Below are 72089 nucleotides of genomic sequence, written 5' to 3'. Positions count from 1 at the left end.
CTAGTTATTCTTCTAAACAAAACCCGAAAAATAGAAGATTTACTAGGCAAAAAAAAAAGAAATCAACAAGCTAGAGGAAAAAATCAGACTCCAATGCCATGGCCGAACACGAACTAAGGTCAAATAGACGGTTCAGAATCCTCACGAGTCTTGGTGTCTTTAAGCTTGTGATTAGCAGCATCCATTGCATCTTAGGAGAAGAGATTCTCTTTATGAAGGTCATTGATGTGAGATTTTATGAGACCAAGGTCAGATGAAACCTTTTTCAACTCAGTTTTCAACACATCAAGACTTTTCAGAGTATCAGCGAGCAGCAATTTTGCTTCCTCAAAATACTTAAGAAAGTCATGGACCACTTCAGCAGAAATCATATCATCTTTCTCAACATTCTCATGAGTATATGCATAGTAACAGGAGGCATTGGGATGATTTTCATCTACAAGGGTTCTTTTCTTCCTCCTTTCGGATTCAAAACCAATACCTTTATCAAGAAAGCCTTTAGCAAAACCACACGATTGTGAAGAGGACAATATTCTTGATAAACCAAAATAACCTAGAGTACGCAAACATGACTCAAAGGTTTAGTATTTAAATATTTCTTAGGGAAGAAGATTTTTAGGGTTTTCAATTGTTGACTCGTGATGGAAACGCACGTACACATACGAATACAACAAGACCCATAAAGAAAACTAACAAAAACCTTTTGCTACAAAAATGACTCAATAAATTTCATAACAGGAGGAAATCTAGAGCACAAGTGTAGCAGACCATAAATACAAAAAGTCTTGCATCAAAACAGAGAAACAATACTAGACAACACAAATACTTTTAGGCAATATTGTCTGTAGACACTAGTTTAGCTATAAACGATAAGAGGATAGCTCAACTAGACAGAACATCAAATCGCCACAGTATACCTGACTTTTACACATCTTGCTCAACAGAATTTTTATGAGCAAGTTCTCAAATTTTGTGATTAATTGGCACAAGTATGAGCACTGAGCTCATTAAGAGAATTGTTTTTCTGATCAAGTCTCTTTTTCCTTCTAAATTTAGAGAGGGATCCCTTTTGATGTGAGAAATTATCATAAAACTTACTATCATCAAAATATGACACATAGTTTGAGTTCTTACCTGAAGAGTTTTGGCATGAGGAGGATGACAACCTGTCGACAATTTCTTTATACCCTTCAATTATCTCTATCAGATTATTTCCCATATCATCAATTTTTCTTCTTTTTCCTGAAATTTCATTCACATCAAGGTTAATGTTATTTCTCGAGGAACCGACTTGATCTTTCCTTAGACAATTCTTGTTAAGACTTCTTTTCTGCTTTAGAACATTTGAGGAACTCAACGAACTGACTTTCCTGGTAACATACACAGGGTAAATACGAAAACCAACTGGTTTAGACATACGTATGTCAGTTACACCTTTGAGAATTAAGTCCAGGGTGTGTTGAAGTTTATTCAACCTAGAGTTTCTCTTTTGTTTAACAGAGCCTTTTGCTTTGCAAAAGAGACATACTTTCTGATCATAAGAGTGACTAGACACAGTAGTCTTAACAACCTCGTTAGGAGATTTCTTCCTTTCATGTGATGTGGAACATCCTTGATCAATGGGGACTTCAGATTCTGAGTGGAAAGGATTTCATTTTACTTCTGAAGCTGTAACATATTTAGTTGTAGCAGAAGTACTTGGTATGTTAGACTGCTTAGAGCATCCTTGCATAGAGAGTTTACTCAAGCGATGTTCTATTCCAAAGCATTCAGGCTAGCCTCAAGCGACATACATGAAGAATGATCTTCAGTATTTTCTTTGAATTTACAGTCTCTTACAATACCAAGAAGGACTTCAACATGATGCTTTAACCGACTAAATCTATCAGCTTGGATTCTAGTAAGATTTATAATCAACTTACTCTCTTCAGTTGTTTCTCGTTCATTTAGAGAGATAGACTCTTTTGAAGGGTAATCGGAAGAACACATGTTGGAGCTTGTCTGTCTTCTTTGAACACAAGGTTCATCTATCTTTGAGATTGAAGAATCTTTCTCATTGATAGAAGGACACGAGACAGAGCTTTTATTTCTGGTGACGCGTTTATCGGAGATAGTATCGTCCATCCTCAGATCGCTACAAACACAGACTTGTAAGGTCTTAAACGTGTTTGCCAGCTCTGATACCAAATGAAAAAGCGGGGGTCTAACAACCACGCCCATTATTTCGCTTAGAAATATGTATGGACAAACTCCAATATACTTTCTAGAGAATCAAATAGACAGTCAGACTCAATCTAGATAAAAAGTATATCAAGGAGTTTATATCTCAATCTCTCGATTTGATATATACTCAAGCAAATAGAAATCTGCGAGTCTTTATCAAATACTAGATAGATAACTTGGATGGTACCAAATACCAATATCCAAGTGTCAATCAATTTAAATCAACAACCTAAAGGTCGGATATTCTAATTGATTGAACAACGCACAACCTGTATTATTTCAATTATATAAACAAATATAATGCGGAATAGAAATAACACAGACACCATAATTTTGTTAACGAGGAAACCGCAAATGCATAAAAACCCGGGGACCTAGTCCAGATTGAACACATACTGTATTAAGCCGCTACAGACACTAGCCTACTCCAAACTAACTTCGGTCTGGACTGTAGTTGAACCCCAATCAATCTCACACTGATCCAAGGTACAGTTATGCTCCTACGCCTCTGATCTCAGCAGGATACAACACACTTGATTCCCTTAGCTGATCTCACCCACAACTAAGAGTTGCTACGACCCAAAGTCGAAGACTTTAATAAACAAATCTGTATCACACAAAAAAGTCTATGATAATAGATAAATCCGTCTCCCACGAATATACCTACGAGTTTTGTTCCGTCTTTTGATAAATCAAGGTGAAAAGAACCAATCAATAATACCAGACTTATATTCTCAAAGAACAGCTCAGTATTATCAAGCACCTCATAATAATCTTAATCGACATAGCGAAAAAGATATTGCAGAATCACAAACGATGAGACAAAGTTTTTTTGTGATTACTTTTCTATCTTGCCTATCAAAGATATCAATCTCAAGCCAATTATTACAATTGTACTCGTACGATAGAAACAACAAGATCATATCACATAACTACGATAAAAGTAGTATCGGTCTGGCTTCACAATCCCAATGAAGTCTTTAAGTCGTTAACCTGGTTTAGAAGAAGAAACCAAAGGTTAAAGGATAATCGACTCTAGCTTAGCACAACTAGTATCACACAGAATGTGTGGGGATTCGGTTTCCCAGTTGCTAGATTTCTCCCTTATATACACTTTCAAATCAGGGTTTGCAACCAATGTTAGCTTAGTAACAAAGCATTCAATATTTACCGTTAGATGAAAAACTGATTAGATTCAAGCTAATATTTCCCAACCGTTAGATCGAAAACTTAGCTTGTCACACACAAATGAAATGTCCAATTTTGGGTTTACGAACCGTTCCCAAACATTAACATTTGTTGGTTCAACAATAGTTAACCAAATGGTCAGCCATATGATTACTTTCATATCAACCATATTCTTCTTCACCATAACTAGTTCAAATGACTCAAATGAACTAGTTAGAGAGTTTTTCAATTGCTTAGATCTTATGTAACTACAAAAGACACAATCGAAGCAAAAACGGTTTGATTCACTCGAATCGGTTCATGAACTTTATAGTCACGGTTTGCAAAAGCATTCCTTAGTTTAAATAAACATGAGTTCAAGAACAACCGGTTTTAGATATAACCTACTCAAGTTCGCGGACTGGGTTCGCGGACTTAAGCTCATGGAAGGAGTTCACAAACTCCAGCAGAAATTCTCGATTCGCGGACTGAGTTCGCGGACTTGGCTCACGCCACTTCCAACTTCACTTGATCAACAAAGTTAGCAAACTTTGGTTCAAGGAATATGACTTATGCATATATGTGTTTCCACAACAATGCTTATATCCACCAATGGTTATGTAATCTAAACTCTCATTTCAATCATTGAAACATTCTTAGAGAACGTTATATAGCCGTTATTCACATACCATTTTTCATCAGAGCAATTTTCAAAGTGATTTGAACATAACATGGCTTTCGTCACTTGGTAAAGATGAATTCGGCTAAAGCGAAAGCTTACCAACACACATTTCGAGAAATAGATAGGCGAGATAAACTCGACTCGAAATAGCAAATGTGTATAATAAAAGTCTATATATCAAAACGACTTTTGTCTCAAGAGTAGGAGATAGAGTAAATAGACTTTTGAGTGACAGATAAGTTCAAGTCTCCACTTACCTTTTAGTCGATGAAGATCCACCAGTTCCTTGAGTAGTCCTCCGTCTTGTATGATGATTGCCATGGAGTCTTGAGCTTAACTACACTTTCTATCCTAATCCAAGACCTTAGCTCTAATAGGCTAGTAATCAAGACCTATAGTTTTGATCACTAATATTGACAAACATGTTTGAGATAGCAACGCATGCGAGTTCGACCAAGCAATGCTCTAAAACCCCCGTTTCGTGAAGCTGGCCGTGCCATACGGGGTATGTCTCTTTTGCACCTACGTCTCGTTCGGGAGCGTGTTCAGGCTTTCTTAGCTTCAGTCGGCATGGAGGAATAATGAAGGCGCGAGGAAGCGTGCCATCCGCCGAGCGCGAGAGCTGAAAGGTTTGCAGCTCGGCTAAAGCGGAGAAGAATCAAGCATGAGCGAAATTCCAGTGAAATCAAGCAAGATTACCCTGTCCATAACGGAATCATCATCCTCGATTCTGACATGGACGAACCGGAGCATCCTCAGAAGGGTGTTGGGGCAGTTCCTGAGGGAGAGGTCGAAGTAGCTTCCGTGGAGGGTATTGAAGCAACCGTCAGAGGGAACACTGAAGTGGCTGCTGAGGAGATCATGGTAGCGGAATCTGGAGAAGATGTTGAAACAACTTCCAAGGATGATGTCTGCGCGCCTCTTGGAGGGAATATTGAAGCAGCTGTTGAGGAAGGCGTTGAAACGACATCAGAAAGGGAAGTCGAGGCGGACTCCAGAGAGGATGTAGTGGTTTGTGATGAAGGTATTGAAGCAATTTCCAGTAATGGCTCCGGTGAAGACACTGCTGATCTCACTAATGATTAGAATTTCCTTCTGTTATCCTCTATCTCCTTTTTTTTTGTAGATGAACTCTCCTTCATAGTTTGTAGGCATTTCTTTTTATACTCAGCGGTGACTCAGTTTAGGTTTATTTAAACAATGGTTCTTTTATTCACGTTATCTTGAGACCCCAACTGTGACGCTCTCCAGTAGGGTCATAATAGAATATCTCCATTCCATTGTCCAGCCAAAGAGAATGCGACATTCATAAGTGATGATGCGTTATGTGACTTTGCACTGTCTTCATGATGATTGCATGTAACCCTAAGAACGACGAAGGGTATGCAATAATGAAAATCATAGATTGACCACGAACCTGTATGCACTGTGCTGCAATCCTCCTAATCACGTGATGATGGAGAAGCGCCTTTTTGTTGGAGTGAACTACTCTTCGTAGTACACTTGCCCTAATGATTATATAAATCCTTTGCCTCTTTGCTTTCTGCGTGTATTCCTTTAGTATTTCTCGAAAGATATGAGATGTTTCTTTCTGGTTGGAACTGATGGGTACTGGTGAGGGTTTTAGGCTTGTTCAAGACTTTGTGTCATGATTCAGGAGTAAAGAGATTAAAAGGAAATAATACTTTGATTAACTAAAAAATTGAAACCCTAATTATGAAAGCAAGCAGTGCAATCATTTTAGAGGAATTACAAATATTGCATGAAAGATGAAATTGCTGGAGGAAATTCTAAAGAGAACGCTGGAGGAAAAGGTAGCACAACGTTTTAGGTATTGAAAGGTTTGAGCCATCGTGAGTGGATTGTCACGCCCTCTAGTTTTTCGGCATTGATGAGCTTGCAGTGCTCGCCTAAGATAACGTCTGCCACCAGGTATGGCTTATTTTCCCTTTCTGGAGGCGAAGCGGTCACCTTCACTGTCACATCTCCAACTTGAAACGCGGTCGCCTTCATTACCAAATCTCCAATTTGAAACGAGTTTGGGCATTGTACAACCACTTGATCCTTGGACTCGCCGCCTTTGACTGAGACAACTTCTAAGCTTTTAACAAAGCGTTTCAAAGGACCAGAATCCCATTCACATCTCCTAGTGACGGATGGGTTGTTGACTGGAGCGAGTCCCCAAGACTCAGCGGAAGGAGGAGTGAATGGTTACAAAAAAGGTTGTTCAATAAGACTTACTTGGGTTCGGAATCTTCTAATGTATGCTGATGGGCTCTCTCCGGGTAATTGTGTCACACTGGCAAGTTGTCGATACAACAACAGATAATCTTTGGGGTTTGACGGCTTGTTGGTAATCCTTTCAGGTATAGACACTGGCAAAGGACACACCCCCTAGCTTTGCTTTGTTGTTATGCACCCACGAGCGCCCCAGAATCATATCATAGTTCGGGTAATCTTTCACAATATGAAACTTACCGCGTGTTAGAGCGTCACCTATCTTGATTTTGAGGTCAATGTACCCATAAGCGTCTCTAGACTCTCCTTCAGAATTTTTAATTATGGTTGGGCAATGAACAACTTCCTGCTTCGAAATATTTGCAGCTTTCAGGGCCTTGACAGTGACAATATTGAAATCAGATGCTACATCAATCAGCGCGTTGTCAAACTCGACATCCTTGAAACGAGTGATGGTTAGGAGTCCCCAGTTACATCTGCGTTTCCCAGGAAGGATTGGGGTTCGGGAGTGTCTTCCTTAACTGGAAACAGACGCTTTCCTGATACGACACGGTTGAGAGACCCAAACATGTCTTGACGCTGCGCCTTAGAGAAATACATAATTTCACATAAATGTTCCATCATAGACTGCACAGTCTTGTGGACAGAGTCCCCAGAAATCATGCAGCTCCTGACAGGAAGAGGGTCTATGTGGACTCCTTCATTTCCTAATTGAAGTTCTCCAACATCCACATTCTCTTTGAAAATGCGCTTCAACTTGTTGCAGTCACTGGTTGGGTGATTGACAAATCTGTGATAACGTCAATATTTGGGATTCGCCATCTCTTTTTCAGTCGGCGGACGTCTAAGAGGAGGTAGCTTGATCCCGTCATCTTGAATCCATGCTTCCATGAGTTCAATGACCTCATTTATTGGAAATGGGAAGTCTGGAGCAGCATCTCCAGCTTCAGGAGTCTTAGCCGCGACTTTCCGGGATGGAGTCGTCTGCGTCGGTGCTGCGCGTTTGGGTTGTTGCTCCGTTGTTGGAGCTTTTATTTTCCCTCCTTCACCTATCACGCTTACCGAGGGACCAGTGTTGTATTGCTTGTTGATAAGGTGCATGTTTCCTCGGGTTTCGCGTGCGTCTTCTCCCCTGACCGGTCTAGTTCTCTCCAACAATGTTGGTGCCGTCGTAGCCGACCGCTTAGCAGCCTCATGGAGTTCAGATAATGTATGGAAACGTAAGTTTTCTAGTAAAGCACGATAGATGGGAACCATACCGTTAATGCATGACTCCACAAACTGTTGTTCATTCACGTTTGGATCGTGACAATCCAGTGCTTGAATCCTGAATCTTTTGACGTAATCATTTGGATGCTCGTTGTTTCGTTGAAACATTCTTCCCAAGTCTGAGAAGGTGATCTGCTCAGACACGAAGAAATACTTTTTGTAGAAAGCAGTGACCATCTCACACCAGTTTGATATGTTGTTTGGTGCGATGTTGTTGTACTAGGTGTACGCTCTTCCAGTAATTGACTTTGAGAACTATTTCAGGCGAAGGACGTGATTATATTCGTGCTCTCCCAAAGATTCCAGAAAACGAGAAATGTGTTCGCGAGCGTTACCAGTACCATCATAAAGGGAAACCTGAGGGGAAGAGTATCCTCTCGGGAGATGAACTCTTTGCACGTCAGGAGGATACGGAGGTTGATGATGGTGCAGGTCCACTGAGTTTTCCTTGCCTCGATTTTGGAGAAGTCGTTCTAGATCTTCGCGTGTGACTAAATTGGATGACTGATTCCTTTCTCTGAAGCGCTCAGGAGCAACAAGAACTTCCTCATCTATGAATGCACTCCCTATTGAAGTGATTGCGCCAATAGCGTTGAAGGTACTCCTTATTGGTTCCACGGGCTGACGCGGCTCTTGCGGTAATCGTTCAGTTAGCGTCTTGAGGAAAGTGAGTACCTCTTTCTGAGTTGAAGCCATGTTTGTCTGGGACTTAGCGAGAACTTCTTGTCTTTCCATCAAATCGACAATGGTGATAGGGGTTTGCCTCCTCTGGTTCCTCCAGTATCTCGTCCTGATGGGGGAGTGGTAGTAGCTCTAGTAACAGCCGAGGGTGTTACGCTCGAAGAAACATTGGGGGTGGCGGCAGAGGCTCTGGCTCTGGTGATTGAAGGTGTCACACCTAAGGGAATGCTTCCTGTGCCGCTGGTGTGGTGGTTGAGGATGTAGTGCCACGAGATGTGTTGATCGTGTTGGTAGGCGGTACATTGGTGTCGCCGACAGGAATGTGGACACCAGGGGTGTTGTCAGCACCAGTAACATCGGAATTTGTCGCTGATCCAGACCTAAGATCCACCATCTTGAATTTTTTGAGAAAATTGAAATGAAATTGAAAATTGATCTTGCAACCGAGAGATTAATCTCCCACTATGGTCGCCAGTTGTTTGAGGGCAAAATCTGATTCTACTGTTTTTGGTAAATTTGGTTGTGCGAAACGAATTCAAACCCTAAACAAATGCACTGCACGGGAGTACTTTTAGATTCGAGAGATCAATCTGTAAGACTCTGGCCTAAACCAAGAAATGGTCGTTTCAGACTCAATTCGGTCACAAGGTGAAGGAGAAGGGTTGATCTTAGGGAAGGAAGCGAAGAAGGTGTTTGAGATCAGAATGTTGAATTATGAAGGTATGGATGTTTTATGACTTATGTATCAGAAATGATTTCTGGATATATGTGTTGATAACACTTATCTTTTTTTCGAAATAGGTTGAAAACCTATTTATACAAGTCATTTGAGCGCCACCCTGATCTCATATGAAGTGGAGGAGGTTAGGTAGTAGAGTAATGGAGTTGTGTAAGAGGTGATGATCATTGCGTGGTCACACCTTCACCCACTAATCAATCATTGTTAACCGTTCGTTATTTCCTAACACGTTCTCGTAATGGGCGCGTTGCACGCCGCACACTGTAAACCGCCAGATCAATACCCCGGTAAGTATCCCCCAGTTTGTGGCATGTTTGATGTCTCGAGTAGGTAGATCAAGTCGTGGGACTTGCCGCAAAGAATAACACACGGCGTTGTTAGGTTAAATAACTAAGTTATTTATGAAGCCGATATTTATAAAATATCACATGTATTCGATGTATGTGAAGCATCGCTTTGAAGCAAGCAGCTCAAAATAATCGATGTGCATGAAGCATCGTTGTTTTAGAGCTTGATTGAATAAGTCACGGATTGGGCGTCTTAAAAAAGGTAGCATGACTGGTCATCTTCAGGTGATCGTTTGAAGGCCGCATGGGCGAGCCATCACTTGGTCGATCGCTCCCCATGAAAGAGAGATGATCGATGATCGTCATGCTAGTTTGTTGGTTTGCTAGAAATAAATTTACATAGTCCAACTAGGCTTGCAAAGTTGGATGGACGAGATGATTTACGGAAGTTGCATATTGTCGTTGATGTAATTCAGTGGTTTGAAAACCGTGTGGCCCACCATCTTTGGGCGTGTGTTTCGAGGCATTGATCCCTGGTTTGCATAGGTCGGCCGGTCACGTGTAAAGATAGGTTGATGGTGGTCACGTTAACACCTTTGGGACCACTTGGATCTAGATCTACACCGTCCGTTTAGGTTGGCGAATATGGATGGTTGTGATCCATTTACGACAGAAGTATGTTGCCGTAAACCCGATTAGGGTTTTGAAACAGCCGCGGCTTCTCTAGTTTGATCGAGCGATTCAATGCATCATTGACTTCCCATGGGTAAGTCGATCGAGCAGGAATAGTGTTGGGCCGGTGGTAAACTCGTGCGCACCTCCCTGAGTGTCCAAAATGTGATCTAAGCCATCCAAACAGGCTGGCTAAGTTGGATGGTCGTGATCGATTTAAGACACTAATACACTTCCGCGACCCAAATTAGGGTTTTAAAATCATCGCGTCTGCCATAGTTTGGGCAAACGATTCATTGCTCTACGGACTTTCCGTGGGCAGACCGATTGAGTGGGGAAAAGGCTGGGTCGCGGGTGTGCATGCTGGCACTTTCTTAACCACTCGTAGGAAAATCCAAGCCGTCCAACCAGACTGGCAAAGTTGGCCTATTGTAACACTTTTGAGACTGTTTTAGTCAGCCTAGCTCATTCGAGCTTCTTTCAATAACGCGACTACCCTGTTTAGGGTTGGCGTTTGACAATACTGGGATGCGTTTAGGAAAAGTCCGGTTGGTTGGGACGTTGGTGGGCCCACCGGCGGTCGATGTGGTAATTACCTAGTTCTGTCAGGAGTGGTCTAGGTTTGTTGAATTGCGCGGCCAAATTGTGTGACCGTGATCAATTTGAGACTGATATGGATAGTCTAGATTTCCCTTAAGGAATTTAAACATGTTCGATCGAGCTATTTTTAATTAAAAGTGCGTCGATACGAAAATCTCTTTGTCAGAGAGTGATGTAGCCTGTGTGAGTATTTTCATGCAGATCTCAATACTGACACTTCGGAGATTCATGCTACTCTGCTGAGAGTGAACACTTAATCGTCATGTCATGTCAATAATGAGAGTTCGGCTGGGAACATAGCACGGAAAAATACCAGCGAATCATGCATTAACGGGCAATGCTAGTAGAAGAAAGAATTCACAGAATATTTTGGGATTGCCGCTACGCGCACCATTCTGAGTGAATTCCATATATATATATATATATTGAATTGATCAATGAGCGAGGAGGGCGTTTGCACTCGTCATTTTTCAAATGGCTTTATCCCTTACAGGGTGATAGCGCGTTAAATATAGGATTTTACAGTTTTGACCCTGAACTAAGAACCACCATGAACAACTTCCTTTTCGATGTTGTCACTAACCTCTTTTTGTTGATGTTGCTCTTCAGTTTGTCTCCCACTTCTTAGTGTTACTGCATTGACGTGCTCTCTTGGGTTCACAAATGGTTGTGATGGGAATGTTGTCGACGTTTTTGACTTCATTAGATTCAAATTTGTAGCCAACTACCCAATCTGAGTATGCAAATATTTAATGGCAGCATCATTCTTTTGTTGATTTTTCATTACTGTTTCCTTGAGACCCCCATTAGAAGAAGCAAAACTATGCATAGTTTGCAAGATGTTATTGAGCTTATCGTCTACAGATGAATCTGTATTCTGTGCTTGATGTTGTTGTGGTTGCTGAAACTGTTGTTGAAAACCACCCTGTCTTGCATATGGATTAGGAGTTGCAGCTTGCTTATTATCATAACTAAAATTAGGATGATCCTTCCAACCAGGATTATAGGTATTATAATAAGGATCATACCTTGGCCTCTGATTAGGAAATATACCATTTACCTCGGCTTCATCTTCGTATGAAGGAATGATTACTGCTGCCATTCTTTGGACTACCTTCTCTATGTTGTTCATCCGTTGCTCTGATTGTGAAGTTTCTTCCATATTGCTAACTCTTATGACATTTGATTTATTTCTGGTGTAAAATTGTTGAGCATTCGAAGCCATACTCTCGATCAAACTAGTTGCATGCGAGATTGTTTTTTCAGTAAGTGAACCACCAGCAGCTGCATCAATCAAATTTCGTTGCTCTGGAAGTAATCCTTCTTAGAAATATTGAATGATGAGTGTTGGAGATATGTTGTGATGGGGGCAGCTTTCCACTAACTTTTTGTACCTATCCTAGTATTCATAAAGAGACTCCCCAGTAATTTGGAGAATACCATTAATCTCTTTACGAACAGATGCTGCCTTAGAAGCAGGAAAATACTTCTCTAAAAATATCTTTTTCATTTCTACCCATGTTGTAATACTCCCTGGAGGAAGGTAATACAACCATTCTTCCGCTGAATCTATTAAAGAGAATTGGAAGGCTTGCATCATTGTCGTAACACTGTCTTCGGTACTTTTCCTAAGACTTGTCATCTTTTGTTGAAATTGTCGAAGATGACGATTCGGATCTTCGCCTGGAAGTCCCTTGAACTTTGGTAGATGATGAAGTAGATTCAACTTCAGCTCCACTGGATTAGTGATTGTAATACACAGTGGTTGAGAATCTAAGCATGGAGATGTAAACTCTCGCAGCTTCCTCTCCTGAGGAGGAGGAGATGGGTTTATACCGTCCATCATCTCTTCTGAAGCTTCTTGTTGCGTTTGCTGACGTGCTTGTAGTATTGTTCCTCTACGAGTTTGAATACCGCACCTCTGGTATTCCCAGTCTTTCGGTGCCAGAGATTAAGTACCTGAAACCACAAATCTAAAAGACAAAATTAAAAACTAAAAAGAAAATTATAAAAACAAAAACTAAAAGAAATAACAACTAAAGTTACCGACTGCTCCCCGACAACGGCGCAAAATTTGATGGGTGTCGTAGGCTCAAAAAATTAATAATCTTATTTCCACACAATTAACTGGTAATATAATGGAAGTAAGGATCATTCCCACGAAGAACAGTGAGTTTTAGTTGTCAAAGTGCCACAAAAGGGGGTTTTGTTTTAGATTTCAATAAAGTAAATAAAAGTAATTGGGAATATTAAGTTGTAAGCAATAGAGAGAGATATGATCGAGGAATTCTTCTTCTTTAATAAATCGTCAATGAGTTAATATATTCATCTATTTGTCATTAATCATAGATTATCACCAACCGTAGAAAAGTAGCTAGAGCAGTGTTATTCTCTAAAGTCCTTTGGTCACTGGGTACCGAAGCGCTCGAATACCAGATTCTATTCATCCAAACCACCAAGTAGTAGCGCACTCAAGGTGTAGCTTGGTCGAATGCTTTATGTTTTGTGACTTAGGTTGATCCTAGTACTTAAACTCTTAGCGCAAGGTTCACTTTCTAGTGTTGTTTATACACGTGATTGCTCCACAGAATCCCTCTGCAAGGTTTCACGTTTTCTACTTGTGTAGGGGTTATTCAACAATTACACGGATATCCTAACCCTTTACTAGCTTTAGATTAATCAATAAACTGATTTAGTTGGCCACCTAGAACAATCAATCAATCAATCATAATATTTACTCATAGTAAAAACAAACGATAATCATATGAAGAAATAAAAGTAGATTCATATATTAAATCAAATCAAGTTTACAAGTTAGAATTCATCCTCAATCAGGTGTTTAGCTACTCATGGATGTAGAAACATCCATGATATACATATAAGAAAAGTTTAGAGATGTTGTTACGATTAAAAAACCGCTCTGAAACCCTAACTTTCGCTCCGTGTGATGTTTTTCCTCTCCAAGCCTTACAATTTCGTGATCCATTGATGTGATATCATTTTACATAACCTAACACCTTTTTATAGTTTTACAAGCTTGTTCTTCACGTATTTAGTTCGGTTCAAGAACCCAACCCGAAAACACGAAATAGTGACTCCAAACGTGCCCTTAGGCCTTCCAAGGTATTAATACACGTTTTCCTACTTGATAAGTACGCGTACCAGTCTGCGAACTTCAAATTCCAGCTGAAATTTTCGGAATTAAAGTATGCGTACCCGTTCGCATACTTTACTTTCTTCGGTATTCAATAAAAGTTTGTTTTGGCCACAACTTCTTCATCCGAACTCGGAATGACCTCATTCTTTTTGCATTATTCTTATATTTCAATTATCTTCAATATCATGATGAGAAATCATTAATTTGAATGAGTTAAGATAAGTCTTTGGTCCTTCTCTTGATTTTGAGCGTTTTGCTCCTTTTCGTCGCACTTCTTCCACTTCTTTTGGACCTGGGCACTTGGATACTTGGAATACTTATCTTCCTAGATCTTTTCATCACTTTGTAGCTCCTTTTTGGATGATTCACCTATTGGAAGCAAATAAGAGAAAACAAGAGTAATAACACGAATATATGCAAGAATAATAGCTAAAACAAGTATGGAATGGGTATTAAAATCATATGAATTATGCACTTATCAAGGGGAAGAGGATACCCTAGATCCTTATATAGATTAGAGTTCCAATGGCTCTATTTTTTGAAAAACTAGCCATTGATGCGAGGTGTAATATGAGTGTACGCAACATAAGACTGTTCAACACATAAAATATCATATAGTCGGAAGCAGACAAAGTTACTCAATATTCCGATTATAACAATAGGAAGTTTATGGAGTCCACCATTAAATTCCGATTAATAGTGGCCCCAAAATAAAATTTTCCTAAAATCTTACATTTATCGAATTTTGAAATTACCATAATTGGAGGATAATCTAACTTGTCTGTCTTCCGATTACAAGTTGCCCCAGATTCAATATTTGCCAAAATTCATAGGTTTTGAGGCACATAGACTACCATAATCCTTAGGTTTTCGAATTTTGAAACTCTTATAATCGGAAGTAGACAAAGTTACTCAATGCTCCGATTATAACAATTGAAAGTTTATTGAGTCCACCATTAACTTCTGATTAATAGTGGCCCCAAAATAAGATTTTCCTAAAATCTTACATTTATTGAATTTTGGAATTACCATAATCGGAGGATAATCTAACTTGTATATCTTCCATTTTCTACCGATTATGATAGATGCCCCAATTTCGAAATTGCTAAAAAATGGAACTTCAAGTTTTCTCTAATTTTACAATCGGTAGTCTTTTTTTTTTTTTTGATACTTAAGATGGGAATTTTTATTGACTGTTGGAAATGGTTACATTATTCATGTCAGCTTGTAATGCTGACACAATAAAATTTGGTGGATGCCGGATCCAACTCCTACTTAAATGAAAAGAACGTGCATGTTTTGCCATCTTATCTGCTAATTTATTATACTGTCTATTAATGGACTTACGATCCCACAATGGATACTTGCTTAAAAGACTAGTGATATCGAAAATCCTATTCTGTAATTCCCATCTGACTTATTGATAGTTTCCTTTAGCTGTTGCAACCACGTTCTGAGCGTCCAATTCAAAACACACTTGTTGTATGTTGAGCTCTTCTGCCCATAACATTGCATGCATCAGTCCTTCTATCTCTGTGTGCTCTGCATCTAGGTGTCCACATTCATGGATGCAACGTCCCTGTTTGAAGGCACCTGTAGAATTACGAAGGATTAGTCCTATGCCTGTATGATTAATAGATGAAACAGGTTTAAATGAAGCATCATATCAAATGGAATAAGCATGAGCAAGAGGAGGTATCCAGTTAGTTTGTGTATCACTAGCAGGCCTGTTGACACACGTATTTTTTTGTGTTTTCTTCATAGATGACCCTGTCATGTTGTTTAGATGTTGAATGTTACGAATAACTTCTACAAGATTAGTTTTTTTCTCATCAAAAACACTTCTGCATCTTTCCTTCCATATTTCCCAGCTCGCATTTGCCATTTTCACAATCCAGTCTTCATCTAGATTTGTAAACTCATTTGTAAACCATCTTGTGATCCATCTATTTATACTCATATCGGCAGTTTCCATACTCCTCCTTGCACCAGGAATTGAGGTCCAAAAAACCCTAGCAAATGGACAATCCCGTATTATATGTTTAGTTGTCTCTTCTACCCGATGACACATACTGCAATAATCTCCACCAAACTGTGTTACTCTTCCCATGCGTTCACTTGAGGGTACTGCATAATTCATACATCATCATAAGAAGGTTTTTATTCTTGGAAGAGTATCCAAGTTCCATAGCTTTCTCCATAGTGCTGACATGTCTGCATCATAGATCTCAGCTACATTGGTCTTGATATCCACAAGCTTGTTGTAGGCAGATTTAACTGTGAACTCACCATTTTTTGTTAAAGTACATACTAATCTCTCTGGTGAGTTGGCAGTTATTCTCATGCTTAAGATCTTGTTCGCATCATCAGGAGAGAAAAGTTGTTGAATTACTGTGACCTTCCAAGTTTTGGTATCTTGGTCTAGAAGATCACTGACACTACTGTAGTTTACTGCCACTTCAAAGTCAGTAATAGAGATTGGCGGTTCTTGTTTCCCATAATCCAATTATCCTTCCAAGTAATTATCTGGTTTCCATCACCTACAATTCAGAAGCTATATTTTTGAACAAATTTTACTTCTCCCTGTATACTTTGCCAAGCATATGTCGAATTCTTCTTTTTTGTTGAGTGCAGTACTGAGGTATCTGGAAAATTCCTTTCTTTTAAAGCTTTAGCCCACAACTGATGACCATTATGCAGAGTCTCCAGACAGACTTAGCCAGCAAGGCCTTGTTAAAACATTCTAAATCTCTGAAGCCCATACCACCAACATCTTTATGGCTGTTAACCTTGTCCCAAGATATGAAGTATACCCCTTTACCATCTTGGTTTTTCCACCAGAATCTTCTCTGCACCTTGTTCATTTCCTTAATTGTTGCTTTTGGTATCTTAAAGACTCCCATTTGGTGAGATGGCATGGCATTTAAGACATGCTTTACCATAACTGATATGCCAGATTGTGTCAAAAACTTGTCATTCCCTAAGTAGTCTAGACTCCATTCCTTCTACTAGAGAAGAAAAAGAAGTAGTTATTCTCCTGTTAAGAAACAGTGGGATACCCAGATATCTCTCATCAAGATACATTTTTTTCATTTTCAATCTTCTTAGTAAAATTCTGCAATGTCTTGAGTGGAGATGCTTTGAGAAAAATGCTGCATATTTTTCGAGATTAATTTGTTGGCCTGATATGGAGCTGAAGTCAGATATTATTTGCAGCAGATTGTTAACATTGTGTAGATCAGCTTTCACAAACAGTAAGCAGTATCTGCGAATAAAATATGTGAGAGTGGAGGTGCATTTTTTGCTATTTTGATGCCCTGGATCTTCTTTTCATTTTCTGCTCTTGCCAAAGCTCTTGTGAATACTTCCATTGTGAGAAGAAACATATAGGGTGATAATGGATCACCTTGTCGTATTCCTATTGTTGGTTTGAATGTTGTACAAGGTGATCCATTTAGCATTATTTGAATCTCTGTGGTGCTTATTCATTCATAAATCAAGTCACAAAAGTTCTATGCAAATCCAAAACTCTCCATGATTTTGCGCAAGAAAGACCACTCCACACGATCGAAGGATTTAGACATATCTAGCTTCAATGCCATGTGACCCATCTTTGTTTTTCTTCTTCTCATGCAGTGTATTAATTCATGAGCAATTGTAATGTTGTCTCCTATCTGCCTCCCAGGAACATAAGCCGCCTGCATAGGTGAGATTAGTTTTTCCATAAGTGGTTTTAATCTCAGAGCTATAATTTTTGTAATAAGCTTATATGTAGTGTTACATAAAGCTATTGGCCTGTAATCTCCAGGTGATTGCGGCAATTGGACTTTTGGTATCAAACACAGCTTAGTTATGTTCATCTTTCGAAGTAGTCTCTTGCTTTCAAAGAATTTTTGGACCATTTGTATGACATCAGCTTTTGTAGTATCCCAAATTAATTTGAGAGGAACAAAGTAATGATCGGTGCTATAAACGATATTTAACTACCAATTGTGTAAGGGTATTTAGTTCCGAACCACTAGGACATCCCACAACACCAGCTCTTGGTTGGGAATAAAAAAGTCGCCCTAATTCTTTCGGGTCGCCCCTAAAAATGATAGGTACATTAACCCACCTAAGGGTGCACAGGAACCGAGCCGGACCGATGGACCGTCCCGGAACCGGTGGAACCGTACCTGTTTTTGTACCGAACCGAGGAAGGGGGTACAGGTACCGGTCCAAAAAATAGGAACCGAGGCTACGGAGGTACAGGTACACAGTCCCATCCAAGTCCCGTACCGTCCCGGACCGAATGTACCGAGTAGTAATAGCCATTAGATTTAGGAAACAGTTTAGCAGTCATATACCTTTCTTTTTTCAGTGTTTCTGACTCTGGGTGTTGTGAATATGAAGGCTTTGATTCAAGATTCAATTAATTGGTTTCTAGCAGAGAAACGTTGGATATTAGGACATTTTAAACTCAAAGATCACTTTGCTGGTGAGTTGATCCATCATGTTGTTATGCGCCAAAAATATCACCAAATGGTACTAATCACTTACTATTACTGGTTACAGGTGATTCCATTTCGTCATAACCACTCTTTCTCTCAAAATCAAGTAACTACATTTGTTTTATATGTCAGTTTTAATGTAGACCTTAGTATAATGGTCGTTTTGCTTGCGCTTGTCATTGATATCAAATCATATTTTCTTGCTGTAGCTGAAGAAGACTGAAAGTATGGTGCGGCGGTACAGTTCATCACGAGACGACATCAGGAAAAGCATCAAACATGCTTTAATGTTGCTCTGAAGTTTCCCGTTCCACCAACCGCCTATTATTTTTCAGTTGTAAGGTGACCTTCGTAATGTTAAAACTTTTTTTACTATTTTTCATTTACAATCCAAACAACTTAATTGGCTAAGCTGTATGTTTGTCCATGTACTTGTTGCAGGGTAGTTCACCCTATTCATGAACAACCTTCATGTGCTACCGTACGGGTGGTATTGCTTTTGTCCTGAGTACATCATCCTTCATGAGCTCCACTGGTCATATAGGCCAGGACAAGAAAGGAAGTCTGGCAGTATAACTCACTGCTTGAAAAAACTTGTCTGGAACCGAGACTGGTACCGGAACCGTATATGGTACCGTACCGGTCCCGAATAGTACCGGAACCGGGGTACAGGTACCGGTCCAAAAAATAGGAACCGAGGCTAGGGAGGTACAGGTACTCGGTCTCGACAAGAACCGAGCCGAACCGTACCGTGTGCACCCTTAAACCCACCCACCATATACAAGGCCTCCTAAAAGCTACTCGCGTGCAGTGCACGTGCTACCTACGGAAAGACAATTGTACCCAGTCTGTATTACAATATCTCCCGATATTGTCCCACCTGAAGGCATTAACCCTTGCCTTAAACACTATCACTTTTTTCCCCCCTTTCCAGTTTCTTCAATAGTAACTTCAACACTCTGCTCCCCTCCTAACCTCGTCCACCTCCTCGCTAACCCTAAAACCAAGGTAAGATCTCTCTAACTCCATCTCTCGTTATATCTCTGTTATTGAATTCATTATCTCTCTTCTTCCATCTCCCCCTATATGTTGATTGTCTAGGGTTTGGAGTTTCGTGCTTCAGATTATTAAGTACGAACAGAGATATCTGTTGTTCTTTTTCTCTTATTTAGACTAACACTATGTACTGATAAAATGCACCGTTTTTTTAATTTTTCTATTTAATTTTCATTTTCTGCTTCTTTCTAGTCTCTAAAATCCATATCCATCCTTAAGGTAGAAATCTGTATCTCTATCTACGCATAAATACTTTTGAAGATTATTTAAGTAGAAACCCATTAGTTTAACTAGGATTCTTTTTGTTTAATTTGCTAAAGTTTCAGATATTATTGTAGATATTTATTTATTTTCTTTTATGTTAGTGTTAGAAACATCTATGTACATGTTTATTAGCTAACCTGCTCATCAGCACATTAGTTCGGAGTTATTGCGCTAAGTTGAATTATAATGAGATTTCAAGTTGTCGTCAGAGTTGTTACTTATAGTTGTTACCTGATAACTGAACTTGAACCAGTGTTCAAGACCAATGGATCTCTGAGTAAAGTAATAGATAGGGCATGTAAGAGATTGAAACTAAATAAATACTATCTGCTTACTGATAATAAGCTCCTTTTAAAAGTTGCAACCCCCTAATTTTGATAACTTTTCGTGTTTAGGTTGTTGCCCTATGGTTTGATGATGGGTGGTTACTTTACTTCGAATGATTTGATTGTTTTCCGGTACTTCTTAAAGTAGTAATGTTTTCCTGTTGTTTGCAGTCAGATTATTCAATGGGGAAGAAAATAAAAAGGAAGACAAAAAATATACAAAATGAGAGGGCGGTTTCCTCTGATTCCTCTAGAACATCTTTGGCAAAATTAAATCCACCTCCTGTGAATGTGAATAATGACTCTTTGCTGGTAGTGGAGAAAAAGCTGTGTAGCCATATTTTCGAGGGTGTCCATTTTGATAAAATTTCTTCGAAAATTAGTTCATCAGAATCTGTTAAGTGTAGGGATTGTAGAGAACATGCTAGTGAGAGGAGGGGAGGCAAAGGAAGGAGCAAGCACGGGAAGAAGAACGGAGCAGGCTCTATGCAAAAGAAAACAGAATTAAAACCTGTTTGGGTGTGCTTAGAATGTGGGCATTTTTCTTGTGGGGGTGTTGGATATCCAAATATTCCACAAACACATGCCTTCCAGCATTACAAGACCAGCCGTCACTCTTGCATCATTCAATTTAGCAACCCCAAACTACGATATTGCTTTCAGTGCGCTGCGTTAATCCCTTTTGAAAAATCAGATGATAATGGTGAGCCGAAAGACCATCTAGGTGACATTGTAAAGGCAATTAAAGGAAAGTCATCGAGAGGATCTTCAATGGACCCCGAAGATGTTGGAGGCATAATGAAAATTGAAAATGCTGAATCTTTGGTTCTGGACGGAAGTGGTCGGTACATAGTGCGAGGCTTGCTCAATCTTGGAAACACCTGCTTCTTTAATTCCGTTATGCAAAACCTTCTATCCATGGACCCATTGCGCGATCACTTGATGAAACTGAATCGGTTTGCTGGACCTCTTACTATATCACTGAAGAAACTTTTCATTGAAACAAGCCTCATGTCAGACTCAAGAAATGGGATAAGTCCTAAAAACCTATTTGGATGCATTTGTGCTAAGGCCCCCCAGTTTAGCGGATATCAGCAACAGGACAGCCATGAGTTACTTCGATGCTTACTTGACGGGCTGTGTACCGAAGAGTTGGCTGTGAGAAAATTACATAACACTGAGAAAGATGTGACCAGTTCAAATTCGTCTCCCGTCTTGGTGGAGATGATCTTTGGAGGCCAACTATCTAGTACTGTATCTTGTGTAGAATGTGGTCACTCATCTAATGTGTATGAGCCTTTTTTAGACCTATCACTGGAAGTACCAACGAAGAAACATTCGTTAAGGAAACCATCAGTACTCAGTCGACCTAAGAAAAAGAAATTGCCTCCAAGAAGGGAAGTAAGAAAAGGTGGAAAGATCCAGGTAAAGGAAAAAAATGATGGTGTTCTTGTATTGGCTAACACCTCTTCAGCCATATCGGGAAACAAGGAGTCTTCATCAGGACCAGTCTTTTTGCCTCTCATGGAAGAAGCACTTGATAGTATTTCATGGTTGGATTATCTTGGACCAGATGCAGCATTAGATAAGGGTGTTTTGCTCTCTCAAAATAATGATGATCCAGTTATGCAAGCTTCTGAGGAGAAACTATCTGATCAAACTGATATGATACAGAATAACTCGGACTCACAAAGCCAGGTTGTCTCCGCAAATAAGGAATCCACACCTGATTTGGATTCTTCCCAGGAAAACTCTTGTAAGGATGAACTCCCTTCACAGGCTCCAGATTCTAAAGCTATTTTGCTTCCATATAAAGAGGACATTTCAAATACTGAGGATATATTGACCAAGGAAGCTGAGACATCCTTGTCTGTTGCGGGCTGTCGACAAGATACAGGGTTTGATGGCTTAGGAGATTTGTTTAATGAACCGGAGTTGGATTCTGTTCCCAACTCAGGATCTTGGTTTGGTGAAAAAAGCTTCCCAGAAAATGATATGTTAGAATCCAAGTTTTTTGCGGGAAACAGTACAGGATCTGATGCTGATGAAATTGACGATAAGGGTGCACCAGTTTCCATAGATACTTGTTTAGCACATTTTACAAAAGCTGAACTTCTTCTTTCCAGTGAACATGGTTGGCTTTGTGCGAATTGTTCTAAGATTATGCAAGATCAAGTACCAGAAGAAAGTAAGGAATGCCAGCCAACTATTGGTCTGAATTGTCAGATCAATGAAGGTCAAAGTTCTTTATTGGATATAGATGAAAATTTAGACAGGGGGAAGCAGGATAGTGATATTCATTCCACATCAACTAATCAGACCCCAGTCTCCCAGTTGGTGAGATCTGATGGTTCAACAAACTATTCTAAACGTAAGAGTATTACTGAGGATCAAGAAAGTAATGCTGATCTTATAGTTGGCACGTCTAATTGTCAAGTCGATTATTCATGTAATGCAAATGGGTCAGGTACCACTGTAAGTTGTATTAATCGAGCAGAAAATATGGATTCGGATTGTTCAGCCGCAGCGCAGGAATCTGGTGAAGGCGAGGAAGTGGACTCTAAAAGTCTGAAAGTAAAGAGGGATGCGACTAAAAGGATTCTAATTAATAGTGCTCCTTCAATTCTCACCATTCATTTGAAGAGGTTCAGCCAAGATACTCGTGGTCGCTTAAGTAAATTGAGTGGCCATGTTAATTTTGAAGAAACAATCGATCTTCTACCATATATGGACCCCAGGTAAACCTCCAACCTTTTCATGTTTGTATTCGTTTTTTTTTTCAGTTTCTGTTTTATAAACCATGCATTTTGATCTTATTCAACTGTTCATACATTTTCTTGCTTTTCAAATCTTGTTCCACCATTTTATACATTTCTGTGTCCTCAACAATGAGAAGCATTTCTAGAGTATACTTAATGGACTCTCGAGCCAAAAGATAGAAATAAAGTAATGGCAATGAGAATCGAAGAGGAATAGATAAAGCAAGCTCTAGGTGAAATCCACAGCAACTCTGTCGATGATTCTACTAATCCAAACAAATGGAACCCTTGGAAAATAAACACATGTCTTATTTAGATTGACTAAAGCACCTTCCCTTAGAATCTAGTATTAAAAAATAAATAGGGTAAAACATGTTAAAAGCTCCTGTCAATACTTCATATTGTTACGCCTTAATATTTGTTTTTCTTTTTCCTTCCAGATTGGACTTTGTTATTTGACTTTGTTTTGATTGAAAAATTGTTAGCTTTTGTTTTTGCTTTCTTCCTGAATAGAAACAATCTAATTGCGCATTTATGTGTTTTTCCTGCTAATTCACGATTGGGATTATCTGTTTCTATCTTTGTTGTTTGAAACTTATTATGTGTTGTTATTATTGTGTGAGTTAAACACAATTAAAAGAACTAACTGAAACATCCCCCATCAGCCCAGTCTGAGTTGTTCACTGCTCACCTGCAATAATGGAAACTATGAGATACAATCTTTTAAACTCATATCTCTATCACATAGGTCATAAGGATATGTCTCTTGAGAAAACAAGGGTGATTGTTACAAATACGTGATCAAGCCACACCCCCATGAAGTCCTATCCATAATGTTCCTCTGCTTTTTTTTAGATTGTAGGGGCAGAGCTTAACTTATTGCAATTTAATGTACAACTGTCCAAAAAACATCACTGCCGAACCTAAAAGAAAAACCTAGACTGTACATCAGGGCTGGCACTTGAGCTCTCCTCCATATTCCCAATGGGGAATAATGTGCCATGACTGTATTAGGAAATAGCATTTAGTTTTAATGAGCAACCACCGATCAGCTGTGAATTGTCAAGTGCTCTAATTCCCACCATAAATTGTCCATTTCAGGCCATAGTTGAGTCTTAGCATGAACATTTCATCCAATAGGGGTTCGTCCCACCATTATGAAAGGCACTTGCATTATTTTGAAATTGCTAGGCACTCGAATGTTAGAAAGGAACTGGCGGTTATGATTGATATCTGTTGAAGTATTTCCAGTTTAGAAGTGTTAATTTTTTAATTTTCATTCCATGACTCGGCAATCGAACCATGTGCCTTCTTTAGTTCTTTCTATCTTGGAAGTCGTATATTTCTGTAGCCACAAAAGTGATTAGTTCATACGACGCGGACGAATGTTGTCCTGCTACTTATTTGAGAATGCAATAGTGTTGTGAAGAGGGTTGCATTGTTTAATTTGAATCTTGTCCAATTACTATCTAAAGATATCATGTCTGAGCAAAACCGTGAATTTTCCTTGCACTATTGTTGAACTTCCTATTCTATTTTGTTATTTCAGTAAATTAATTTTGTCTAAAAATTCTTGCAGTGGTTTTTATTGAGTGTGATCTTTTTAATGAGTTCATGTTTGGATTTTGATTTTACAAACTGTCTTTGCAGGTCTGTTGGGGAAGGCGAGTACAAATATTCTCTGCTTGGAATTGTGGAGCACTCGGGAACTATGAGGGGAGGCCATTATGTTGCATATGTGAAAGGTGACAAAAGCAGTGGGAAGAAAGAGGAAGATAATGAGGATTCTACATGGTATTATGCTAGTGATTCCCACATACGTGAGGTTTCTCTAGCAGAAGTCCTCCGATCTGAAGCGTATATATTATTTTATGGAAAAAGGTAAGATGTTCTATTTGTTATTATTGTTGGTGTTTTGATATTAGTGTCATGGAAGAGAATCAATCATCCAACAGAGGGGGAGGTAGGGAGAGGAAAGAAGACATGCGGAGCAAAGGAAAATCCGATTAAAAGATGTAAAGAAAAGGTGAAAATTAAAGTTTTTGTTTTTGTTTCCTACGGACCCTTAAAAAGGGTTCATTTTGCTAAATCATAGAAAGCTGGTGAAGGTGGAAGAATGATATTATGATGTTCATGGGTTTGTGACGGGATACAAATTTTTGATGTATCAAATACTAGTGGTGAAAAATTCATTAATATTTTCAGGAAATTGTTCTTATTCAGTGTCACAATTTCACTCATCATTTCAAAGGATGGATTTGATCCCTAGAAATTGGAACACTGTACAAAATCAGACCTACATGATCTTCTTCCACTTTTTACAGAGGCGGCCCCTTAGTGTTCCTGGATTACTCGAAATACCCGGAGTTCAAGTCTGTCAATGGCTTCAGACTCAGGGTGCATCGACTTTCATGAGCATTGGATAAAGCCGGAAAATGTTGTTTATCTGGATTTTTACACCAAGATCCATGCACAACTGTGTCAACGTTTCAGTCAGCCTAGCACCATACCACTTCCTTTGACGAGACCGGAGTGTCCACACTTCAGTCCTAGCACCATAGAAATTTTTGATGTATCAAATACTAGTGGTGAAAAATTCATTAATATTTTCAGGAAATTGTTCTGATTCAGTGTCACAATTTCACTCATCATTTCAAAGGATGGATTTGATCCCTAGAAATTGGAACACTGTACAAAATCAGACCTACATGATCTTCTTCCACTTTTTACAGAGGCGGCCCCTTAGTGTTCCTGGATTACTCGAAATACCCGGAGTTCAAGTCTGTCAATGGCTTCAGACTCAGGGTGCATCGACTTTCATGAGCATTGGATAAAGCCCGAAAATGTTGTGTATCTGGATTTTTACACCAAGATCCATGCACAACTGTGTCAATGTTTCAGTCAGCCTAGCACCATACCACTTCCTTTGACCAGACCGGAGTGTCCACACTTCAGTCCTAGCACCATAGAAATTTTTGATGTATCAAATACTAGTGGTGAAAAATTCATTAATATTTTCAGGAAATTGTTCTTATTCAGTGTCACAATTTCACTCATCATTTCAAAGGATGGATTTGATCCCTAGAAATTGGAACACTGTACAAAATCAGACCTACATGATCTTCTTCCACTTTTTACAGAGGCGGCCCCTTGGTGTTCCTGGATTACTCGAAATACCCGGAGTTCAAGTCTGTCAATGGCTTCAGACTCAGGGTGCATCAACTTTCATGAGCATTGGATAAAGCCCGAAAATGTTGTGTATCTGGATTTTTACACCAAGATCCATGCACAACTGTGTCAACGTTTCAGTCAGCCTAGCACCATACCACTTCCTTTGACCAGACCGGAGTGTCCACACTTCAGTCCTAGCACCATACCAGTATACCACTTCCTCTGACCAGACCAGAGCGTAGGGCGCCTCTTGCCTCAGGTGCCTAAAGAAATGGCATAGCAGTTTGGTAATGAAGAATGGATAGGGGTGGCTAGTTTTTGTGTCAAGAACAATAATTATATCCAAATGGGATTTTTTCAACCACTGTCTAGGTCTTAAGCTTCTCTCGGGTGTATTCTGTACGTTAATGATGAGATGATGAGCAAAACAGTATGCTCATCTCTAGTTTACTTTGATCGGTCTACCCTCTGTCCTTAACTGAAGAGCAATCTATGAGGCTTGTAAGACCATCTCCAATGACCTCTAAGGGAGCTTTAATATTTATTGAAGTTGTTGTGAAAAGGTTGCTTAGTTCCAATTCTTCTACTTTTTATTAAAAGTATTCCTCCCATCTTTTGTGCACTTGTTTAAAACGTCAAAGATAATGTTTGATACAGGTTGGGAATAAGGTTTCTTAAGAGAAACAACACCATTTTAGGGCATAGGGAGAACTTTCAGGGCATATCTATTGATTTTTTTTTTTAGAGGGTGGGTTTATAAGAGGTGTTTAACGGCTAGCTGAACTATTAAAATATGCTTGATTAATTAATTAATTAAGATTTTTTTTTTTAATTTTCTCTTTTCTTTTTCATTGCAAGGGAAATGTACAATAAAACGTATATCCCACAAATCCAAGTCTTATTTTCTTGTATTTGATTGATAAATTGGGTTTAAATCGAAAAAGATTAGAGTTTTACGGTAGTGACAGAGTAAAGTTCAACGACAATTGAAACAAAGTATCAGCCGAAATGCTAATTGTCCTTCATTTTGAAGTTGCCGATGAACAATTCGACTGATAATTAAACACCAAGTTCGGTTGTCCTATTTTTTGCCCAAATTCGTCGAACATAGTGAAGTTCGGCTAATAACTTGTCTAGACATGCTTTCGAAAATTCGGCTTACAAACTATCAGCTGAAGCTCCGAGTATTCTTCGTCCGAACCTCTGAGTATTCTTCATATACGAAGAACACCCAAGGTTTGGCTGACAAGTCATTAGCCGAAGGTCGATTTGTTTTAAAAAAAGAAAACATAGGTCTTGATAACTTTTTTTTATTGAAGCATAGATATATTAGATAAAATTAAAACGGGGTTACACGTGGGAATGTCGTTCCCCTGGTGTCATTTATTACAAATTGTTTCAAAAAAACTGGGAACAGTATGTTCCCATATAATAACCTGAAATACTCCCTTTTGGCACAATATGTTCCTATATATTAGCCTGAAATACTCCCTTTTAGCTGTTATCTTCCGCATGGTTGGCAAGGGCGTCTGTCGCATGGTTGGCTTCCTTGTAATTATGTTGAATTTTTTACTAGGGAATTGCATCCAGATTCTTGTAATTTCAGAAATCATTTCTCTCATGTACCATGAGGGTCTGTTCGTTCCTTGATGAAATCAACTAGTGTCTATGAATATGATTCAATGTAGATTTTAGTCCATTGGTAAAGACAGATCGTAGAGCCATGAGTAGTGCCCAGGTCTTAGCTAACAACGTTGTTGTGATCCATAAAGGTTGAGTCATTATAACAATGATTGTGGTTGTTGAGTCCCTGCTGGTCCCGTATGTCCACGAGAAACGCCATCTTGTTGATTTTATCTAATGTGGGTCTGGTGGTTTCCAGCCAACTTGAATTATTTTAGGCGTCAACGTATGTGAAGTATCGATTGTCGTTGGATTCATGCCGGGTAGCGGTGGCGGTACTTTTGTTAAAGTTGTCATATGCATAATAAAAAAGTTAGATATTTTGGAATTTTGATTAAATATATACTCTCCCTGTTTCTAAAAAAGAGATACTTTTATTTTTCCGATTTCGCCTATTTTTAGGGCAAATAGAAAAAATGAAAGTATCTCTTTTTTAGAAACGGAGATAGTGCATTTTCTATGTACTACAAAAAGAAAAAAAACTCTCATTAAATATTATACTACATTTTTTGTGTACTACAAATTTGTGTCTATGAGTTGCATAAACTCTGCCAAATACTCCTGAAAACCCGGAATCACTCAAATAATCATTTGACTATAAGTCAAAAGGAATTAGCCTAATTAAATGAGTGTTGTTTTTTTAATGGGAAAAGATCATAAATATATCTGGCTTAATTGGGGTATACTCAGATTAATTGGGGTATACCTAATGAGACAAAACCCAAGATGAAGTAAAAGAAGCTATCCCTAAACCTTGTATTTTCTAAATGACTAATATACCCTTGTTTAATTAACACTAAAAATTCTGATTAGGTTAATTAATTGAGTTTAGATTAAAATTTTGAAATTATGAATTCAGTAGATTAAACCTTTAATCCGTCTTATGAGTTTGATTTCGATCAAAAAAATTGGTTTTGAAAATGTGAATGGTCGGCAAGGTCGACATTTGAATAAGGTGTCGGCTATGTTTCCCCGGCATGGTCGACGTTTGAATAACATGCTGACCAAATACAACCGGCATGGTCCTTGGATGAAGAAAATGCCGGCCCTTTTTAGGTCGGAATGGTCTTTGAATGAAGAATACGCCGACTATCTTGGGCCAGCAATCTTACGGTCGGCATGTATATATTTCCTACAATGCCGGCTATCGTATAGCCGGCATGCACATAATTTATAACACTGCCGGCTGACCTGTAGTCGGCATGCTAAGGATTTATAACCTTACCGACGTGTACTTATACCAAATAGAAAACATAATATGGGAAGATGTAATTCACTTTATTCATGTAATTTTGGTTACTATATTGATTGAAACGCAAAATACAACTCCTTGTCGACGGAAAAACAAATGCACTTAGCATGTGCATCAAGCCTTTGAACCCCTAGGCGACCCTAGTGGACGAGTTATAGTCTCGTGAGGGTTTACATAGAGATCTACCCACAAAACCTACACTAAAACCATCAATCTTCGTTGGAGGAATCACATTCATCTCCGGGCTGCATGAAGTCCGGGGCTTACTCCGGGATTTTGGAGACCATGAATTCATAGCTTGCATCGAATGCAAATGCTTCCCCCTTTTCCTCCAAGTAGCGCGCTTTCACGGCTTCATGCTACAAAAACAAAACACAAAATTAATTTGTTAGCGGTGTTTAGTAGGAAGATCAAACAACATGGATCACGTGAAATAAACCACAAAGACACTTACAAATTGTTCAATGGACAAGTTGAAGTTGGTAGCGTTGAAAATCCGGGGTTGGAGAGCTAAAAAAGCGAGTATCGCATTTTGAATGACTAAGTACCTATCATGCACTTGTTGCACACTTCTTCCATTCGGATTCCCAAACTCTTGCCTAAATTTGTTGTGTACCTTAGCCCAAAAGGTTACGGCATCCACCCTTACGGAGGAATCATGTCTAACTCGAGTTTCCGCGTACCACGTTTTGGTGATTGCCAAATCTTCGTTTGAATCAAATGAAGTCATTGTTGTATGTAGAGAGCTATTGGGTGAGTTAGATGGAGTGTATGATGATATGAGCTTTGGAGAGTATATGCAAATAGTTGTGTGTTGTTTTGTAGAGATACGTAGTGTATTTATAGGATGGTGGCCAAATTTGGCCGTTATAGTGCCCAAGTACAAGTCAATCAATGAAATTGTACTTGCAAAAAATTTGAATTTTGAATTCGCGTGCGAGGTTTGTTTTCCCCAGTTTGCCGACTAAGTCCGGCCGGCATGATCGGAATTTTGTTACCATGCCGGCCTTATGATGGTTTTAGGCATCAGGAGAACATTTTCTTCTGTCTATCCACCGGAACTGTATTTGGTCATTATCATGCCGGCTACGACACGACCGGCAGGGTATATATTTTCTTACCATGCCGACCTTATGACTTTTAGGCATCAGGAGTTCATGCAATTTTCTGTTTAACCGTCGGAATGGTATTTGGTCACTAGAGTGCCGGCTGTTAAGTGGTCGGCATGGAATATAATTTTAACCATGTTGACTTTATGATGATTTTAGGCATTGGGAGAAGGTATTTGCTGGAACACATAGCCGGCAGGGTCGATAATATAATACCCTATCGGCTTCTTAACAGCCGGCTAGGTTTTGATCTGATTACCCTGCCGACCCTGGTATGCAAATAATTTCTGATGTCAGGGCCGGCAGTCTGACAGTTCAAAACCTTGCAGCCCTGATGTGGTCAGCACTGTAACTTAAAAAAAGCATGTCGTCATAAGTATTAAAACTTTACATAGCTAAACAAACCATTCATTCAACAACTAGAAATCCAACACTTGTTGTCTAAAATACGAAAACATGTCCCATAAACCTTAAAAAAAAAATTTGTTCAACCGTTAACCTTAACATTTGTCCAACACAACATAAAGAAATAAACGAGACTGCATTCATTCACCCACCACGACCACGACTACGACCCCGTTTAGGAACACCACCACTACTACTACCTTCACCACCACGACCACTACAAGCCCTCTTTTTGTCAGCATTCATCTTGGCTTGTGCTTCCCTCATGGATTTTTCTTCCCTCTTTACTTCAGCATCAACTTGCTTGAACAATTCATGGGCATCCTCATTGTCAATATTGCAAGCATAGTCAATGTGCTTGCTTTGCTCTTCAATCGACAAAGGCTCTCCTTTGTCTTTCGCGCAACACAACACCTTCACAAAGGTCTTCAACTGCTCCTTCTATTTTAATTAAACAACAAACAATTAATAGAATGATTCAATAATTTAATCTTAAAACAGTAAGAGCAACTCTAAAATACTTACAAAGAACTTAAGACTTGTTGCTGGGTCTTTCGATGCCATCTTCCTCTTACGAGCCAATTCTTCAGCAGTCATTTCCCTAATCACAGTAGGACGATCCCAACCCAAGTACCACGTCATGTATTTCTCATTAGCTTCATGACCTTATGTCACCTCGTCCAAAAGACTCACATCGATGATACGACCACGTCTATCGTCCCAATGTTCTTGATTTGGCGGAGGATCGTAAGGGACGTTAATAGTTTTTTGGGATGTGGAGCAGTTAGACTTTAACACAGTAAAGAACGACTTATCTTCATCGAAATGAGGTTCTTCTTGGACGTAACCTAATTGTCGCATTACCCGATGTGGATCATACATTGAATATCCACCATCCGCAGTCATTAAGGGTCCATAGTATAATGCAACTTCATCTCTCCTTTGGATTAAATCTTGATTTCTAGCATCTCGATACGGATCAAATAACACAGCATCCGCAGTCAATTTGTCGATGGCAATTCGTAGTTTGATAAGATTTTGTGGCATTTCCTTATCTTGAGTACCCTTAAAACTGTACCTTTGCGCTCTTGGCTTATCAACCACCACATTCGCATCCACTTTGATGTAGGAGTTTTCGTTAACTTGCGCAGTGAGTGTCCTAGAACCCTTTGTCAACTCATTGTTCAAGAAGGCGACCACCGCAGTACCCCAAGAATACTCACGCATCATATCTAAGTGATCCAATAGTTGCATATAACTAGCGTCGACCAAGCTTCCGGAACTGTCGGGGAAGATACATTTTCCCAAGACATATAGCAAATAAGCTGACGCGGTAGCATTGATTCGCACCGGTTTCACCCTTCCTTCCTTATCAAAGACTTTCTTGGTCCCAGATAATGTGTCCCTCAACTGCTTCAGACTAAACTTCTTGCTTAAACGACCTTATTTCTTCTCAAGCATAGACTCTGTCTCAATCTAATTCCAACCGGACAATTTCTGGCTCAATTTGTAAATATCCTTTGAAAGAAAAATCATCATCGAAGCCCTCGCTGACTGCTTTTCCCTCAATCTCGAGGCCTAGAATTTGATGAGCATCATCGGGAGTTATCGCCATCTCACCGAATGGGAATAACATTGTATCAGTCTCTCCGTATAACCTCTCAAAGAATGCAGATACGGTAACTCTATCATGCTCAATATTCGAAATCTCCACCGCAGGCCACAACCCGGAGTTCTTGACAATCACTTTCACCTCCTCACATTCATCCTCAAGATTCCAAGTCTTAGTCACCGAACATGAAGCTTGGCGCCTCATGAGACGGACGGCATACTTGTGATCCTAAATACCAAAAAAACAAAATGAAAAGAAATACAACACTTGACGCAAATTTAAGATATATACACACTTAAATAAAAAACAAAGACGGATTGAGATTACTTACGATAGTATTATGGATCGCACATGTCCATGAGTCTTTGTATCCAAAAAGAACATTTCCACCATCTCTTGGGGCCTCCCTTGGAAGCTCACCTTCTTTCAGTGTAAGCATCAAGTGAGGGGGAGGCATGTGTGAATTAGCTGGTTTAGTGATCACCCTCTTCTTCTTTCCGGTTTCAGTTGAAGTTGAAGCTTCGGTTTGTTGAACAATAACTAGAGTTTGTTCTCCATCTCCTCCTTCTTCTTCTTCTTCCACTGCCTCTTCAACAATTTCATCTTCGATATCCTTATCTTTATCTCCATTACCATCATCATCATCATCATCACCTCCTCCTCCAACATTAGGCATTTCTTTATCACCATCATCATCATCATCATTCTTACCTCCTCCAGCAGCCGGAGTGCTTTCATCAACATCATCATCATCACCTCTTCTACCAGATGAAATTGATTGGTTTTCATCTGGAGTCTCGTCTGAATCACTGGGTTCCGATGGTGGTTCAGAATCATTCGGTACACGGATCTTGAGCATTCCCGGCACAACGTATGCCCCTCTATGTGTTGAAGTCAAGAGTTTTTCACCAACACGAGGAGGTCTTGAAGGAGGACTAAGAGCTTTCAGAGCTTTATTTTTTGCCTCTTTCAACCTGAACAAGAACGATTAAGAAAAAAATACATAATTCGGCAGGGTCGACAAATATAACCTTGCCGGCTACACAAAAGTCGGGAGGGTCGACTAAATAATGCATGCCGTCTAAACAGAGGCCGACAGGATAACATTCACATAACCTGCCGGCTAATAACAAACCTATGCAAACACAAAGGATACAAGGATTTTCCACAAAACCAGTCGGCAAGGTCCATTACCCATACATTGTCGTCTAACACACAGCCGACATGGTTTTATCCAAATACCATTCCGGCTTTTAAAATTCAAGGCATCAGGAGACAAAAAAAAAACGAAATATAGCTGGCAAGGTAAAAATATATAACCAACCCGACTTAAAAAAATACTGCCGCCGGCAGGGTCTTAGTTTGAATAACTTGCCGACCCTGCAAGTACCAGTTACAAGTATTCAACAACCGGCAAGATCTTCAACCTAAGAGCCTGCCGGCCAAACCCTAAATATGAAAAGTCGGCAGGGTCGATAACATAATACCTTTCCAGCGTCGCAACTGCCAATTCACAATTTCGATTTTTCTGACCTAATTTGACATGCAAACATGAAATTGAAGTACTAGAGTGAGTTTAAGTATGCCCTTACTTTCTTAATCGCAAAATTTCTCGTGTTTCAGCGGCTACGAATTCTTCTTCTTCAACCGTTTTTTTCTTCACTTTCTTTTGAACCAAACTTGCAATTCCAGGGTTATACTCATTGGGTTTTCGATTAGCGTCTTTCATACGAGTAGCTTTATGTCTTGGCGGATCCATCGTTGAAGATTAATCGGAGTTTTTGAATCGACGATTTCGATGAATTAATCGACGAGTTTCGAGTTTTGATGGAGAAGAAGAAGAAAGCCGGTATGGTTGTGGAGGAGAAGAAGAGAAGAAGGAAGATGAAATAAAATAATAAAACTGATTTAGGGTAATAGGATTATAAAGAGTAAGGGTATTTTTGTAACTTACCCATTAGGACTCACCCTAAAATCTTTAAAAAGAGTCCACTTAAAATTGGGTATACCCCAATTAATCTAGGTATACCCCAATCAATCGAGGTAAATATAGTACAAAAGATTTACAAGATCATTTCTATCAAAAACATTATAATCTATGCTAGATTTATGAACTTTTTCGTGCACGTTATCTATGTGTTGTAACTTTTTAATCCTTGCCTCCTTGGTGATGTAGTACACTGCTGAGTTATTCTTCCTCTTAATATATTTCACTTTAGCTTGAGGTAGACCGCCCAAGATTATCCTTATTTCTTGCAAGGTGTTTTCCGCTGTCCACGAAGAATTTGTGCTTACCTTGTTTATATTGTCTGCCAACGCTTTGCGTTCAGTTACTATGAAAACGTTTGATAAAATAATTTCTTTTAACCACGTAACTGCCTTTAATAAAGATTTTGCTTCTGCGTTGAAAGCTGACGTAACCCACTCCGAACCTGCAGATAGGTGCATGAAAGTCTCTTCATCTGCTGAATATAGAATGAAAGCATACTCCATCGACAAATCCTCTTTCTTAAAGCAAGCATCAATGAAAACTATCCAATATGAGTTTAGGTTGGACCAAGAGTAATTGGTTAAGATTTTATTTTGAGTTTTCATATCACTTTGAAGGGTATTTGACGGGGAGGATTGTATTTTTTTTTTCCTAGGTCAAAATGGTTTATTAAAGCAAAAAAACGTAATTACAAGAATTACAACATGGGAGGTTCAAGGCCCCCCACCCCCGTAAACCAAAGGGGAAAAAAAATAGCAACAAAATAACGCTAAAAGCTCACAAAATAAGCTCCTAAACACAAATAAATAACATAAAGAGGAAATCTATGAACATTAAAATCGTTTGCGCCCCTTATTTCCAACTCTAAAATTCCTTCTCTTGGGAAGAAGATCAACAATTATTTCTGACAAATCAGGGTGTCCATAATGCTCCTTATATTCATCTTCATAAATATCATCATATTCATATTCATCTTCGTCCGAAGCATAATTACCACCAGGAACAAGCTTAATAGGAGATTGAGCTTTTTTCTTAGTTGATATTCGATCCATTAGTTCATTTTTTTTCCTTGAAATAATCTTTTCTAAAGGTTGGATTTCTAATGAAATTAGTACACACTTCATCATTTTGAATTGTGATTGCCTCCTCTAGTTCTTCCTTAGACAAAATATTATTCTTATCAAAAACAGTATCCTCCAGCCTAGTTGTGTTTCCTTGTTATGATCATCGTCATGGCTCGGAGTTTCCTCATTGGATTTGGAATCCATAGCATCGGATTGCAAAGACTTCGTAGTCATGATTTTTGCAGCTTGCTTGGCCACTTTCCTAGCCTGTTTCCTTGCTACAATATCTGCATCAACTTCACCCCATTCTTTCGAACCAATACTACCATCTGAGTCACTTGAATTTTCCAAAACTTGTTCCTCCTCCTCCTCCATAACCTCACCAATATTAGCAAGTCCTAACTCAGAAGAAAGAATGTCATACTTGTTATTAACCACTACTTCTGTTCTGAATAGATAATCCACAAAAGGAGTTTCAAAAGGAGTAAATTTAAAAGAAATATCTTTATCATGGGAGTTCTTACCCTTTACTGGTGTCCATTCATCATTAGAAGTGCCAACATCTGTTTCCTAAACACTAACGGCCTTGCCAGCCAAAGAAAAGTTAGGCTTTATCGCGGACATTGGCTTAGACTTATTGGATACGAACTGAATATTAGTACCTTGCTTGGACCTGGATTGAATATTAGTATCTTTCTTGGACACCGACCTAGTCAAAGACTGAGTTTCCGTATTTTTCTTGGGCACTGACTTTTGTTTGGTCACGGCTTCCAAAATCTACACGGACTGATTCTGCACGGACTTTTGCTTGGTCACATCTTCCAAAATCTGCACGGACTGATCAACATTGTCTGTAAGAGCATATTTTTTACGAACAACAAGAGCTTCCTTGGCTGCAATCGTATTTTGCAAGCTCTTCTTCTAACTGTTTAACATCAATTCAGCTAGCAAGCTCTTCCTCCAACTCTGGAACTGGAGCAACAATTTTGTTATCATTCCTATTCAAACTATGAGAACTACTATTCAAATCCGAATCATATTTGGTTTTATCAACACCGACTACAGTATTAACATCCTTTCCCAAACTTTTTCCTCTTGACGTAAGTGCTGCATGATCCGATTTACTCTTTATCAACTTCAGTTGAGCTTCACGGACCTCTATTTCAGAACTAGCAATCTCCTTCTCCATCTGGATAGTAATGTCATCATCTTTACTTTGAGTTGTAGAAGAAACCCCTTTCAAGTTATTTACCTTTTCATCATCAGTTTTACCGTTTTTTTCCTACCATACTTGCTTTGTAGATAGATTGTCCATTGGAACAATCTGTTTCTTCTTAACATCATCACGAACAATATTTCTTTTCTCCTTACCATTAAGAATTTTTTGGACTGCCTTGCATTCAATAAGAACATGACGAATGATACTGCAATGAGAACAAAACTTTGGAGATTTTTGGTTTTCCAAATATCGATTGAAACTTCTACCATCTATAGATACGTTAATGAATTCAGGCTCACCCTTCGCAATATCGATATCTATTAGCATAGCAGCAAAATAGCCGTATTCATGAGCTAAAGTTCTTTTATCAACAACAATTGGAGTTCATAGCAAAATCCTTTCCGTCCACAATTCCACATACAAACCTGGAAAGTTAACTCATACAGTAGCATGGGATGTACGTAGTTTATCAGGATCAAACCACGTAAACCAATCTATTATACGCAATTCTTGTTTATCCACAATCCATGACTTTCCAGGCCAAACCCTATCTTTTTCTTCTTCAGAATATAGTTTGATAATGAAAAAGCCCTTGTTTAAAGGCGTAAATCTAACCTTTCCAGGTCCGAGTTTCCATTGATCTTCAAGCCTCTTTTTAACTTCAGCAAAACTTAGTTTTATACTCTTGAACTCTAGTCTTCCAATGAGGCTAAAATTGCATGCTTCACAACCCTCTTGAAAGAAATCCGCAGGGATTTCCATGGATGGTTTTCCATCTTTGACGCTAGGGTTAGGAAGGCTATCGATATCAATAGCTGTTTTAATCAACGATTTTTTCCCCTTCACTAAATTAGCAATAGAGATATGTTTGTTTGGATCGAGCTCTTGAAAAATTGATGTTTCCCCCATTCCTCAAGTCAGAAACTAGAGAAATGAGGGCTTGTTACAGAGCTTAAAATCAATGGAACAATATCTTATAAAATCCAGAGCTAAGGTCGGCCGTAAAAAAACGCAATCAAATTGTTCAATTTAGTTTGATAATGAAGATTGTAAGAAATTATTGATTTTCCCTATTAAATTGATTGGGTCTGGGTTTATTTTCAAAGACTACCGAGCATCTATATTTCCAGATGAACCAGAGTATAGTGGAAATTTTTACCTGAAGATGGCTTAAGTTAGTTTCCGTAATCCACCATTTAATCCAAGAAATAATTGTGCTAGAATTGTAACTTGAGATTATATTATTGAGGGAGAGACCAAACCAAAATGCTCTTGCAAATGGGCACTCGCAAAAGAGATGAAGTTCTTTTTCTTGCGCTTGATTGTTACATTACTGGCAAATTGAGTCGCTATCTAGATTATGAGCACCTAGTTTAGCAGATGTTGGACATACTTTTTGTGATAGTTTTCAGATGAAAAGTCTTATTCTTGGAATTGCTTGAATTCTCCAAATCTTATTCCATGGGAAATCTAGGCTGTCATTATTGTCTTGATCCTGATTGGCTAGAAAGTTATAAATATTCTTGGCCGTGAATTTTCCTGAGTGATGATGCCTCCATCTAATGATGTCTTGCTCTTGCTTCCTTGGATTTATAGCTTGAATTGTTTCCCTATCCGCTGGATAAAAGAATTGGTTTAGCTTTTCTTGATCCCACTTATTCTGATCAGTTATTAGCTCTTGAACTCTTGTTGGTGTCTGATCTTGAGAGTTGGGGACTTTATGGACTATATCCGCGTTAAGAATCCATATGTCTTCCAATTTTTTTTTACTGAAGCTCCGTTTTTGACTTGCCAAACAAAATTTCTTTTTATTAGCTGTAAACCTTTTTGTATGCTGGTCAAAATCCAAGACAGATTCGAGGTTCTGGAATCTTCTAGAGGGTGCGAGTTTGAGAAATATTTTGCTTTTAGGAATTTGACCCATAATTGGTCTTGTTCGGTTACTTAATCTACTGGTAAGTTTAGTGAGAAGAGTTATGTTGAAATGATGGGGACTTGCATATACTTTTTCAAGCTTCTATAAATCCTCCTTTTCTATTTTGCCCATCTTTTCTCCACTAGAAATTTCTCTGAATCCGGTCGAGTTGATCAAGTGTTTCTTTTGGCAGAGCAAGAATTTGCATTTGATAGGTTGGATAAGATTGAAGGATAGATTTTATCAAGACAGTCCTACCCTCTTGAGATAACAGTTTTGAGTGTAAAATTGAGGTTTTTGGAGGAATGCGGTCCTCCTCATATTTTAGGGGTTTTTTTGTTTCCTTTTGAATCCTATCCTTCCTCGGCTGCTATTTCTCTCCCTCAAAATAAAACCAAAAAATATAAAATCATTCTCTCAAACTACGAGTATTTTCTAGGGTTTTACTACTACTCGTACTACACCAAGTCGAGGTACTAGTGCTAGGTTAATCATAGATGCACATGATGAACCACCATGACAGATATAGGTTTCCTTCAATTTCACAACAGTCCTTATGGCCACCTGGTGTTGATGCGTCTTCTTCTTTCAGCCGTTGTTTTGCTGGTACTAAGCGTACTTCTTCCGAAGGTTAGTTCATATTTTTTCTTTGTTTCATAATTTGGGCTTTTAGCCGTCTGTTACAAGTTACAACTTTCACATTGTGTTTTATTGATCTTGAAATGTAGTTGTGTCGTTGTAAGTAGTTTCAGGCTATTTCTAGCGGCCCCTCCCTCTGCTGTTAGTACCTTCTAGTTGACCATATACAGTGACTGCAACCGATTATTCAATCAGTATTCTAACTTGAATTTTGCGAAGTATCAAGTGATATATCAGTGAAAGCTTGAAATTCTGATTGCTCCTTCACACTTCATTTGAAATGAACATGAAGGAATGACTTTGAAAGATGTACACTAGACTCACAGCTGAATGGTAAATATTTGGATTGTAAGCTGAAGTGGTTGGAGAAGAAAATGTGTTTGCATGTGAATGTTTGATGCAAGAATGATAGTAAGAGTCAGGTTCCCTCCCTGTTGCATTTCCTCCTCCCAAGCACTGGCCACACCGGAGGTTCATATGCTGCTGAGCAGTGAGGGTCTCAGTTTTTTAGATTTTGTTGATGGTTTGTTATGGTCCATGTATGTGCTTAGGTTATTTCATGTGAGCTTCTTGGAAACCTGAGGGATATAGCAACTGTTCTCTAATTTTTTTTATTGTTACCTCAAAAGAATAATTAAGATGCATAAATGGACAAATATAAAACGCGTGATGCAAAAACTTTCTCCATCTAAATTGATACACTAAATTGGTTTATGTTTACTATAGTAACTCCATATACTACATTACTAAATTGGTTTATGTTTACTAAATTGGATTAAACTAGCAAACTTCTAATTTATCTAAACAGGCTAAACTTACATTCAGCTACTTATATCAATTTGTAAGTCTATAACTACCGATACCTTGTGTTTGCCCTGGCCTATATTATTATTTTTATGGATGTACTTAGATAGCATCTTTGATGTTAGGCCTTGCTTCTTATTTTATTTTTCTCTATTATTTACATATAGCACTCTACCATCAGACTTATCTGGGAACAAGTAACACTTTTGGGCAAAGTGAGGCTTTTTATTCTGCAAACAATCTAAGCAAGCGCCCTAGGTTCGAGAGCACAAGCCATTTGCCTATCTATCCCCAAAGGCCAGGAGAGACGGACTGTTCTCACTATATGCTCACAAGAACCTGTAGGTTTGCTGATACCTGCAAGTTCGATCATCCTATTTGGGTTCCCGAGGGTGGTATCCCGAATTGGAAAGAGGTGATTGCTTGATATCATTATTCTGAGGGATATACTATTTTTTTTGACTAAATATTTATAAAATCATTACACTCTGTTAAATTAATTTGTTTCTATGGCTTTCATAAATTACTCTAATAATATAATGTGACGTCACACACAAACTTCTTCACTCTCGGTTTTGAAAATTTGTTACTGAATCTAGTAGATTAGCTTGTAAAAGTAATATTTAAAAGGTAATAACCATGTCCATGCTTTGAGCTCGGCCTCTAGTTTACTTTTTATTTAGCACGTGAAATTTGGTTAGTGATATACATATATTGTAAGTTCTGTTTGATATCCGGTTTGTCAGTTGCGATTTTGGCAGTAAAGTCACTATATACATGAGTTTTATGTAAATGCATTGACAAGTAAAGGTCCAGTTTGTAATAAGTACAGAGAGGCTAATGCAAGGAAACTGTAAAACAAATTTAATCATACCACAGGCTCGTGGAAAAGTTGGTTCATTAGAAATACATTTAGTAAAGTTGGTTCATTAGAAAAGTCATCTTGTACAGTTAGAAATACATCATTGTACGTATATATATATATATATATCACAGTTAATCAGTTTTCTCACTTTATCTTCTTCACGAATTCCATGGTCTCAAAATGTTGAATAGCATGCTTATAAATTCACTTGAATGGCTTAACCTGCATCTTCTATTACGATAAGAAATACTGATCTTATAGCATTTGTAACGCCCATAAAGTTTCAGCACGTAATTACATTCTGTAGCAATACATTGGATGGATCTTGTTCGTAATTTGGTTGCAGAGCTGATATCAGTAGCTATAATACTATGATATTCAGTCTAGCTTTGTCATTCCTCATAATTCATAATCCTAATAAATTAGTTTGCAAGGGGCATGAAATTATCCATGAGCTTTCACCCTTTTCGATAAGCCCAGGACTCGAGAAGTAGGTCTCTTACATCTTCCGTGGTTGGAACAACCCAGTCAGGCAGCCACAACAGGCATAGTGTGATTCATGATATTTAAAATCTATGTAGTGAGAAAGCTGCTTGGGAAGGTGCTTTCTACGTGGTTTATTGGCACCATTTAGATTTTGAGGTTCTTCTTTTTCTAGAGTGGAATTCATTTCATTCCTTGTACTGGCATACCGTATTTAGGTGTTGTTGCACCTTTTCTCATTCATTTATGTACTAAATTTTGAACTGGATAGATGACATGATCTTGATAGTCAAATTAGAAAATAAAAGAAAATATTTAGTAGCACTAGATGTGAATTCTTCTCACCTAGCTAAAGGAGGGCATATTTTGGTCAAGTCACTAGGTTAAAAGGCATTAATTTTGTCATTGGATGTTTGAAAGGCGAAGGTCACTTTATCTGCATGAACAGTTATAAGACACCGTACAATTCCACAGATATTTAGCGCAATGCGGCAAATGGCGCCAGCCCAATACCGAATGATACCTTAAGCAGACTGATATGATTAGCAGAAATTTTCAAGGGTCTAGGGATAATAAATCATTTGGCTCCTAGAGTACTCAGTAAAAACCTCAAGTTTAAATATTAGTTGAGAGTTAAAAGAAGGGCCCATTAGGATACCAATGCATATTTATAGGAAAGACTGCCACCTTGACTGGATCCATCAGAAGTTGGATTAAGATTATCAAGTTGCATTTAGCTGAAGAACAGAAAGTTGGCCTATACTTTCGCAATATCAAGGTCATCAAGTTATTAGTGACAAGCTTGCGTACATAATATTTTGGGATTATCATCTTTATCAATGCAGTACAGAATTGCAAACACTAGAGTTTCGATTTGCTAGAGTCCCCAAAACGGGTATGAAAGAACCGTTACGCTAGATGCGAGTTCAACTAAATTACAGTCTCTACACTAGCTCTGGGTAAGATAATTACGTCACTTATTTTTGCTGGTTGGTGCAGGTTCCACTTGTCCCTTTGGGTGATACTCTTCCGGAAAGACCCGGAGAGCCTGCTTGTCCTGTAAGCATTAGTCTCTCTCTCTCTCTCTCTCTCTCGTTTATTTGGTCTCTGAATTTTCGATTTTAGATATGGTATTTGGTTTCTGACTTAAATCTCCTGACAATCTGTTCCAGTACTTCCTGAAGACCAAAAAGTGCAGATTTGGTTTTAAATGCAAGTTCAACCACCCAAAAGATATAGCAAAGTCTGTGGTAGGTGGCTGTGTGACATTAGCTGTCAAACACATTTCAGTTTGTAATATCTTGATAATATATTGTACTTTTGTAGGATGCTTCTAAGATTGTTGATCTTTCTCTATTACCTGAAAGGCCATATGCTCCACCATGTGCAGTAAGAAAATTTCTCTACTCTACATTTTGTTGATTGTGGTTGATATCTTGTTCCTTGCACTAACTTATGGAAAATGTCTGTAGTTTTACGTGAAGACTGGAATATGTAAATTTGGGGAATCTTGTAAGTTTCATCATCCTAAAGATATTCAAATACCAGTAACTGGTCAAGAAAATGGTTGCGCAGAGCACGATGCCTCCGTGGGTTCTTTTGATAGAATAATGTCGGTGAAACCACCATTTGTTCCATTTACCCCAGCATCATTGCATAATACCAAAGGACTTCCCGTTAGACCGGTAAAAGGCCAATCCGCCCCCCTCCCTCCTGAATATCATTTCAGTTTCCTACCAACTAGAATAACTGAATTAGATAATTTGTGTATCACATAGCTAGAATTTCTGAATTAGAGTTTGATTTTCTTTCTCACGTCTTTCCTTGCTGATCTTTGCTTTGTACAGGGTGAAGTGGATTGCCCTTTCTATCTTAAGACTGGCAGGTGAAAAGTTTTAAAGAAAGTTCTTAAGGAGTGATTTTAAATTCTTGTTCTTCTTATATTTCTTGTTTGGTTACAGTCATCCTGGTTCTTATCTTTCTTCTTAAATTTGGTTCTTATCTCTGGTGTGTCTATTTCTTAGTTGCAAGTATGGCGCCACTTGTCGTTACAGTCATCCTGAGAGAGCAGGTATACACTTTTTATCTGTCAAAAAATTCATTGCATTGGAGATTTTTAGTCGTGTTATTCAGGTCCCTACATGTTTCACAGTTCTACTTACTAAGAGTTACTTTTGCAGTCATCAACATATCAGTTGCCCCTGGCCTAGGGCAAGCAATGATGACCTCCTCAGCATCTAGTATGAATGTTGGACTCATCAATCCTGCTGCTTTGGTTCTTCCGACCATCGACCCAAGGCTTGGACAAGCAGCGGTAAATACTTCTTAATACTAAGTCTAATTTTTTTTTCTTTTCCGTAAGTGTACTAATAGACTATTCATTCCTGCGTAACTATGACATACAATGTTTGTAGTCAACTCAAATAAGCGTTGTTCTGTGGAACAAAGATATATTAGTCTGTACGTTTTTATGAAACCCTAGAGGATAAATGGGACTGCGGCACCCGCTGCTTTGCCCACCAGTGTCAGACACGAGAGCCGGTGTCCGGATTCGAAGAGCAGATTTGTTGAATTTGTAGGATCCTTGTTACTTGGGCTTCGTTTAGTGTTCAGTTGCATGTCATGGCACCTTTAGGCTGCAGCTATAAAGTACTAAAACGCCACCTCCACGTCCCAAAAGTACCCAGCATACAAAACAGAATCCACAGAGTAGTGGTATATTTCGAGCTAGGATATATGCACCAAGGGGGTGCTGCTGTTGCATGTGCGTGATATTGATGAGTGTCTGATAAAGATGGATAGGAGCGGAAGCAGAAAATTTTAACGACAATATGTAGGGCATCGGGTTTTTCTGCTTCCCTACTGTTACTAAATGCAAATATTTTTATTTTGATTTATGAACAGGTGTGATGTTTTGAATGACATGTTTTTCATGTTACCAAATTCCTAGAGATGTTTGAGCATCATCTGGGTATTGTTTACAAAAAGATTCGGTCTTTGTAACTCACCCTTGAATTCGTTGAAGCCATCCTCACCTCATTTTACCTCTTGTGCAGCTGGGGTTGGGAGTGGCTGTCTACCCTCAACGACCTGGACAGACGGAATGTGCAGTAAGTTGAACTTTACTATGGGATCTTTAGTTTTGTCTGCATTGCAACATGGGGGTGGGGGCTTATCCAACTAATTTTGGTAATGGCTAACATGCCCTCAATTAGTGCTAATACAATGGATTAAGTACACTAATTGAAGGTTAGTGATTACATTAGCTTAATAATTTGGTTTATATTTTGAAAGTCATTTTTTTTTATTTCTATTTTGGAGGAGAAGTAGGAGGATGTTTTTGAAAACCTTGGAAGAATATGAAGAAATGTATGTTCAAAATAGTCATACACACCTCTAACTTAACTCCCATTACAATTTTGTTGCTTCTAATCGCTTAAAGGACATTAAAAAATTGGATTTTTTCTGTATTTTACGGCTGGGAAATCAAGAAATTCTAACCCTAGCATCAGTATACAGCTGGGAAATCTCGAATCCCAGCCGTAATCAGCTGTGGCTCTGAAATGAAGAACTCCTAACCGTAGACAAGAACTTACGGTTGGGACATTGGATAGGACCTAACCGTAAACCAATTTACGACTGGGAGTTATGGTTTCCTAGTCGTAAATCTATATTTACGGCTAGGACATAAGCGTTACAGCTGGGAACTTTATCTATTATGGTGGGAAATACCTAGACGTAAACCCAATCTTGACTACATATGGCTCGGAAAATCTTGTTTTCCCAACCACAGACATATTTTACTTCTGGGAATCCCTATTTTCCCAGCCATAATAGTTAATTTATGGCTGGGAAAATAAGAACTCCCGGCAATAAACAGTTTCAGAAGCTGTTTTTTTTCCTTATCTCAACTTAATCGAGTCGAACCTTTTAACCAATCAAAAGCAGAAATAAATGGTGGGTTTTCGATTGTTACCTTAACCAATCAAAACCGAATAATACTTCTTCTTTATTTGAAATTGAAGAAGAAGACGGAGGAAAACGGACCATGTGATGGAGAAGAAGAGGCGGTTTAATTTAGGTTTTTGATTTGCTTTTGTTTTTGATATAGATTTAGGTTAGTTATAGGGGCAAGGTACTTGTGACTTTTGCTACAAACTAGGCCCCCGTATCCACATTTAGGATATTTGAATCCTATGCAGCCCCAAAACCCAAAGCTTTGCAGCCCCAGTAATAGGTTTCTTTTGCGTGAGCTTGGTCAAGTGGATCATTTAAAAGCAACAAAAACAAGAAGCTCTTATCTCATCTTCACTTGGACACTACATGGTATATATGGCTTCCATGGGTATGCTATTATTCCCTTGTACAAGGTATATGAAAATTAAAAAAAGAAAAAGATGATTTTCATGAGGAATTGAGGATAAAAAACTATAGTGATTTGCCTCTCCAAGTAAATTTCTCGTCTTCATTCAGGAACACTTGTCAGTTGTCGTCTTTATTTTGCTTGGGAAGCTAGGCAGTCGCTCAGAGCTCTTAATCACCCAATTTCATTTTCTGCAGTTTTACATGAAAACCGGGGATTGCAAGTTTGGTGAGAGATGCAAGTACCATCATCCGATAGATCGGACAGCAGCGACTCAGCCAATGCCTAAGCAGGATGTAAAACTCACCCTTGCAGGACTACCTAGGAGAGAGGTATATGTTGTGTTAGTACAGTTTATATCTTGTGCATATAATACTTCACTTTGATTTTTTATTTTAAGCAGCAATTATGCCATTAGTTATCTTGTGTAAATAATACTTTCACTTTGATTTTAAGCAGCAATTGTTCCACTTACTGATGATCTGTTGACAGTGTGACGTATAAGATGAAGTCTGAAGTTGTAATCTTGAAATTATTTTGGTCTTGCAGGGTGCAGTGGTCTGCCCTTTCTACATGAAGACAGGGGCATGCAAATATGGTTCTAGTTGCCGATTTGATCACCCCCCACCAGGGGAGGCTGTAGCCATGGCTACAGTAGTACAAGGATCTTCATCTGCCCCCCCATCGGGGGAGGCTATAGCCATGCCTACAGTAACACAAGGATCTTCGGATGCTGCTGAGGGCGGAGAAGGTAATAATAATAATAATAATAATAATAATGAGGGAGGTGGGGATCACACAATAGTACCAGAAGCAGCCATCTCATTTGGCTCCACAAGTTAACCGAGCTAAAGTTTTCTGTACTTGTATTCTAATGTCTTTTTAGTTCAATTTTTTTATTTATTTTCTTGTATCATCGAGGAACTGGTCAGCGCTCAGGTCAGCCAAAAACATAATCTAAAGTAGGAGAGAGAGGGAGAAACAGAAAGGGTGGGGGAAATTGTTCTACATCTTCCTTTCCCAAGTGATTTATTTCTTTCAGAACTTAGGCAGCAATTCTCCCTTGAAAAAGGTTGCTTAATATTAATATTCTTTTCAGGCTCATGGTGTTTCCTTCACGGAAATAATCATTTAAGATGTTGTGATAGGCATGAAAATGGGAAGTTCCCTGACGGATAACGTCTTCAAAGAAGCTAGTAAGATTTTCTACTTCTGGAATAGATAACTTCGCTGTTACTTAATTTTCACTAGTAAGATTTATTTCCTATATAGTATAAGAAAAAATAAGATTTCGGCAAAAGTAAGTTTAGGAACGAAAATTTTCCAAAGCAAAAAAGTTTATTCTTTGTGAAACAAATGGTTTTTGTTTCTGATTTATGAGATTGGCTTTTGTTTGATTTATGAGATTGACTTTTGTTTTTGGAGAGGTGGAATTGTTCCCGGCATCCAAATAAATACTAATACTTTACGAGGATAATCGGACAAGAAAATTAATAAGGGAATGTAAACTCTTTGTGTTAGATGTTAAAAAAAGTAGTTTCAGCAATTTTTTCCATGCGCTGTTAGAGTATCTCTCATCGGGATATTATTGAGCCTATACTTTCGGGAGACACCTTTTGTATAGTTTATCTGCACCGATTTATTTACTCCCTTCGTCAATATTTGGATGAAGTTTTAAAGTTTTTACTGATAACATGATGGTTCAAGATTTTTTTATTTTTCCACGGAACTTGCAACGACACTGTTACACCTTGTTTTGGAACTATAAGCTAATATCAGTTAATATTTGAGAAATTTTATCAAGAAAGAAGTAAATCATTTTTATGCTTATACTGCATGAGATAACTTTTGTAATATGTTACAGGGGCTGATGATTCCATTGGAGGGGCTGAACCATGATAATAATGTCTACCAAAGTGGTTAGGAGGTGTCCTAGTGTCATGTTAAAGGTCTAGATTATCCTTCCATTTTTAAAAGGACTAAATTACCCTCCTATCTATTCAAACCTAATCATTAAAAAAAAAACGAAATCAAAATCAGTGTTTCTTTGATAATCATCATCAAATATATTTAAACCTAAAAAAAACTATGATTTCTGGAGTTACGGTTGGTTATTCTTCAATTATCAACCGTAAACTCGATTTCTGAAGGTGTTACGGTTTACTGAAGAACTACCAACCGTAAATCCTAAAAACTATTTGGAATATCCAGTTATGGTTCATTTTTGTAACCGTAAAATTATTTACGGTTGTTTCGATTTTAACAGTACTAACCGTAAAAATTTCTGAGTAAAAATAAGTTAAGTTTTTGAGTTTGATTACGGTTGGCTTTGACTTGAATGTTATCAGCCGTAAGTAGTTACGGTTGGACACTAGCCACTGGAAAACGATCCGTAACCTATTTACGGTTCGTCTCGTAAGAGAACAATCCAACCGTAACTGGCTTATGATTGGGTTTTCCCAATTTTAACCAGTTACGGTTGGATGTTCATCAGATACTAACCGTAAATGGCACCTACAGTTGGTTTTTATGCTTAATTCCAACCGTAAATGGCTCCTACATTTGGTTTCTTTGGTTAATTTCAACCGTAAATTGCCCTGATATTGACATTAGAGCTAATAGATCATCCATAACAGGATCTCCATCGTGGGTTATCTGTAAAATATGGTTTCTCTACCATATAGAGATTCACTCACCTCCAATTTGTCACTGAAATCATTCACTGTGTTTGAGTAAATCAAAATCTAGGTTTTTGAAATAAATTTCTAAAAAAAAAAATCTCTCTATTTTGTCTCTCCACCAAACCTAACTCTTAATCTGATTTAATTTTTCATGTATAAAAAAAGTTCATTAACCTAATGATTAGCTAATTAAATTAACAAACAATAACTAAATAAGAACTTTTTAGCCATTATGAAAATAATATATAGATAAGAGGTTTTTCAAATTACCACATGGTGACCATTTTTGTCCTATTATATCAGCCCCTCTAATGATTTCTTCAGCCCCTATAACAGGTTATTAACTTTTATGCATCTCTCCCTCGTGACATGTTTGTTTGGAGGGCATGGACCGGTGTTCCATTTTTCATCGATAAATAAGATTAATTAATCTTATATACACTTTATGTTCCTAAAATGAATTATTTTCATTTTTACACAATTTTTAAAGCACTAAGGATGGAGGTTTTTTTTAAGTGGTATGGAATCAATCAACCGTAAAACTTGAAAGTTCGACTAGTTGACTGATTATCAACCGTTTTTTTATTTAAAATATTTTTATTAACGATATGCCTGTTGTAGGGCCTTGAGCATGTATGTGCGGTCCATATAGATTTATCTCATAACCTATGTATAGAGGCTTAAACCTATGTAACATGTAACTTATCTCTAATGAATAAGAGTTCTCCTTCTTCTGTTGTTTCATATTCTATATCTACTTCAACACGTTATCAGCACGACTCTACCACTTTGTGCATTTTTTTTATTAGTTTTATCGCTCGAGATCAATCATGGATTCTTTCACGAAGATATTAGCGTGGTTATGCTCAAGATTAATTTTTATTATGGATGCGTTACCAGGTTGTAGTAGGGTAAAAACCGATTCTGCTGAAAATGGTAAATTGGGTGTGTCGATGAGAAACGAGTCTAGTCCGTAAACAAATGTACTACACAAGAGTACTTTAAATTCGAGAGATCAATCTGTACAATTCTGTCCTAAACCAAGAAAAGGCCATTCCAATCTTGCTTCGGTCGCAAAATGAAGGAGAAGAGTTGATCTTAGGGAGGGAAGCAAAGAAGGTGTTGAGATCACAGAGATAGATTCTGTAAGATGTGGTTGTTTATGACTTATCTCAAAAAATGGAACTTGTTGCAAAAGATGGTAAGCCGCAAATTCTCTATATTCTCTGGATACTTGCGTTAATGATTCTTGTTGTTGTCCAATAGATAAGATATATTTATAGTAAGTCATAAATACACCCTGATCTCGTAGGAAGTGGAAGTAGTTGAGTGATGGAGAAGTGGGGATCGTGTAAAAATGGTGAGAACCATGTCCCGATTGTGAAGGGAAGACTGGTCGGTTTTACATCCTACTTCTCTACTGTCATCAACTGTCCGCCTTTCCTGACCCTTTCTCACAATGGGCGTGTTGCACGCCGCACGCTATAAACCGCCAGACCAATACCCTGATGAACATTCCCCAGTTTGTGACATGTTTAATATATCGAGCAAGCCACATGAAGAATGGAACAAGTCCTACATGGTAGTTGCTGAATGGGTCTTGCAAGCCTAATTATTTCGACAATCACGCACAAGCTAGGCGACAGGTGGTTATAAATGACAAGTCAAGTAGTATGAATGAGACTTGCCGTGAATCAGCGCTCAAAAAATAACATATGGTGCTTTTAAGTTAAATAAATAATTAAATTATTTATGAAATCGATATTCATAAAATATTGTTTGCAATCGATGGATGTAAAGTATCGCTTTTAAGCAAACAACTCAAAAATGATCGATGCATGTAAAGCATCGTTGTATAGAGCCCGCTCGAGTTAGTCATGGATTTCACGGTTGCCAGAAGCTGTTCAAGTATGTTGGGGACAGGATGATCGGTCCTCATAGGAGAGGGGTGACAAGTAATCATTACGGTACCTCATTAGTCTCCCAAAATTGGATCTAAGCCGGTCAATTCGTCCGGCTAAGTCAGATGGCTAAGATCGTTTTAAGACTTCCATTGACTGACGTTGACCTAATTAAGACCCTTTCAAGTCGCGTGACTAACCTTCTTTGGGAGATGATTCAGAGCAAAGCAGGTAAGCTAGGAACGACCTGATTAGTTGAAATAGTAGAGGGCCTGTAGGTGAAAGTCATGGAACTTGCTCGGCCATATTGGAAGAGGGCCAAGCTTGTTAAATCGACCGGAAAAGTCGTGTGGTCGTGATCGGTCCACGACTGATGATGGATTTCAAATAGTGATTGTAGTAGTGGTAAAAAGGTTCTTTTCAGACTTGTGAAGAAAATAATTTTTTAGATTTAAATTAAAAATAAAAGATAAAACAAATTCAAAATTATGTAAATATTTTGGAAAGACCAGGGTTTAGGATTTCACCATTCACCAAAATTCATGTGATTCAATAATAATTATTATCATGCAATTCTAGACATTATAATTCAAATCAAAAACAATTGTGATTCTAATCATTGCCTAAATCAGATTTTCAAAACATCCATTGTTAATCGCAAGCATGAAATATCAAAAGCAATAAACCAAGCATATTTCATCAAGAGAAAACACAATTAATTAATAAAAATCATTTATTCAATTTTCATTCGGTGCAATTAATCATAAAAGGATTGCATAAATAAATTTAAATGAATTTTACCACATAACTTTTGGAAGAATGGCTTCCTCTATCACCCCTGGGATTGGGTTTAGCTCCTCATCCCAAAAACACACTCACAAGATAAATTCATGTCTAAAATAGGTGTTTTTATTGATGTATATAAGATGAAACAGGAATTAGCAACGCTGTAGAAGTGTTACAGCGTCACTGTTACAAAGGGGTAAGTGCTATTGAAGACTGCTGTAAACGATAAGCATTTACTGCTGTAAAAGAACGACACTGGTATTGTTATTTAAGACTACTAAAGAACGACTGACTATGCCAGTCTGCTCTTCGTGTTCTTGAAGCTCTTCAATGGCAGCAGCAGCAGCACTGTCTTCTCTGTAATCGCTTCTCCTCGACTCTCCTGGACTCTAAACTCTCTCCTAAACTTGCTAACCCTTCTTATGACTCGACCCAACCTTTTTATAACTCAACAGGGTCATCAAATCCCGATGAAATCTCCTATTTCTCTTCTCTGCCAGTTACGGGTTTCTATCTTCTTCTCTCTTCTGTACGCGTCTGTTAGCTATCGCATTACCAAAAAACTCTCTCCTGACTTGAACAAAACTAGATACATGTATATCCAGCGTGAAAGTCTCCCAAAAATTTCTCACAATATATTTGAACGTGAACATCAACATACGTGTCCTGTTTGGACTTTGATTGCTTCTCCCGGTCATTCCATCCCAACTGGTAGGGTTAAAATCGATTGTACCAGTCATGTTCAGTCAGTTAGAGTCCATACGTACCAAATACAGCCATTGAATCTCCTAAAATCTCGTCAGAATTCGATCTCCAAAACTGTTCTTCGCTGCATGCATTTTCCCGCCAAAACATGTATTTGAATTATGAAGATGACCTCCCCCTTATCCAGTTCGAGAGTCCCTTTAGTACATGCCCTGAAATGGGGTTCCTTTAGCAATTCTTCTGGGATGTTTTCCGCACTTTTTCGGGGTTCCTCCGGGGTATTTATGGATGTCTCCAACATACTTCTGGAGTGCTTCTGGTAGTATCAACGGAGGTCCAAATGCCGCATTTTTAGCCAATTTCGCCACAAAGCCTTATTCTTCCAAAAACACCTACAAATAAATAAAATAACCAAATAAGTACGATATCGAGCACTAACAATATATACAAATGAGCTATATTAGACACATAAATGCGTCTATCAAATACCCCCAAACTTATTATTTGCTAGTCCCGAGCAAACCAAAACTACAAAATAAAATCCTAACTCACTGTCGCAGGCATCGTCGATTGCATTTAGCGTATGCAATAAGCCTTTAAACCCCTAGGTGTCCCTAGTGACCGAGTTATAGTCTCGGGAGGGCTTACAAGAGATATACCCACAAAACCTGTACTCCAGACCTTAGCTATCTACGCAGAACCTTGGAAGGAACTAAATAATCTCCTTGGTTGGCATACTTATTGACTACAAGAGGAAGTACCCTGATGCGAAATTCCAATTGATGTACACGAGTTTGCACTCAAGCATACTAAAATTCATATATAAGTGACAGAGCTCTACTCAGATAGTTGCACTATGGACATCATATTCGGAGTCGAACTAATCACATGGAAAGATTAAGAGATGGATATAGAAAAAAAACATAGATGGTTTTGATGTTTACTAAGTGAACGGCGTTTCTCATATCTGTCTGAAGGCCTCCGCCAAAATGAACCTATCCTAATGGATTGAGATATTAGTCTGATTAATATCAACACAACTGACATATACAAGGGAACCAGTGATTGATAATCCTAACTCTAGGTCACACCTGGCATATACAAGGGTACCAGTGGTCGACTTTATTGAATTTATTCCTTTTGGTCAAATGGTCTGGTCTCAAAAAAATTTCTCTTTTTTTTTTTCATCTCTTTTTTTTTCAACTTTTTTTTTGGTATCTCAATCACTCTAATTCACCCTAGCATTGGTAACAACTTGAATCATGAGCCCCACCTAATCACTTAGAGTAACATAGTTTAAATTGAAAAAAAATAAAAACAGAAGTGAAAAGGACTCAACGAGATATGGTGAAACTATCATGTTATTTCTGACACCTGAGCTCTGTGCTTTTATGAATAGACTCTTCTAGATGTTTCCATCTAATCAGATTGGTTCCTCAACTCCTACAACCAAAATGCTTCCATCCACTTAGGTTGGTTAGTGCTATCCTTAATAGGCATAAATTTCTAGGTTCTGGAGTTTATTTATTGCAAAAAGGTGACAAAAAGTGTTTCTTCCCCACCCCCAAACTTAAATCTAACATTGTCCTCAATGTTCTAAAGATGAAATTAAAAGCATGAACAAGGAGAAACTATTACCACTGGAGGGAAAAAAATAAGGAAGGATATTACCGTATCACATGAACGCGGGAGCCTCCCAGTAAATGCTAAATTTATAGTCATTAGCTAGACATCAAATACCTCTAAAAGAATTGTCACTTTCCAAAGTCGTATACCAATAGTCGAAACAATTGTGGGTCCATAAGACCAAATAGAACTGCCACAAATAGGAGACAAATTCTCAAGATCAGAACAATGAGTAGATAGAGCATACCTTAAAAAAGTTTCTCGCAAGACAACTGGATTTATCTGAGGTGCCCACTTGGGCTTCATATGAGCGTCTCGGCAAACAGATTCATCCGAAAAACGGGACTCTAACATATGGATTTTCTCCTGGACATTATCAGGCGGATCAGGTTGTGGAGTCTGAATAGACTCAAGCGATACCTCAGATGCACTAGGCTTGAGTCCCAAGTTAGGGACTTCTACTGGGGATAATTGACAATCTCTACCCCCAAATTTAGGGTAATCACTATTCTCCTTAAGACCTTTAACTATGGCTTGAATTTCCGGATCCGGAGAGTATTTAAAATACTCTAGAGCTTCTTCTAGTTCACTACCCCCAAACTTAGATTTTTGGGTGTCTCTAGATAAACTAGTCACAATATTCCTAATTTCTAGACCATCCGGTTCCTGAAAAAGGTCAATTGCTTTCTCTGAGTTATAATCAGGTAGTTCATCATCTAAATTATTTCGAGGTATACTAGCTATAGGACTTATATGTTTCATATCCTCTATGGTCATCCCTAGAGTTTCCTTATTGTGTTGAAGCACGGTTACTGGCCTAATCTCATGATCACTATCCAAATCGGAAGTTATAGGCAAAATCTCAGATGGGCCTACAAATGCATAATTGGGGTCCAACTTAGGAGGATCTTTAGGCTCTTCGAAATAAGGGCTTAAGGTAGATTCGGTAGCTAGTAATGGTTCAAACCTAGATTTCCATCTATCGGTATCTAACATAGGAATAGAATCCAACAGAGCATTTACTTGTTCAATGTTGCTATCATCATCAAAATCCATGCTAAAACGGGCTAGACAACTCTCTAATGGATCTTCCGATTCGGTGTTTGGTACAGACTTCGGAACTAAGGTTCCTATCATGTTGACCTCTTCAATGCACGTGTCATCTAGCTCAGAATGTAGCTTATTGACATTAAAAATATTCAATTCAATAGTCATATTACCAAAAGATAGATTCATAATACCATTTCGACAGTTTATGATCGCATTAGACGTGGCTAAAAACGGGCGACCTAAAAGCACCGGTATTTGGTTCTCTGGGTCAGGGACAGGTTGGGTATCTAGGATAATAAAATCCACTGGATAAATAAACTTGTCAACCTCTATGAGAACATCCTCGATCACACCACGAGGAACTTTAACGGACCTATCAGCTAACTGAAGTGTTATCTGGGTAGGTTTCATCTCACCAAGTCCTAGCTTAAGGTACACATGATATGGAAGTAAATTCACACTGGCTCCTAAGTCAAGCAACGCTTTCTCAACACGGTACTTACATATTGTACAAGCAATGGTAGGGGACCCTAGGTATTTATACTTAGGAGTAGTGGTATTCTGAATAATAGAACTCACATGACTAGCTATGAAGGCTTTCTTCTGGACACTGAGCTTACGCTTTCCCGTACACAAGTCCTTAAGGAACTTGGCATATGAGGGAATCTGCCTAATTGTATCTAATAATGGAAGGTTGATATTAACCTGCTTCAAAACCTCCAATATATCATTAAAGTTGGACTCATTCTTAGTCGGAACTAGCAGCTGAGGAAACGGGGATCTGGGAACAAATCCGGGCTCAATAGGACCCTCATTGGTCTCTTTAGAGACTCTATCAGTCTCTTCATTCTCTGTCTCAGACGGGTGAACTATAGCATGTTCACTATCAGGCATGGCAACCTTGTTGTCAACTTTCTTTCCACTCCTTAGGGTTGTGACAGCATTCACATGATTGTACGATTTCTCTCCTTTGGGGTTAGGATCAGTATGACTAGGGAACCTTCCATTTTCTCTCTCACTTATAAACTTAGCTATTTGTCCTACTTGAAGTTCTAATTTGGCAAGACTCTGGGAATTATTCTTCAAATCCTGCCTAGTTTCTTGTTTAAATCTAAGGTGGTTTTTTGATAGCATGTCATGGTTATTTGCTAACATAGTGAGAGTTTCTTCTAAGGTAGAGATCTTTTTCTCAAAAGTGTTCTGAAACTGGGTTTGACCTGAAGAGTTCTCAAAAGAAAAACCTGGGGGAGGTTGAGAATTGCTAGACTAGCCTTGACTCTGGCCCTCAGACCAAGAGAAATTAGGATGGTTTCTCCAACCAGGGTTGTAGGTTTCTGAGTATGGGTCAAACTTCTGACGGTTCTCAAACCTAGCGTTGTTATAGACAGCATGGGCTTGTTCTTCACTAACCTGACCTTCCCAAAATGAATTATCGGGCTCTATTCCACAACTAGAGACTTGAGAGGCTCTATTAGGTTCAACAAGGGACCTATTTTTAGACTGACTCATTTCCAAAGCTTCTAACCTTCTGGACAAAGCATCAAACTTAGCATCTGACGCAAAACTCGTATCTACCATATTGGTGCTACTTCTATTGACCAAGAGTCTTTTAGGGGGTTCAACACAAGATTCGCATTGTTGGGATTTTTCAGCGATAGCTCCTAAGAAGGTAAAAGCATCATCAACATTTTTACTAGTGAACTCACCAGCGCACATAGACTCAACCATGGCTTTGGTCGAATAGTCCAAACCATTATAAATAATCTCTACAAGTTTCATCTTATCAAATCCATGGTGAGGACACTGGGATAGAAGATCATTGAATCTCTCTAAAAATCTATAAAGAGACTCTCCCTCTTGTAGCACACTAGTACTAATGTTCTGCCTAACAGCTGCAGTTTTATGCTTAGGGTAGAACTTCATATAGAAGGCAGCGATAAGTTCCTGCCATGTTTCTATGGATTCAGACGGTAGGTTGTTCAGCCAGGTCTTGGCTTTCTCTCTCAAAGAAAAGGGAAACATATTAAGTTTCAAGACTTCATCGGTAAGGTCCTTTATCCTAATTGTTCCACAAATTTCCTCAAAGTACCTAATATGAAAATAAGGGTTCTCATCATCTTTTCCTAAGTATATAGGGATCATCTGAAGAATACTAGGTTTTATCTCGAAATTAGCCGTAGTGGCTGGCAATTTAATGCACGCAGCTCGGTTGGTCCTAGTTGGGAACATGTAATCTTTCAAAGTTGCCATTGTTGGAACAACAGAAGTACTATGGGTACTTTCCTCACAAAGAGACAGATTCTCAAAACTGAAGTTTCCAAAAACACGGCTCTCAAAAGAAGAATCTTCGAGCTCCCTGCTTAAATCAGAAGAACTACTAGGTTTTTCGCTTAATCAATCGACCTAGAGTATCTCTTTTCCAAGCCCCAACAAAATCGGGCATACAATAAAAAGAATTCAAAAAGAAATAAAAATCCTAACAGAAAGGTTCTAGCAATCACACAGCAGGCTGACTCGACTTTACCACAACAAACCTAAATATTTCTAGCAAACAACAAGCATGATGGCTCCACTTAGATTCTTTCTAGACCAGCTTCTAATCCTTCGAAAGGGAATTCGTTACAATTTAAGCAAACCCCTCTGGAATCAATCCGAGTTAAAGTAAGTTGAATAGAGGCGAGTGAAGCTCAGTGGAGCTTTGATACCCAAAACCTCACCGATCCAATGCGGCGCAGTCACGCATTCAACTCGCAGAAACCGTCAAGAACTTTGAGATGTGCTTAAAAGAGTAACCAATATTTTTCGAATGATTGTCCTGTTAAGCTCGATACCCTATATGTCTCTTTCTAATCAGATTTTAAAGCTTGGGTTCGCGTTAGGTTTTGTTTTCCTAAGGTGGGCAAGAAGGGAGCGGTGATGAAATCCGAACCCTTATCTTGTTTAGGCCAGGCCTTGCCCTTTACTAAGAATATAAAAACAGTCCGGTTCGTCCTCAAACAATTATCATCTTAAGGAATACAGTAACCCGCTTGCAGGAGATTCGCGAGTGTTTCGATTGGACTTACCTCCCGTACCAGACGGGCGATGAACCGTTGAAGTCGACTCGGGCCACTGACTCCGTTGTCAGTGTGCGAACCCGAGGTGCCGAGATGATATCGTAATTGTCGTCCTTCCCTGCAAACAGTTTGTATTTAAACTACCCTTCCGTAGGGTATAAAAATAAAAATAAAAATGTCCAAAGTTTAAAGTCCACAGTCCACAAAAATAAAATGCAAAAACAAAAAGTAAATTACAAAATATTTCCTAATACAATTCTAAAAAATAATAATAATAAAACTAAATCCTAAAAAAAATTCTTCTTTTTGTCGTCTCTTTATGCTTTAAGCTTTTTTTTTTCCAAGTCCTTAGTGTTCACTTCAAACCTGTAAATCAAAGACAAAAAGAAACGTAAAAAGGAACAAAAAAAATAAATAATAAATCTAAAAAAATGCTACCTAAACAAAAATCCGCGTCGGCGTCGGCGGCGCCAAAAATTTGATGGATTTCAAATAGTGATTGTAGTAGTGGTAAAAAGGTTCTTTTCAGACTTGTGAAGAAAATAATTTTTTAGATTTAAATTAAAAATAAAAGATAAAACAAATTCAAAATTATGTAAATATTTTGGAAAGACCATGGTTTAGGATTTCACTATTCACCAAAATTCATGTGATTCAATAATAATTATTATCATGCAATTCTAGACATTATAATTCAAATCAAAAACAATTGTGATTCTAATCATTGCCTAAATCAGATTTTCAAAACATCCATTGTTAATCGCAAGCATGAAATATCAAAAGCAATAAACCAAGCATATTTCATCAAGAGAAAACACAATTAATTAATAAAAATCATTTATTCAATTTTCATTCGGTGCAATTAATCATAAAAGGATTGCATAAATAAATTTAAATGAATTTTACCACATAACTTTTGGAAGAATGGCTTCCTACATCACCCCTGGGATTGGGTTTAGCTCCTCATCCCAAAAACACACTCACAAGATAAATTCATGGTTAAAATAGGTGTTTTTATTGATGTATATAAGATGAAACAAGAATTAGCAACGCTGTAGAAGTGTTACAGCGTCACTGTTACAAAGGGGTAAGTGCTATTGAAGACTGCTGTAAACGATAAGCCTTTACTGCTGTAAAATAACGACACTGGTATTGTTATTTAAGACTGCTAAAGAACGACTGACTATGCCAGTCTGTTCTTCGTGTTCTTGAAGCTCTTCAATGGCAGCAACAGCACTGTCTTCTCTGTAATCGCTTCTCCTCGGCTCTCCTGGACTCTAAACTCTCTCCTAAACTTGCTAACCCTTCTTATGACTCGACCCAACCTTTTTATAACTCAACAGGGTCATCAAATCCCGATGAAATTTCCTATTTCTCTTCTCTGCCAGTTACGGGTTTCTATCTTCTTCTCTCTTCTGTACGCGTCTGTTAGCTATCCCATTGCCACAAAACTCTCTCCTGACTTGAACAAAACTAGATACATGTATATCCAGCGTAAAAGTCTCCCAAAAATTTCTCACAAAATATTTGAACGTGAACAGCAACATACGTGTCCTGTTTGGACTTTGATTGCTTCTCCCGGTCATTCCAGCCCAACTGGTTGGGTTAAAATCGATTGTACCAGGCCTGTTCAGTCAGTTAGAGTCCATACGTACCAAATACAGCCATTGAATCTCCTAAAATCTCGTCAGAATTCGATCTCCAAAACTGTTCTTCGCTGCATGCATTTTCCCGCCAAAACTTGTATTTGAATTATGAAGATGACCTCCCCCTTATCCAGTTCGAGAGTCCCTTTAGTACATGCCCTGAAATGGGGTGCCTTTAGCAATTCTTCTGGGATGTTTTCCGCACTTTTTCGGGGTTCCTCCGGGGTATTTCTGGATGTCTCCAACATACTTCTGGGGTGCTTCTGGTAGTATCAACGGAGGTCCAAATGCCGCATTTTTAGCCAATTTCGCCACAAAGCCTTATTCTTCCAAAAACACCTACAAATAAATAAAATAACCAAATAAGTACGATATCGAGCACTAACAATATATACAAATGAGCTATATTAGACACGTAAATGCGTCTATCAACTGACTTGTGCGATTTAGATTAATTTTCTTATATATAAGAAGCATATCGACTAGCCTACTTTGGATAACAATTTGGAGTAGAAGCAGGTAGGCTATAAGCGATATTATTGGTTGAGATAATAGGTGGACGGCCGGTTGTCATAACGGCACCTTGTTTACCGAGTTTGCAAGAGCTAGGGTTAGCTAATGAAGCTTGCCCAGTCGTGTGGTCGTGCTTAGTTTGCGACTAACTTGAGCGGCACCCATCTTTAATTAAAAGCGGAGCTTGCATCTTTCATGAAATTTGATTGTGGGGTCTAACAACCACACCCAATATTTGTTTAGGAAATTTGTATGGACTAACTCCAATATAACTCCAAGAGAATCAACTAGACAGTCAGACTCAATCAAGGAAAATATATTCAAGAGTTATATCTCTATTTCTCAAATCAATCTGCAATCGAACATATAGAAATCTATGAGACGGATTAATATGAGAAATAACTTGGATGGTACCAAAGACCAATATCCAAGCGTCAATCAATTTCAATCAACAACCAAAGGTTGGATTTACCAATTGTTTGAACTATGCACAACCTATAATATTTCAATTATATAGAAAATATAATGCGGAAAAAATAACACAGACACCATAAGTTTTGTTAACGAGGAAACCATAAATGCAGAAAAACCCCGGGACCTAGTCCAGATTTAAACACCATACTGTATTAAGCCGCTACAGACTCTAGCCTACTACAAGTTAACTTCGGAATAGAATGTAGTTGAGCGCTAACCAATCTCACACTGATTAAGGTACAATCGCGTTCCTTACGTCTCTGAATCCCAGCAGGACTCTACGCACTTGATTCCCTTAGCTGATCTCACCCACAACTAAGAGTTGCTACGACCCAAAGTCGAAGACTTGATAAATAAATCTCTCTCACACAGAAAAGTCTATCGAATAGATAAATCTGTCTCACACAGAAATACCTACGAAGTTTTTGTTCCGGATTTTGATAAATCAAGGTGAACATGAACCAATTGATACACCGGTCTTATATTCCCGAAGAACAGCCTAGTAATATCAATCACCTCACAATAACTTAACTATATGATAGTAGAACAAGTTATTGTGGAATCACAAAGAATGAGACGAAGAGATTTGTGATTACTTTTTATATCTTACTTATCGGATATAAATCTCGAGCAAATCCTAGAGAAAATAGTACTCAATAAGATAAAACAAAATAATATCAGAACACGCAACTACAAAGAAAATAGTTGGGTCTGGCTTCAGAATCCCAGTGAAGTCTTTAACTCGTTAACCTATAACGGTTTTAGGAAAAACCTAGGTTAAAGGAGAATCGAATCTAGTCGCAACTAGTATCACACAGGAGCTGTGGGGATTAGGTTTCCTAGTTGCTAGAGTTCTCCCTTATATAGTCTTCAAATCATGGTTTGCAATCAATGTTACCTTGGTAACAAAGCATTCAATATTCACCATTAGATGAAAACCTGATTAGATTCAAGCCAATATCTTTCAACCGTTTGATGGTCTTGGCTTGTTACACACAAATGAAATGTACCTTCAATTAGATATGGGTAACCGTACTTAAACGTGTACACTTAGTTGGCTCAACAATAGTTAACCGAATTTAGCCATATGAACACTTTCATATCAACCTTGTTCATCTTAATCACAACTAGTTCAAATGAATAAAATGAAACTAGTTATAAAATTGTTCAATTGTTTATATTCTCATAGAAGTATAAACGACACAATTGAAGCAAAATCGGTTTTGATTCACTCGAATCAATTCATGAACATTATAGCCACGGTTTGCAAAGATTGCATTCCTTATTATATAAATGTATTTGTTCATGAGTATGTAAACATACTTAATATATTTTAGAACTTAACCCACTCAAGTATGCAAACGGGTACGCATTCCTAAGTTCCCGGACTTGGTCTTGTTCGCCAGTATGCAAATGGGTACGCATACTGTCGTTCATGACCGAACTCAGTTGAAATCAGTAGGCATACGGGTATGCATACTATAGTTCCCGAACTTCAACTGTTGAATCAGTACGCATACAGGTATGCATACTAAATTCCCGGACTTGGAATACACTTGCAACAGTTAGCATACAAATACGCATACTGTGTTATATCCAATCAATGGTTAATTGTGCTAAGCTCCCATTTTAATCATTGAAACATTCTTGGAAGACGAGAATAGTTGTCTCACACAAAATATTAGCTTCAAAGCAATTTCGAAGTGATCAAATGATCAAAACGAAACATTCCGAGTCTACATCAAATGACTATCTCACACAAAGAATATAAGATGTTACCAGGAGATTTTTACATGATCATCTTTTGACTTTCGCCAAGAATAAAAGATGAAGTTGGTTAAAGCGAAAGCTTACTAACACATATTTCGACAAAGATATAAGCGAGTTAAACTCAACTCGAAATATCAAATGTGTATAATGTAAATTCTATATAACTATACGACTTTTGTTTCAATAGGAGGTATAATCGAAATAGACTTTTGAGTAATAGATGAGTTCAAGTCACCACATACCTTTTGTTGATGAAGATCCACAAGCTCCCCTTAGTAGTTCTTCGTCTTCAATCAATGAACGTCGTGAAGTATAAAGCTCAACTACACATTCTATCCTAATCCAAGACATAGCTATAAGTAGACTAGAAATCAAAACTTATAGTTTTGACAACTAAACTTGACAAACAAGCCTGCGATAACAACGTTTGCGAGTTCGACCGAGCAGTGCTCTAACATATTGGTCGATGGAAAAGAGGGGCCGACAGACAACAATATGGGGTAAGGCCGGTCGGTTATGGAAGGTGCCATCTAGGTCAAACCGACCGGCCAAGTGGAGCGGTCGCGCCCCTTTTGCCACTCCCCAATTTATTCACGATTTTCCCCTTTTCTTATTTTCCAACTTTTGGTAGGATTTTACTCCTACTAGCTCCATGATGGACCATTTTCCTATCTTTCCTAGGTTTAGTCTCAACCAATAGGGATCGAGATATCATGCAGGTTCCATTTTAGGGAAAAAACCTAATTTTTGTAAATCAACAAAATTAGGTCAAAAAATTGAATTTTGTGAATTGACACGAAATTAATCAATTTCGGTGAATTTTGCACGTTGATACAAAAATCACTAATTTTTATCTTGGAGAGCAGCGCAGCTTTGGTCTCCCTGGCGCAACTTACGCGCCTCTGATTGAGTACCTTCATGCACATCTTAATTCTGACACTTCGGGAAATTCATGCTACTCAGCTGAGAGTGAACATTAATTGTCATATCATGTCAATGTTAAGAGTTCAGCTGGGAATACAACATAGGATAGATACTCGGCAGTCCCTGCACTAGTGAATAATGCGAGTAGGAACTCAACAAAATTTACAGAATACTTGGAGTTTTTGCAACCAACATTGTTCTAATTGTTAGAGTATAACTCGGTTGGATTCACCAAGCGTTGGTATGTCAAGTTTGGTAGTCATATTTTAGTATCAAAACTCATCTAGAGTCGCTTGATTAAATACCAGAGTCAACTTCGTTTAGGTTATACTAGAAAGTCTAGGAATGTTGATACATACAACCATTACTCCGAAGACCTGAATAATGCGAAGAAGTAACGAACTACAACGACGACATCATCCTTCCACTTGAGGTTAGTAATACTGACTTGAAATTGTTTCATTTATAACGTATCTTTCAAGTCGTGCATGTTGAAAACATAACTGCGAAGCTGTATATACTGTACATATTGTGTAATACTCTAGTGATTTGACATGATCATAATGGTATGATCATAGTATTAGGGAATTAGACTACGAAGGTATAACGCTTATCTTTTGAACTTCGTAGATATGACATCAACATAATCTTGTATATATTGTTATGATTATATGTATGGGTTATGCTGAAGATTTCATCCTAGGAAACAATATTTTACATTTGTTTAAAGGAAGTACATTCATGAACTTTTTTCTTAAAGGAAATCATTAGGCTTATTGGTCCTGGTATTCGTTGCAAATCTTTGGATGCTCAATATGTGTGAGATGGTAGAACCGATCTTAACTTAGGTTATATATATTGGTATAACTAATCACAATGCCTGACTTATGATTTGGTATGACTGTTTTTTTTTAATTCGTGTAACCGATCCTAAGTAATCACCATGTGATGGTATGATCGATCCTTGTAATTGGTGTGACCGATCCTAGTAATTGGTGTGATCGATCATGAGTGTGTGTGTGTGTGTAATCGATCCTTGTAATTGGTGTAACTGGTCCTGGTAACTGGTGTGACCGATCACAAGTAATACCATGTGTAGATGGAACCGATCCTTGTCACTGGTGTAACCTATGCTAGTGACTGGTGTGACCGATCACAAGTGTTTCCATATTTAGGTATAACCGATTGAACCCATGTATGTGATTTGGTATTTGATCAATCACATAGTAGTCTTGGAAAACTGGCGAACCAATTCTAAACTTGTCTGGAAGTGTGGTATAACCGATTTCAAGAATGTGAATCCATGTAAATATGAAATAAGGATTTGCAGTGAAAATATGTCAACATACTTTGAACATGAGTAGTAACTCTTATCATTTATTTTTCAACCCTTGATCGGTTGAGATCCAACTAGAATCAGATTTATTTGATTGATTAGTTGCGTGAGATCGACATTCTCTATATATCTCTTTTGAGATTTATTTTGATTGAGTGCGAATCTAAACTTGACTACTTTGGTAGTTATTGGATAGATTGATCTAACCAGAAAAATGAGTTTGTTAGATTAAACGGAAGAGTCTTTGTCAACAACTCATCTAAATCTTGTAGCAATATTGATTAGAGTGGTTACCAAATAGATTCTTCCTTTCCTGTTTAGAATACGATCCAAAAGACTTGCTATTCACGTGCGTCACTCTAGAAGTCGACGGCACAGGGATACTGAGTGAACTAAGTAGCTCCGGGAGTCTGCTTGGTCTCAACTATACGAAGTTGGTATTAGATTTTATATAGCAACTTAGTTCTGAGAGTATTCAAAACTGGACGAGGTCCCAGGGTTTTTCTGCATTTTCGGTTTCCTCGTTAACAAAATCTTGTTTTTTTTTTGTTTTTTTTTTCTTAAATTGGGTTTAAATCCCAAAGGTCATATTAAAGCTTAAACCTCAAAGAAGTTTACTACCTACAAGCCCAGGTAGCTAGGAAATGAAAGTGAAAAATCCTCCCATCCCGCACCTGACGAGTTTCGAACTCAGGTCATTGGTATTATCACGCAACAACTTTACCACTGTGCCACAATGACATCTTGATGTGTCTTTTACTTTGATTTCTGCATTATAATTGTTTATTATAATAAAGTAAAGTACATATATACGTTACCTTCGCATTACTTGATAGTGATCCTATAGAGTTTGGTTATCACTGAACCTATTATCAAGTAACACACTTTGTTGTAGTATTGTCTCGATCTTGTATCTATAGTAAATCATACAAGTTATCTTGTTGTTGTATTGTCTCGATCTCGTATCCATAGACAATCACACAAAGTGTGAACCGAATTGTCATATTGTCTCGACTCTTTCTATAGACGATCACATTCGGTAGAAGACTTATAGGTTGAATCAAAAAGATTGTGGTGTATTTGGGTACCCTCGTCTTTTCACTAATTAAATTTCGTATATAATTATACTGAATCACTCAATACATATGTAAGCACAGAGGCGTAGGCGCTTATCAACTTTAAATGGTTCTATTTCTTTGCAGAACAAAGACACATGAATATAGGGTTTTCTGGTTTTATCCCTGAATTAAAAACCACCATAAACATTAAGACCCCTGCTTAGCACGTAACAGTGACATTGTTCCAGGGTAGGCACTAGATGGTGATAAACATAAAATAAAATTGATGAGAAAAAGATAATAGATGTTACCCGGGAAATTTTAGTTGACTTCAGAAGAAGGGATGCGTAGCTAGCCACTAGCATTTGCCAACCGAACAATGGGGTGCGAATATGGCAGTCGTGGACCCGACTGATCACCCCCGTGCACGGACCAAGGGGGAGTCCTCCTTCTTCTCGGATTCTTAAATCCCGTTTTGGATAAAAGGGAGGTTAACCATTTTTTTTGTGATTGTTCCACCTACCGTCTTCCTCCACAGCACGCATCCCTTATTCGCCGAAAACTCCATTGCTAAGAGCTTCGACTGCCGGCTTCGAAGTAAGTGTATCTTGCTTTCCGTTTTTTTTATGCGGGTGTAAACCCTAGTTGTAGGTGTAACTTCTATGAACTTGAAAATTTATCCCAATATGAACGATCTTCCCTTGTTGGAAGTATTAGGATGAGCACTAGCAGCAACATCGGTAACGAAGCAATCATTAACAATTAGGATCTGCAGCAAGACGAGCAATGAGAACTCTAGGTAGGAGCTTTTTTTTTTAATTTTTTATGTAAGTGTAGTAGCTTGATTTCGGCCGTGGGTATAATACCCGTGGCAAGCTTTAATTTTTTTTTTTGCTCGAGTGGGTATAAACCCTAACTCGGTATTGGTTGCGGGAATAATACCCCACGACCATTACACATTTTTTTTTGTTACGTGAATTTTGATATTCACAAACTTTTGTTGGTATGCAAGCCCCATATTTCTTCAACCATGTAACTTCGACCATTAGTGACAATCACGAATTTTGATAAGAACTTGCATGCATGGATCTTTCCTTTAAAAGTACGTAGAGAAGTAGTAACTCTTTTCCTATCTTTTTCATGTAGTTACTCAGAAGTGAATAGTAACGTAAGGAACTTTTGTTTGGATAAGATGTCACCTGGAGATATTTCCACTGCTAAGCAAGGAGGTATTACTGATTCCAAAGATATACCGAACATAGATGATGAATTCTTCACAATGTCTTAGACAACCACCTGGTCTCATCCTATTCATGTGGTGACTCTCCTTTATGATTCAGAGAATGAAGAAGTTATACCGTCAATTTCTCCAGAACGCGTAATAAGGTTCTGCCTCCAGAAGAATGAGTATCCAGCCCCTCCAATTGATTTTAAAATTTTGCAAAATACATTGCGCTCCTGGGATGGATGGATGAGATATATGTTCGGCAATGATCATGTCAGGGCCAATCTGAAGAAAGCACAAGTTGCTGAAGCTGCCAAGGCGTCCGCGACGCTCCACATTAAGAAAGATGTGTCAGGTTTGATTACTTTCATTTATCGATGGTGCATTCCTACCCATGCGACTATATGTAGATGGGGTGAAATGTCTATTACTTTAGAGAGCGTAGTTTCTTTGTTGAACCTTCCCATTGTAGGGAACTTTAACTTTAGTTTATCTGATGAAGATGAGATACGGTACACCGCTCTAATTAAGAAAATATAAGAATAGGATGTGAAGGATGATCCTGCAAAATGCTTCTATACTTGGTGGGCGTCTGAATGGTATCCTATGGTACTGAAACCAGGCTAGGTATTGAATGACACACTCAGTGTTGCTGCATTTTTGTGTTTGTGGATGTCTAGAGATGTTTTTGATGACGGTTCTGGTAAAAGGCGGTAAGACTGAAGCTTGTTCCATTTTCCATTAAGCTGGCACAAGGCGTGATTCTGCCTATAGGTGGCTTATCTCTTGGTTCCCTATACTCCCATCTGGATTCTCTAGAAGCAGACATGTATGCTTCCAACGGATATATAAAGATAGAATCACATGTTCACATCGCATTTCTCCAAGCATGCTTATGGGAGCACTTCAATGGTTATGCTCCTAATCCATTAGATTCCTTCTCTAGTATATATGGGGGTATCAGAATACTTTGTTGGTCGAATAGGCGCCCAAAACCCGGCCTAAGACTTATCGATTTCTTTGATAATGTGCACGCAATGAAGTTTCTTCCTTGGTCACCAGTTCACCCATCTATAGTTCAACCAAACACCTTTGCTTCTGTTTCAGGTATAACATTGCATCCATATGGAGAGAATATGAGTATCATAGAAACTGTGTTTATACGAAGCTGCACACCTGGATATGTTCCATCTTTCTTCATGGGATCATTTGCTATGAATTCTTATAACATCGATAGAGTTGCTCGTCAGATGAGTTTCGACCAGGGAATTCCATCTTATCGTCCGTCAACACCCTCGAAAGACCTCCTGAAATCTATCTTGGATACAAGTGTTCATATAAGAAAGAAAAGTCTTCCATTCTTTCTTCCAGGAAGAAAACCAGTGGTAACTCCTAAATATAAAGAATTCTGGCAGAAAGAGCTTCTTGATCTTCATCAATTCGTACAGGAAGTTGTCACAATTCCGCACGGCAAGCCCCTTCCCGAGATCTTAGAAAATCACCCAATGCTGAAGCCACTTCCTTTGAGTAAATGGAAGCCCTCTGATGAACTGGTCAGGTAAGAGCTCGTGTATCCAATTATTTGATACCTATTAGCATGCATCTTGTTACTCATTTTATTCATTTAACATTTTACAAAAAGAGTCAGATAAAACCTAGGCAAGATGAAGGAAGTCCCCAAGAGAAAGAGATTAGGTCAAAGAGAGTTGCAAGTGGTATCCGAAAAACTCCAACATCTACGATAGTCTTTAATTATTAAAACGTGCAAGTATGTACACGTTTCCGTTTGACCAGCTGAATTATTGAGGTAGCTTTGAACTAATCCCATTGAACTTTTCCCAAAATTTTAGTGCCTTGGGAATATGAACGCCTTTGCCAGATTCGCATTGGCAGGTAGCCAGAATAGCAGCATACGCAAGATATCTCCGGAAGAAAATGAGGAATCCAATAATGCGGAGTCTCTCGATGACGAAGATGAAGGCCGAACAGATTCAGGATCCGATAGTGATGAAGGAAGTACTTCCGAATATAGTAGTAGCAGGTCTAGATCCCCAAGTGAGCCAGCGGATGAGCCGGTAAGTCTTCCACACGTTTTCTACTTGGATTATTTACTCTTTGATATGAAAATAGATATTTAACCGGTGATGTTGCAAGACGAGACTGAACCAAGAGATAACCCTGAGATAGAAATGATTAATGATGTTGAGGATGTCACTGCACCTTCCAAGGAAAATGAAGATGTCACATCTATAGACGCGGATGAAAATATCTCCAAAGGATCTCTTGAAACCGAAGGAGCGCTAGTTGTATATTCTGCTGTAGGTGGCACCTTCGACCATCCATTTGATGCTCCCTTTGCAGATCACATGTTAATTGGAGGGTTCAACGCGCCATCTAAGTATGCGGAGTTGTATACCCAAATGTGGGAGAAGCATGGACACATTTCCACGACCAAGAAATCGAAAAGTCGTGTTTCGTTAGCTAAACGTGTAGAGGAGACTATGTCTTCAATTGGTGACATGTGTAATGTGACTGGACACATCATATCTGAAGAAGTAGTCGCAAATTGGGAGTACCATCGGGACACGTGTGTGAACTTCGGGTTAGATGCTTCCTAGTTTTGTGAAGGGATTTTCCAAAATCCAAAAGTTGCTGACTGAAATAGATGAAGCTCCATCCATGGATCTCATTAATAAAAAAAAGGAGGGGGTTGGGAGATTGGCCCAGGAATTGAAGTTGAAGCAGGCTACTCTTCAGGACATGAAAGATGCTTTCTCTAAGAAGGACGCACTGTTGTTGGATGATTTCCCTTGAATGTTTTGTTCTTTTCTTTACACATTCCCCTCTTAGATGTTTTGTGAAAGATACGAGATGCTTCTTTCATGGTTTGATTTTCTGGTTTTGAACTAGTAGGTAATTGTTTTGCGAGGATTTGAGTTTATTTTTGAGATTTTGTTTTGAAATAATTTATGAGTAATTTTCTGAAAGGAAATAATGCTTCGATTAACTGATAAACTGAATTCCTAATTATGAATGCAAGCCAGTGCAATCATTTTGGAGGAATTACAAACATTGCATGGAAATATGGAAATGCTTAGAGGAAAATGCGACATGACATTTTAGGCATTGAAAGGTTTGATCCACCTAGAGTATATTACTACACCTTCTAGCTTGTCAGCATTGATAAACTTGCAGTAGCCTGCCAAGATAACTTCCGCTACTAGGTACGACTCGTCTTTTCCATCTGGGAAATCAGATAAAGCAGGTTGAGTAAATCCTTACTACCATATCCCCAACTTGAAATGGATTTGGGTGTTGTATATCTACTTGACTGTTATATTTATTGTCTTTGACTTAGACAGTTTCTAAACACTTGATAAAATATTGGAAAGGACTGGCATCCCACTCACATCGCCTATTGAAAGTTGGCTTGATAATTGGATCGAGTCCCCATGTTTTGGCGGAATAAGGAGTGACTGATTGTAAAAAAAGTTGTTCAACAAGAATTACTTATGTACGGAACCTGCGAGCAAATGCAGCTCCACTCTCTCCAGGTAACTGTGTCACATTTGAGAGTTGTCGATACAACAACAAATAATATTCAGGGTTGGACGGTTTGTTGGAGATCCTCTGAGGTATACTCCTAGCTTCGCTTTGTTGTTATGTATCCAAGAGCTCCCCAGAACCATATCATAATTTGGGTATTCCTTAACAATATGAAACTTGGCGTGTGTTAGGGCATCTCCTACCTTTATTTCAAGATTGATGTACCCATAGGCATTTTTGGGATCTCCTTCTGAGTTTTTGATTACAATTGTGAAGTGAACAACTTCTTGCTTTGAAATTCCTGAAACTCTCAGAGTCTTGATAGTGACAATGTTAAAGTTAGAGGCTGCATCAATCAATGCGCTCTCGAACTCGACGCCTTTGAGGTGAACAATGGTTAGGAGTCCCCAGTTACATACACCATTCGTGTCCTCCAGAAGAGGTTGAGGTTTAGGAGCAGCTTCTCCGACTAAAAATAATCGCTAGCCTGACACGAAACGAGTTAGAGCTGCAAATATATCTTGATGTCGCACCTTGGAGAAATAGAGAATCTCACATACATGCTACATCATGGACTGCACAGTTTTGTGGACGGAGTCCCCAGTGAAAAAGCGGGGGTCTAAAAACCACACCCAATATTTCGTTTAGGCAATCTGTATGGACTAACTCAAATATAATTCCAAGAGAATCGACTAGACAATCAGACTCAATCAAGGAAAATATATCCAATAGTTATATCTCAATTTCTCAAATAAATCTGCAATCGAACATATATAAATCTGTGAGCCGGATTAATATGAGAAATAACTTAAATGGTACCAAAGACCAATATCCAAGCGCCAATCAATTTCAATCAACAACCAAAGGTTGGATTTACCAATTGATTGAACTACGCACAACCTGTAATATTTCAATTATATAGAAAATATAATGCGGAAAAGAAATAACACAGACACCAGAAGTTTTGTTCACGAGGAAACCACAAATACAGAAAACCCCGGGACCTAGTCCAGATTTGAATACCACACTGTATTAAGCCGCTACAGACTCTAGCCTACTACAAGTTAACTTCGGACTGGAATGTAGTTGAGCCTAACCAATCTCACACTGATTAAGGTACAGTCGTGTTCCTTACGTCTCTGAATACCCGCATGACTCTGTGCACTTGATTCCCTTATCTGACCTCACCCACAACTAAGAGTTGCTACGACCCAAAGTCGAAGACTTGATAAACAAATCTGTCTCACACAGAAAAATCTATTGAATAGATAAATCTGTCTCACACAGAAATACCTACGAAGTTTTTGTTCCGTATTTTGATAAATCAAGGTGATCAGGAACCAATTGATACACCTATCTTATATTCCCGAAGAACAGCCTAATAATATCAATCACCTCACAATAATTTAACTATATGGTAGTATAACAAGTTATTGTGGAATCACAAAGAATAAGACGAAGAGCTTTGTGATTACTTTTTATATCTTACCTATCAGAGATAAATATCGAGAAAATCTTAGAGAAGATAGTACTCAATACGATAGAACAAAGTAAGATCAGAACACGTAACTACAGAGAAAGTAGTTAGGTATGGCTTCAGAATCCCAACTAAGTCTTTAAGTCGTTAACCTGTAATGGTTTTAGGAAAAACCTAGGTTAAAGTAAAATCAACTCTATTCGCAACTAGTATCATACAGGAGGTGTGGGGATTAGGTTTCCCAGTTGCTAAAGTTCTCCCTTATATAGTCTTCAATTCAGGGTTTGCAATCCATGTTACCTTGGTAACAAAGCATTCAATATTCACCGTTAGAGGAAACCTGATTTAAGATTCAAGCTAATATCTTTCCACCGTTAGATGGTCTTTAGATTGTTACACAAAAATAAAATCTACCTTCATTCAGATATGGAAAACCGTACCTAAACGTGTATATTGAGTAGGCTCAATAACAGTTAACTGAAGTTAGCCATATGAACACTTTTCTCATAACCTTGTTCATCTTAAACTTCTAGATCAATTGATAATCAAATGAATCCAATTTTGTTAATCATAGAGTTTTTCAATTGTTTATATTCTCATATAAGTATACAAGACACAATTGAAGCAAAATCGGATTGATTCCAAAGAATCAGTTCATGAACATTTTAGCCACGGTTTGCAAAGATTGCATTCCTTAATTTATAAATGTATTTTGTTCATGAGTATGAAATCATACTTAACTGATTTAAGAACTTGAACCACTTAAGTTTGCAAACGGGTACGCGAACTTAAGTTCCGGACATTGGTCACAAGCCGATAGTTTGCAAACGGGTACGCAAACTTTAGCTCCGGACCGAATTCAGTTAAAACCGTTTGTGAACGAGTACGCAAACTTGGTTACCGGACTTCAAAAGTTAAATCAGTTTGCGAACAAGTATGCAAACTTAAGTAACCTGACTTAAACAGTTGAATAAGTTTGCGAACGGGTATGCAAACTTCCGGTTCTGAATTTCATCAAAACAGTTCGTACACTAAGTACACAAACCGTAAATCACATTTCAATCATTGAAACATTCTTAGAAGACGACAATAACTGTCTCACACAAACTATTAGCTTATAAGCAATTTTCA

The 72089-nt window shown here is 38.3% G+C and overlaps 2 protein-coding genes across 10 annotated transcripts; both read left to right on the top strand.

Annotated features, from left to right (window-relative positions):
• Positions 1 to 19113: 19113 nt before the first annotated feature.
• LOC113309839 (ubiquitin carboxyl-terminal hydrolase 2-like) lies at positions 19114 to 24837 on the top strand. Its single transcript, XM_026558360.1, has 3 exons — positions 19114 to 19213; positions 20023 to 22589; positions 24261 to 24837. The coding sequence occupies exons 2-3, from the start codon at positions 20035 to 20037 to the stop codon at positions 24493 to 24495; spliced, it is 2790 nt and encodes a 929-aa protein (XP_026414145.1). The 5' UTR covers positions 19114 to 19213; positions 20023 to 20034; the 3' UTR covers positions 24496 to 24837.
• A 13327-nt stretch (positions 24838 to 38164) lies between these two features.
• Positions 38165 to 47598, top strand: LOC113309798 (zinc finger CCCH domain-containing protein 37-like). 9 transcript variants are annotated; one of them, XR_003340766.1, is made up of 15 exons: positions 38166 to 38660; positions 39641 to 39888; positions 41821 to 41880; positions 41994 to 42071; positions 42148 to 42210; positions 42294 to 42506; positions 42669 to 42706; positions 42846 to 42892; positions 43002 to 43135; positions 43878 to 43931; positions 45382 to 45516; positions 45734 to 45935; positions 46117 to 46174; positions 46284 to 46380; positions 47049 to 47598. XR_003340766.1 is itself a non-coding variant. In XM_026558344.1 (13 exons), exons 1-13 carry the CDS (start codon positions 38528 to 38530, stop codon positions 46143 to 46145), a joined length of 1434 nt encoding a protein of 477 aa, XP_026414129.1. In that variant the 5' UTR covers positions 38166 to 38527; the 3' UTR covers positions 46146 to 46326. The 9 variants fall into 9 exon arrangements, 6 of the variants coding, with proteins under 6 accessions (XP_026414114.1, XP_026414108.1, XP_026414129.1 ...); XR_003340763.1 differs by having other exon boundaries at positions 46106 to 46174; XR_003340758.1 differs by having other exon boundaries at positions 45734 to 46174.
• The last annotated feature ends 24491 nt before the right edge of the window (positions 47599 to 72089 follow it).

This window comes from Papaver somniferum, chromosome 1 (genome assembly GCF_003573695.1).
Source record: "Papaver somniferum cultivar HN1 chromosome 1, ASM357369v1, whole genome shotgun sequence".
NCBI lineage: Eukaryota > Viridiplantae > Streptophyta > Magnoliopsida > Ranunculales > Papaveraceae > Papaver > Papaver somniferum.
The sequence above is the reverse complement of the archived record's forward strand: the minus strand, read 5'-3'. Positions and strand labels throughout refer to the sequence as shown.

Coding starts and splice junctions, on each gene's coding strand:
- LOC113309798 (XM_026558313.1), top strand. CDS start 38,528: ATGCACATGATGAACCACCATGACAGATATAGGTTTCCTTCAATTTCA. Junction 39,889..41,820: donor GTATCCCGAATTGGAAAGAG/GTGATTGCTTGA, acceptor TGGTTGGTGCAG/GTTCCACTTGTCCCTTTGGG. Junction 45,517..45,733: donor CAGGACTACCTAGGAGAGAG/GTATATGTTGTG, acceptor TTGGTCTTGCAG/GGTGCAGTGGTCTGCCCTTT.
- LOC113309839 (XM_026558360.1), top strand. CDS start 20,035: ATGGGGAAGAAAATAAAAAGGAAGACAAAAAATATACAAAATGAGAGG. Junction 22,590..24,260: donor CTACCATATATGGACCCCAG/GTAAACCTCCAA, acceptor CTGTCTTTGCAG/GTCTGTTGGGGAAGGCGAGT.